This window comes from Acomys russatus, chromosome 28, assembly GCF_903995435.1.
Source record: "Acomys russatus chromosome 28, mAcoRus1.1, whole genome shotgun sequence".
Taxonomy (NCBI): domain Eukaryota; kingdom Metazoa; phylum Chordata; class Mammalia; order Rodentia; family Muridae; genus Acomys; species Acomys russatus.
The window spans coordinates 13,736,947-13,809,035 of record NC_067164.1 but is presented as its reverse complement, the minus strand read 5'-3'; the positions used below and the strand labels follow the sequence as shown (position 1 = coordinate 13,809,035).

Genomic DNA, 72,089 nt, shown 5'->3' with positions numbered 1-72,089 from the left:
ATACAAGACTATCAGGTAAAGGTAAAACTCCCGGTGACGGAGATTTTGCAAGAATATTCTAACCTAGCATAGTCCTGGTTGTAATTCCAACTCAGAAAAAAAAAGAATAAAAGAAAGGAAAAAGAAGCAGAGAACAAATGCTCACATAATTATAAAGAATTGAGCCAGAAATGATCATCATGAATGAGTTAACCCAGAAGCAGAAAGACTCAAATGGTATATATTTACTTATATCTGCATATTAGCCCAAGGGGCATGTCCCATGAAAGCCTTCACTTACCAGGAAACTGGGACAGAGGGGAGGACATCCTATTGGGACTCTAAATGAGAGAAGCATGGGAGAATAGCAAAATAGAAGGATCCAGAGGGTCCTAGAAACCTACAAGTAGAACATTATGATAGGCAGATTTGGGCTCAGGGGTCCTGCTCAAACTATGGCACCAGCCAAGGACAATACGGGCCGTAAACTTCAAACCCCTACCCAGATCTAGCCAATGGACAGGACATTCTCCACAGTTGAGTGGAGAGTGGGATATGACTTTCTCACATACTCTGGAGCCTCACATTTGACCATGTCCCCTGGAGGGGGAGACCTGGTGGCACTCAGAGGAAGGATAGCAGGTTACCAAGAAGAGACTTGATACCCTATGAGCATATACAGGGGGAGGTAATCCCCCTCAGGAACAGTCATAGGGGAGGGGAATAAGGGGAAAATGAGAGGGAGGGAAGAATGGGAGGGTACAAGGGATGGGATAAACATTGAGATGTAACAAGAATAAATTAATATTTTAAAAAAAGAAAAAAAATAAATATATGACAATAACTCTAAAAAAAGAATTATTCACTGTGTTAAGTTAGTTATAAAAATTATTAGTAAAATATGCATCCTTTTATCAAGGAATTTACAATAATACTTTAACATTAGAAAGTAAATCAAATTACTAGGCTTACATCTGCTGACATCCTGAATCCTTCATCCAGCCCCAGGCGCTTCAGTTGCTATTACCCATCAGAACAGGACAGATTCCAGGACGGCTCTGTAGAAAACTTCTGATCCCAATCGGTCCAACATTTCAGACTTTGGGACTAAATTTGGCATGCTAAAGTTATACTTTGGATTGACAGACAGATTATGTAAGGAATGTGAAGAAAATGAAGAATAATGAAAAAGTTTAGAGGTATTATTTAGGCCAACCAAATGTTCTATGAAGCCAGGTGTTTATTTGGAAACTTGGGAAATATGTATATAGGTAAGGTTATTAATAATTCTATATAAAATGTTAGATTTAAGGTATTGAATATTTTAAATAATCAGTTGAAGAATATTCATTTGGCATAATTGGCCCTTTGAAACAATACTGTTGACCCACGTAAGTGTAATATAGTATCAAAATATAATGGTTATCCATAAAAACTGCCATCATGATGAAGTTTGGATAGAGGAGCTAGCAAAAATTATCAAGTTGAGAGAGAATGGAAAATCCTGGTCTTCCAGGCAAGAGTGGAAAGTCATTTTAAGTGAAGCTCCTGGGAACCCAGATAAGAACACAAATACTCCTGTAAGAATGAGAGTAACCTTTCCTATGCTTCAACTCAAACAGCGTTGTATGAATCCTCTCCTGCACCAGAGACGGCTCATAGCAAGAAGGTTTTTTAACGTCTAGAGGCAGGGCTCTTTTGATGTTTAGTTGCTGTCCAAGTAGAAGGGGAAAAAAATAAAGGCTTGGAAATTAATAATAACTTTAACGCCACAGAAAAATATAAAATGGAAAAAAAAATGATTAAACCCAATAATGTAGACATAGGATTCTGGGATTCCTGGTGAAGGCAGGGTTAGGGTGTAATAGATTGTCGTAGAGGGATCAGTTGAAGTTTAACCAAGAGATGAGGTGATACTTAGATTTACTCTAGAGCCTAATTGTTGATACCATATATTCCTTGAAGTCATATTCATGATGAAAAGGGATCCTTTAAGTCTCCTCACTCGGAGCAATGACTATGGGACAGAGGATAATGAGAAATCTTTTATAAAAGTTGAGGCAGGGACAAGAAGAATAGGCACTAGAAAGGCCGTCTAAGGTTAATAGAGGGAAGCTCATGCCTACAGATGATTACAATTTTAATTTTTCTGTACTGAGTAACATGGTTGTAACTACCAGTTTAGAGGTTGAGATTCATGGTGGAATTTTGTAATTAATATCTTCCAAAAATACCTAGGACATCTAACCTCCAATTACACTTAAGATTTAGACCACAAAATATCTAATTTAGTATAAAATTATCCCAAAAATTTTAGAAGATGCACAAATGAAAATATCTGTTATTTATCTAAAACTCAAATTTAACTGGCCATCTTAGATTTTTTAATTTGATTTTCATGACAATATTTCTATTGTTATAAAAAGGCTGTATTTAAAAATTAGTTGAGGACCATGGAGTTCAGTCAACAAGATATTCAGTGGTAAATAGCATAAATCCCATTCCTCTTTTGAGAGAATTTCCATTCTAATGACTGTATATGATTGAGCAAGCATAGGCAATAGGCATGGAACACAGGAAGTGAGCCCATTTCTGTTTATGAAAAGTTCCCTATAAAGGCTGCTATGAACATCTCTACGCTGTCTAAGATGGCCTTGATCTTTGTGCCACAATGACAAAGTACATGCATTATCACATACCAAAAAAAGTGCTATATAGAACAGTTAAAACAAGTGATTGTTTGGAGTTGATTAATCAGATGTAAGTTTTTTTTTTGAGAAATACATTTCCTATGCTGAAAATAGCAAGAGTATGTTGTATGAGGAGATAACTTAAAGATTAGAGTAGATCTGAGTGATACTGTGAATAAAATATGCATAGGACTTTAAGGTTTGTACAAAAGAACTGAAGAAGGAGATGTGGTAAAATTCCAAGTTACTAAAGTAGTGCCTTATTCCTCATTTGGAGGATAAAAGAAATGAAACTAAAGACTTAAATAAGTAATTTAAAAATATCTCAGAATGAACAAAATGAAATTAGAATACATAGTGAGGTAAATGTCAAACAATACACTGTTACCTGTCTCCTGAAACCATCTCCTGGAATTCTGAAAAAAAACGCATGTAGTTGATTTAGAATTCACCAGTACTTAATATTGCTAAAAAAAAATAGAAGAATGTCTGGAGGACAGTGAGACAACTCAGCAGGAAAAAGCGAGTGTTGCACAGGTAGGACCTGAAACCCACAGTGCAAGGAAAGGAAGCACTCTTGAAAGCTGTCTTTGCACACACACACACACACACACACACACACTAGCATTTACAAATATTCATGGGAAAGATGAAGAAATCTGAGCTTCTTTGATACTCTGATCTTTCTATGTCCTAAACTGAAATCTCCAGGCATTGAACTCCTAAAGACGGCTCCATCACCTCGGATTATAAAGACGCACCTACCGATTGATCTGCTCCCAAAATCCTTCTGGGAGAACAATTGCAAGGTACATTGTAGACTGCAAGCTAAGCTAAGCTTGCAGTTGAACCTTGTCTATTTATCTGTTCCTATTGTGAGAGAGAGTAGGATGCTTTGAGATACAGAAAAAACAAACTACACAAGGAAGTGCTTGATTTTTTTTTCTCCCCTCTCTCTCTCTCACTGGCATACCCATCTCTCTTTTTTTTTCTCTTCTCACTTCTTCTGGCATCTTTCCTTGTCTCCTCTTCTCTCCTTCCTTCTGGTTTTGGTTTGTTTGTTTATTTGTTTGAGACCAAGTATTACTATCTATTCCAGGTGAGCCTTGCTGTTGATACTACACTTCTAATCTTTTTTCTCCAGCCACCCCCCCCCACAAATTCTACAATAATAGGAGTTTGCCATTGTGAACAGTTAACTTTTTAAATTAATTTATTTATTTGATAATTTTATAGCCTGATCACAGCTGCCTTCCTCCTCCCCTCCAAGTCCCATCCTCCAGCCCCCTCTTTTTCTCCTCAGAGAAGGGGAGGCCCATAATGGGTACCAACCCATCCTGGCACATCAAGTCACAGCAAGACTAAGTGCACCCTCTCCCACTGAGGGCAAGTAAGGCAACACAGCTAGGAGAAAGGGAACCAAAGACAGGCAACAGAGTCAGAGACAGACCCTACTCCAATTGTTAGCGGACCCATATGATGATCAAGTTGCATGCATATCTGCTACATATGTATAAGGGGTCTAGGTTCAGACCATGCATGCTTGGTTGGTGGTTCAATCTTTTTGAGCTTGCATGGGCTCAGGCTAGTTTACGCTGTTGGTCCTCTTGTGTCTCTGACCCCTCAGGCTCCTTCAATCCTTCCTCCCACCCTTCCACATGATTCCCTGAGCTGGCTGGGGGTGTTTCCATTTGTTTCCTTCATCTTCTGGATAAAGCCAGTATACTAGGGTCCTGTCTGCAAGCATAGCAGAATATCATTAATAGTGTCAGCGATCCCCCCCCCCAGTGTTCTATAATAATAGGGATTTGCCATTATGAATGTTTAAGATTTTTAAGGTTAATTTAAATTTATGTTTATGAAATTAGTAAGCTTAAACATAACATAATTCTCATACCAGCTCACTGTTGCTACTTTATCCCCTTTACGTCTGAAGATAATTTCGCCTTCTATAATAAAATTAAGGAAAAAATGTGTTTTCACCATAATGTTCATTAACATTATTTAGTGAAATACTTGTGACTGAGGTGTTTGCTCCGCATAAAATTTCAAGTTCTTCAATGGTTAATCATTTCTTAACTAATAACTTTGCTATTCAAAGTATTGAACTCTTCTTACTTGGCTTTATGTAAAGAATTTAAAGAATTTGGGTTGTGTAAGGTAAAGACAACGCTTATATATGATAGCACTTTCTTTGTATGCTAACCAAAACCATAATATGTTCATGAGAAGAGAGTCTACATTACTAGTGCTGAGAGAGGAGCATTGTGATCTACATTTTCTAGGGGGGAAAAAGTGCCCTGCTGTTTATTTACTTATAAATACATTTCTACATTAATAATGCAGCATCCTTTGTTTTTCTTCTTCATCTCTCGTGTAGATGATTTATCTGGCTCGAAATGCCAAGGATGTTGCTGTCTCCTACTATCATTTTGATTTAATGAATAAAATACAACCTCTTCCTGGCACCTGGGAAGAATATCTGCAGAAATTCTTAGCTGGAAATGGTAGGTAGGCCTGAGTCTTATATTTAAAATGTTAAATAGTTTTTATTTAAAATATTACTAAATTTAAATAACTGATTTTTACTTTCATTATTTTTAAGTCGGAATGTTCAGTTTCGGTACTCTCATCTTAAATTCCATTGTAGGAAATGAACTCCATTTAAATTTTTACCCTAAAGTTTAACTTGCCAGTATGACAAATATCACTGGCATGAGCGCACTCTGGGACCTCGTATCCGTGTCAGACGTCCATGCCCAGTTCCTGTTCATCACTACAGAGGTCTGTAACAGACGCTGTGTTTGTGATATTAAATGCACACTTGATACTCTGGTGTGCAAGAAATCTTCCGTGGACAGCAGCATGACTCCACTGTGGCCAACCTACTCTTACTTGAAATGTTCCCTTTGTCATTTAGGTTTTAATAGTTGATTGTATGCCATACTTGGTGGCTCACACTGATAGTCCTAGCACTCAGGGAGGGAGAAGGAGGTAGATCTCTGTGACTTCGAGGCCAGATTGATCTACAAAGTCAGGCAAGGATGGCCAAGATAACATAGAGAAACCCTGCCTCGAAACAACAACAACAAAGTTGATTGTACATCTATAAATGGCTAATTTTACCTTTTGAAAATTGATCCTATATTCTCAGCTACTTTCATAACTAAATCTCAGAAAATTTATTTTCAACTGACTTAGCATAAAAAACTTGATCTGATGAATACTTATGAAGTTACTATTTTTTCCTATTTTAGTGGCCTATGGTTCATGGTTCGATCACGTTAAAAGCTGGTGGGAAAAGAAGGATGGGTATCCAATACTTTTCTTATACTATGAAGATTTGAAACAGGTAACATATTAGATATGTATTCTGAAAAATGCGCACACTGCGTCATGGGAAAAATCATCAAATATATTTTTCAAGTTGAATTTGGAATCCAAAATGAAATCGCTATTTTCCTCTTACCCATATCTCTTCTCTGCAAGTCTATTATATCAGTAACCACTTTGCAATTGTGAAATCATTTGTCTACATTTGTTTATTACTTCTTTTAGTTACTATGTGATTTTCTTTTTTGTTTTAATTTTTTATTAATTTATTCTTGTTACATCTCAATGGTTATCCCATCCCTTGTATCCTCCCATTCTTCCCTCCCTCCCATTTTTCCCTTATTCCCCTCCCCTATGACTGTGACTGAGGGGGATTACCTCCCCCTGTATATGCTCATAGGGTATCAAGTCTCTTCTTGGCAACCTGCTGTTCTTCCTATGTGATTTTCAATCATCCTTTCATCCATAAATTCTTCCCCGGAATTACCAGGGCATCACCCTTATGATTTTGCACTTAGTATCTGTATATCTACCCAGGTCTTTTCCTTTTCAATTGCTTGTTACAGTTTGACCTTCACTCTTTTATTAAGAATTTCCATGAACATTTATTTGCGAGTAATCCCCAAGTCTGTATATTCATAAATTTTCTAAATTGGATTTCAGATGCGTGTTGGAAATGATTTAACATGTTCAAAAGCAAACTTAATTTGCTTTGTTCTCCAACATTGTCACACACTTACCACTTTTACTTTTGTTTTCCAATGTTGACTTTATTTTTCCTTTTAGTTTTCCAAGATTTCAGTTAGGGTGTGAATATAGTGTAATTACAGTCTACCCGTCATAGGTTCTGGACTTTGGAATCAGTCCCTTTTTCTGCTGTGTCTCTCAAACGTTTCTCTTGAACTTTTTTTACTCTATCTATTTTAGCTTGTGATTTCATCTAGTCTCTGTGAAATACGGCGGTTTAACATTATTGCAGCATGTTTGCCACAATTCTGAACTCTTCTATCAAACCTGGGCGATTCCTCCTACCCTCACACACCATTAAAAATGTACAGAAATGTTTCTTTGTTTTTTAAAAGTCCAGATATACAATTTAGAACACATTTTAATTCTCAAATCCATTTTGGAAACTAAAATCCTGTCAATTTTGAAACTACACGTATAGTCGTTCATATGGTGCTCACCCTAAAGATTGTGCCTCAGAAGTTAGACAAGGAAGAAACCTTTGATAATGTGATTACTTGAACAACTGATTGAATGTAGTATCTAAAATACTAGTGGCAGTATGCTCACGTGTAGGATGGCACAGTTTGAATGTACTTCTGAGAAACCTCAGGGAATTTCTCATATTTAACCTGTAGTAATCGGAAATTTTCCACTATATCTAGGTTGTAGTTAGTTTGAAGCCTAAAAGAGAATCTAAATTACCCAAAATTATTCTTGGAAGAACTTCTCATTAAGATCAGGTGATTTATCCAAAAGGACATATTCTGATTGATTCATGGACCACCCCAAGGAGCTCTTGAGGAATATCCAAACATTTTTAAAATCTCACTGAAATTTCTTACATACACTACTCTAAGTAGGCAATGTTTTGCTTGCTTTCATATAGTCACTTTTAAGCAACATTTTCTTTAAAAATTAATATAAGAATAGTAAAAAGTGAGAGAGAAAAATCTAAATGACCACAGAGAGGGGGGAGAGAGAGAGAGAGAGAGAGAGAGAGAGAGAGAGAGAGAGAGAGAGAGAGAAAGTTTTGGTGTAGTTTCTTTAGAATATGTTTCAGAGAAAGCAGTAATGAACTCTTCTTTCATGATAATCTGGCAATGCTGTATTTTTCTTCACATCCTGGAAATATTACCAAAACTTCCTTTATAGCAAATCCCTTGCCAATACATACATACATACAAATATACATATATACGCACACACATAGCTAATAATGTGTTTGTAAAAGTTATTGCTTCCCTATTTAATATATAGTCTAATCTCTCCATCAAGATACCCTAAAATGTTATTATTTTTGTCTTTCTAGTTTCTTTACAACTTTTCTCATTCAAAATTCTCCAAAGAATTTAAGCTGTTTCTTCTACTAGGAATTGACACCAATATCTCAGGAGATGATGCAGTTTATTAAATTCTAAATCATATCTCTCAATTTTAGTTTTAATAGGAAGGATAGCAGGATACCAAGAAGAGACCTGATACCCTATGAGCATATACAGGGGGAGGAAATCCCCCTCAGTCACAGTCATAGGGGAGGGGAATAAGGGGAAAATGAGAGGGAGGGAAGAATGGGAGGATACAAGGGATGGGATAATCATTGAGATGTAACAAGAATAAATTAATAAAAAATTAAAAATATATATATAATGTTTCAAAATATTTTAAATATATTTATGAATACTTAATTGTCTAGTTGAAAGTTATTCACATTAAGCTTATGTTATCCTATAAACCGAAATGAGACCGTGCATATTTGGTTAATTTTTATAGTTATGCTTGCGTGTGTCTGTCTGTGTATCTGGGTGCATGTGCTGTCAGAGCCCAAGGAGCCTGATCCCTGAAAGCTGGAGTTCAAGGCGGTTGTGAGTTACCCTTTGCAGAGATTGGGAACCATACTTGAGTCCCCTGAAAGAGCAGTTTGTGCTTTTAACTGAGCTTCTCCCTAGCTCAATCTTTTTTTGTTTTGTTTTGTTTTGTTTTTGTTGAATTCGTGTCTTTCAGTGTAGCACAGCAGACCTTGAATTTGTAGTCTTTCTTCCCCAGCCTCCTGAATACTGAGGTTTACATACGCAGATTCAATCATCCATAAGAATGTAATTATAAAAGTTGCATCCTTTTGTAAATCATGTGAGTGGTATACTTGTTTGCTATTTCCTTACATTCATCATTTAACTCACTGACAGAACCCAAAGGCAGAAATCAAGAAGATTGCCAGCTTTCTAGGCAAGACCTTGGACGAGGAGACCTTAGACAGGATCATCCATCACACCTCCTTTGAAGTGATGAAGGACAACCCACTGGTCAATTACACCCATGTGCCCACTGTAATGATGGACCACAGCAAGTCTCCTTTCATGCGAAAAGGTAAAATTTTGCTGAGTGTAATTCCCACCTTTACTTTCTTGCAGGGGGCGGGGGCGGGGGGGGGACCAGTTCTATGATTTCTAGTGTTTTATTTAACCCTTTAAAGCTCCCGTTCTCCAAAGGAGATCAGTAAAAACTAAAAACACCCACAGTCATAAGTTGCTTTATTAGACTCAATCTTACAAAGAAAAATAATGTGAATAGTTACTAAAGGTTTGAAGTATGATTTTTTTTTCCTTATTTGCTGCTCTAAACACAACTGACTTTCACAATTATCGTGAAGCTTTATGCTCACCATTCTCCTCCGTTCTGTAAGCTGGCATAGATTCTCTTCTTTCCTCAGTGAGAGTTTGCTTAGTAAGATGCAACTTCTTTAAAGCCCCATATAATTTCCTTTAATATTCTCTTTTTTTTTATATATATATAAAAGCAATTCACCCCAAAAAGAGTTTCTTTTCCTTATGGGAAAATTCTTTTCCACGCAGATAATATCTGATTTACAGAAAGTGGTGTTCACATTTAAACTAAAAGACTATAGAATTCACTGTTAAAATTCTTTGATTACATTGAAGCAAATCATTTGTATTGTGGATTCTTACTTATAGTCCATTTCAGTAACAGTAAATCAATACATTCCATAGATTAGTAACTTACAATTGGAATTTTCTTTCTTATTAATGTCACCCTCTATTCTGATTATTATTTATTCAAATAGAGACAGAGTGCTAGGTAAGAATAACTCCAAGAATGTGTATGGACATAGACATACAAGCAAAACAAATTTGAAAATCATTGTATTATGACAGTGTAATAATTATATTAATCTTATTAAAATTAACAAGCATTAAATTTATTTGAAAAACACTATACTTTGATTCAAAGATAACAGAATAAGGAAAATTATTAGCATTATTCTAATTTGGAACAAAATGACCGATGTATATGTATATACATTTGTATTCATATAGATTTTGTCTAATGAAGAGTTAAAAAAAAATAATCTCTTTTATTAAAGTAGTCACATTCAGTTGTGACACTGAATGTAATTTCCCAGAGTTTAACTCCAGTCATCTGAAGATGGATGCAACCTCCTGATATCTCAAAGACTGTTAAGTAAAGAAAATAAGCTCTGTGTCTGGATTTGATGTTTTGTGTAGCTTCATCATAGAAGAATACACGCTGACCTAAACATTGTCAAGTCTTCACAACTCCTATAGAATAATAAAATAACATGTGCTTGCGTTTAGACTGATCCACGCTTTATCCAAGCTATAGTTTTTTCTAAATATATGACATCAAGTGCATCAATTAGCCAGCCAAAGTCTACATGCAATATTGACAAAATATGTAAAAGATAACACAGTATAAAATTTGAGAAAGCACCACATAAAATGACATTTAAGAATTTAGAATATTTTCTAATAAAAAATTTTCCATAAACATCAAATATTTGTGGCAATTGTCTAGATTCATTTGTTCATTCATTCACTCATTCCAGGATGCTCCTTGTGAATACTTTGATCCTTCAGACATTCAAAGTCACACTTTTGTCTCAGGTTGGCTCAGAGATTTTTTTTTTTTTATGCTTGGCCTTACTGTTATTCTCACTTACATTAGGAACGAAGTAGAAATCCTGTCTATTGGGAGACAAGTGTTTTCCAATGATCAAGGAATTCTTATTTGTAAATTCCAGGAAATTAAACTCATCATGTTCCTTCTTAAGATCTGTATTGCCCAGATTCTATAACTATCTCAGAAACTAAAATATATTTTATTGTTGAACATAGAGCTATGACTCCATGACCTAGAATGGTGAGAAAAAAGATCTCTTCTCTGAAAAGGTATACTCCCTGAGAACTTAGATAATAAAATTACCTCTCTCAAGATAACTCATGAAATATGAACTCTGTGCTTAGTTATATGCCTTTTTTCCAATAATAATATTTAGTTTTAAATGATGCTTTAAAATGGTCATATTTATTCAGTATGAGATTATATTTAAAGATCCATCAGACAACTTTGTATCAATATAAATGTGTGTGCATATACATCAATCACCCTTGCTTCAAGTTAGAATAAAACTAATAACACTTTTCTGTGTTCTTTTATATAGGAAATTATCCCTTAAAGCCAAATGCACTGTTTTTCAAATTCATTCCTCAGGTATCCAGTCTTTCCCTTGGTGCATACTATGTAATTGATGTTTTATTCTTTCATGTGTTCTTTTTACTTTTAGGTGTTGTTGGTGACTGGAAAAATTATTTCACAGTGAGCCAAAATGAGAACTTTGATGCCATCTATAAGAAGAAAATGTCTGGAACATCCCTTAAGTTCTGCACAGACCTTTAGAGTACTTACGCTGTAACTTGAATGTCTTATTTCTTGAAATAGTAACTTGACTTGAAAGTCAAATGGATTTGTGAAGTAGAAATGAGTGTGCCTTTTAAAATGTTCAATAAACACTCCTTGCACATTGCTCAGTAGTAATATTCCAAATTTTCTAGAGTCCAGGCTGGAACTGATTGTTACTGACAGTGACTTCCGTTGATACAGGCAGCTGGGGAGTGTGCGAAATCAAATTGCTGGTGGTGGGCCAGTGCTGCTAGCTTCCTGGTGGGGGTTACACCTATTATGGTAAGCGGTAAGCAGGGGCTAGGGCCACTGGCTCCTAGTGGTGGCTTCCACTGGTTGAGGCAAGTGTCTAAAAAGGAAAGAAAGGAAGGAGAGAAAGGAAAACACACACACGTGCACGCGTGTGCATGCACACACACACGCACACTTACACTTTATCACTTGATGAAGTAAGACAGATTCTAGCAGATAGGTTCCAACAAGCTTCTTCTACAAGTGTCTCTAACTTTTCACACACACACACACATACATACATACATACACACACATACACACATACGTACACACACATTTACCTACTAGGCAGATAGAAACAGATTCCAACAACCTTACACACATACATATACACATATATACCTTTGATGGATGGAAAAAACTCTGAGGAGCAAGTTTCAACAACTTTATACTTTTTCCTACAATTTATCGATCCCAGCAAAAATCTTTCAAGTGGTACAAAAATCACAATGTGTTTATATTCTGTTTTGTTAAGTGAATGATTACAATGAATATACATAAGAAAAACATGTTTCCCAATACTTCACATAATCAAATGTTTTATGTATTATGGATAAGAAACAAACATGAAAAAGACAAGTTATTTCCAAGAACATATACATTTGTAACTATGCAATTTGTTTTATATTAACAAAGTGTGAGCCAGCAAGGTAACTTCTCACCCAGTTTTTCTTTACTGGAAGGCTATAATTTGTGGTTACAAGGAGAAAAATCAATTATCTTAAAAAGTAATCTTATGATGAAAGTCTTAAAAGAATTGTAAACCTAAACTTTTACATAAAAGACAACCAGCCATTACTACTTTAAATCTTGAAGGTGTGCATCTACTCACTAACAGTTTTTTTTAAAAAAACATACCAGGAAGTTTAGGGCAAAAAAGTAGAACAAGGAAACCAATGGTCATCTCGGCCACTGGGTCAGCTTGAAATTGGCACCACCAGCCAGGGTTACTATGGGTCATTGTTCTTGCTTGCCAACCTCGAAAGGTCTCTGGCTTTACTATTAAGAGTGAACTTTGCTTAACTTCAAATTGTTCCCTAAGGTTTTCTACATCAGAGCCACTAGCAAAAACATGTTTACCTAACCTTGACAAACAATCTGCTTTTCCCCAAAATTTTTATACCTACCCTTGCTAAACAGTCATCTTTTCAAATTCTTCCTAAGGGTAATGGTCATTGCCAGCAATCTGCATCTGTAGATTCTTTTAAAGGGTGGTGGTTTGGATCATTAATCTGCTCCAGCAGCAATGCCTGAAAGAGAACAAGCATTGTTATTGTGAGGCCAGTGACACTGCCCAGTGAGGGGCTGGAAGCCTGCTTTAGAGTTCTCATACGACTCATACATTATGAGAGATGTGGTGACCACACAGGCAACAGGCAGAGTTATGCTCCATAACAGCATGAAGTCCTCAGGACACTTGGTCTTCGTGGAGACACTATCTCTGAGACACTAATTAAAGGTATGCTAACAGATGGGTCAAATTCCATGAGGTCTAGTGCTGTTTTGCTGTTCCTCCTGCAAAGCTCCCAACAGGAGAGATTCTAGACTGAGGATCAACTGTCCCATCCACAGACAGAGGTGGGGGATACAGAGATGCTTCTATGAAAAATGTGTTTCTCAATTACAGATTTTTCTTGGACATGGCTATGCATAACTCCTTGTGTGAAAAGGTTTTCTGCCAGTAGGTCATATCAACCTATGTCAAATTGCATCCAATACTATTTCCCAAATAAGGACAATGAATGGACTATGCATTTTTCCTTTACCTACTCAAGGGATGGAATGCACCCTCAACCAGTTGACATGGGAAGTGGTCGAAGTATTTGTAGTTTTACAAGTGAAATCTTAGCTGTAAGAGGTCCCTGATTCAAGCCCGGCAAACATGTTTCATAAATTTTTTCAAGTTGTAAAATGTGTGTTCTAATGTTTAGAAGTTCCTTGTAGACGAATGCTTTGTACTTCAGAGAGTTTGAGGAATTAAAAAGTAATTCCACTTTCTAGAATACTCTTTTCAAGATAAGAGACTAAGCTTACCCAGGCATATACTTATTTGCCTTATCATCATTGCTAGTAAGTTAATGTGACACAGATTCAAACACAGCCTCATTTTACTAAGAAACAATAAGCATCTAGAACAATTTTGCAGGAATGGATTGCCTGACACAACTACCTTCATTAGTACAATGAGATAATTTTGACTTTCCTTTTTAGGCCATTTTTCAAACCTCTTTTCAACAGTAACACCTTGGCAAGCTTGAGCTACTCTTCAGGTATTTTAAGCACAATACGCATTTTTCTTCACTTTTCAGTGATCTTTTTGTATCATCCAAAACACTGCCACTAAGATAACTTACTATGAGTTTTCTTTTTCTTTTTCTTTTTTTTTCATCATTTTTCAGGCAGAAACCACAAGAATTTTATTCTGTTTTTAAACTGAATTTCTATAATGTATGAACAGTGATAGCGAGTAACAACAGAAAGTTTCAATAAACACATCATGGGCTGTTTATTTTTTAAAATTCAGAGTGTGACTTATAGGACCTCTTCATCATAGCTGAGTAGATTTTCAAAGGTGTGTTAACTGGCCCCTTTCTCGTGGCCTTGCTGTGATGTGATCCCTTCCTGATTTGTCTCTGTCTACATCACTGGACTCATCCTGCCTGATAGTTTTATCCTTTGAAGGGTTTGAACGCTGAGGTTTATGTCATATAATTATCACCATGATATTTAGCTAACCTACATTTGTGTCCCTGGACTAGAGCCATTAATGTTTCTCTGAAGATAAACTATCTCTTGTTCCTTTTAGGGTAAATACTATGTTTTTCATTTTGAAACAATTATATCTAGAAGAAGTAGTCAGAGAGAGATCCAAGATGGAAGCGAGCAGTGTGGACTGTGTTTGGAAGCTCCAGTGAACAATTCAGGGAATTGCACAGATTTCTGAGCTGGGAACACCAAGGTCCCCACACCACAGCAGCAGGAGTGCTCCACGGTTCGAAGGGACCAGGGTGCAGAGGACCTGTGTGCCCCTGAACATGGGAGGAGCACAGATTTTCTCGGGTCGGAGCAGCAGCGGCAGAGGCAGCAGCAGCAGTGGCACCAGCGGCACCAGCGGCACCAGCGGCAGAGGCTGAGATTTGAAGCTCATAGCCTTCCGGTGGAGGCGATTGGTGTGGTGGCCAGTTGGAGTTGCTGTGGAAGAGGGGACTCTGGACAGGATTTGAGTCACGTGGTGCCTTGAGACCCAAACTGGACTCATCAGACAGTTCAGCCCCAGAGTACCGGGTTCAGCTCAGTGCTCAGTGCCATGGAGACACTGGCTCAGCTCAGCAAGCAATTCTGCCTGAGGCACTAACTCAGTGCAGCCACAGCTCCCCTGCTGTGACACAGGCTGGGTCAAATGCTCAGTTCCACCCTAGGCGCTAGCTCAGCGGAGATGCAGTTCTCCTGCTGTGACGCAGGCTGGGCGGAGCGTTCAGTTCCACTGGAGGCGCTAGCTCAGCTCAGCGAGCAGTTCTGCCCTAGACACTAGCTCAGTTCAGCAGGCAGTTCTGGGATGCTGACACAGGCTGAGGTCAGCACGCAGATTCAGCCCAGAGGCCCTAGCTGGACTTGCAGGGCAGATTGGGCTAAAAGACTCTAGCTAAGCTGTGTGCACAGGCTCAGCGGCCCCAAGACTCTGGCTGGACTATCCATGCAGTTTAGGCCCGGAGTCCCAGCTGATCTCAGCATGCAGTGTGAGTCCAGAGTCCCTGGCTGAGCTCATTGCACAAATCCGCCACAGAGACTCAGGTGGAGCTCAGCGTGCAGTTTGGGGCGAGAGTCCCTAACTGTGCTTGGCAGACAGTTTGGGCCCAGAGACTCTAGCTGAGCTTTTGGCACAGTCCCGCCTCTAAGACTCTGGTTGGACACAGTGTGCAGTTTGAATACAGAATTCCTGGCTGAGCTTGGTGGACGGTTCAGGCCCTGAGTCAATAACTGACCACAGCACGCACTTTGGACCAAAAGCCCCTAGCTGAGCTTGGTACGCAGTCCCAGCCCAAAAATTCTGGCTGGACTCTGTGTGCATTTTGGGCCCAGAATCCCTAGCTGAGATCAGCAGGTGGTTCAGGCCCTGAGAATCTGGCTGAGCTCGGTGTGTGGTTCGGGCCCAGTATCCCTGGCTGGACTTGGCAGGGGACACAGAAGGCTGTGGATACCTTGGCCTGACCCAACGCTCATTCAGAGACCCAGAACAATTGCAGGACCCACAGCACAGGGGGAGCTGAGGATCACTGGTTGTGAGAGCCCCAAACGACAGGGCTAACCACCTGCCATTCACACCAGTGAAGCATCAGAGCTTATAGCCTACGGAAATCGTGAGAATACAAGTGAATCTATCATCAGACTCCCTCCATCCAACTCTGGAAGCTACCCAACAAAAACAAAGATGACAAGATGTCTAAAGGACAGCATAAAAGTATACGCAAAAAAAAAAAAAAAAAAAAAAAAAAAAAAAAAAAAAAAAAAAAACAACATGGCGTCTCCTGTTTCCAGCTATCTCAAAGAAAACAACCCAGAGAACTCAAACACAATGGAAACACAAGAAAATGAACTCAAATCCTTGGTAATGAGGATGATACTGGAGGAAACAAATAAAATTCGTAATCAAATGCAGGAAGATGCAGCCAAACAGGTGAGAGACATAAAAGAAGCACATGGGTGGAACTGGAAAAATTTCAGGAAAATGCAAAGAACCAGATGAAAGAAATAAATAAAACGATTCAAGCTCTGATGACCTATAAAGTGGCAATGGAAGAAACTCAGGAATATACAAAAAATCAGATGAAAGAAATCGAAAAATCAGTTCAAGATCTGAAGATCAAAATGGATTCAATGATAAACACACAAACAGAAGAAAAACGAGAACGTGAGACCTCAGAGAAGAAGGCGAGCAACACAGAGGTGAGCTTTTCTAACAGAATCCAAGAGATGGAAGAACGAATCTCAGGTCTAGAAGATACAATCACAGATCTTGAAGCAACCATTAGAGAAAATGCCTAATCTGGAAAACCCCTGACACAAAACATCCAAGAGATTAAGGACACCATGAAAAGAAGAAATCTGAGGATAATAGGCATTGAAAAAAGAGAAGATACCAGATTCCAAGGCCCAGAAACTATTCTCAACAAAATCATAGAAGAAAATTTCCCCAACCTAAGAAAGAGATGCCTATAAACATACAAAAGGCCTACAGAACGCCAAATAGAATTGACCAGAAAAGAAAACTGCCCGTCACATAATAATCAAAACACAAAACATACGGAACAAAGAAAAAATATTAAAAGCTGCAAGGGAAAGTGGCCAAATAACATTTAATGGCAAACCTTTCAGAATTACACCCGACTTCTCAGCAGAGACCATAAAAGCCAGAAGGGCCTGGACAGAGATCCTGCAAACCCTAAGAGACCACAGATGCCAGGACAGACTACTTTACCCAGCAAAACTATCAATAACCATTGATGGAGAAAACAAAATATTCCATGACAAAAACAAATTCAAACAGTTCCTATCCACAAATCCAGCTTTACAGAAGGTACTAGAAGGAAAACTCCATCCCAAAGGGTCAAGCTACAACCAAAACTATTCCCATCAGAATGGCTAAGGTCAAAAATTCAAGCGACACCACATGCTGGCGAGGATGTGGGGAGAGAGGAACACTCCTTCATTGCTGGTGGGAATGCAAACTAGTACAGCCACTTTGGAAATCTATCTGGCACTTTCTCAGAAAGATGGGAATAGGGCTTCCTCAAGACCCAGCCATTCCACTCCTTGGAATATACCCAGAAGATGCTCCAGCACACAACAAGAAAATTTGCTCAATCATGTTCATAGCAGCTTCATTCATAATAGCCAGAACATGGAAACAGCCTAAGTGTCCATCAGTAGAATGGATAAAGAAACTGTGGTATATATACACTATGGAATACTATTCAGCTATTAAAAACAAGGAATTCCCGAAATTTGTGGATAAATGGATTGAGCTAGAAATGATCATAATGAGTGAGTTAGCCCAGAAGCAGAAAGAATCAAATGGTATACACTCACTTATATCTGCATATTAGCCCAAGGAGCATGTCCCACGAACGCCTTCACTTACCAGGAAACTGGGACAGAGGGGAGGACATCCTATTGGGACTCTAGATGAGAGAAGCATGGGAGAATAGCAAAGTAGAAGGATCCAGAGGGTCCTAGAAATATACAAGTAGAACATTATGATAGGCAGATTTGGGCCCAGGGGTCCCACTCAAACTAAGGCACCAGCCAAGGACAATACAGGTGGTAAACGTTAAACCCCTACCCAGATCTAGCCAATGGTCAGAACATTCTCCACAGTTGAGTGGAGAGTGGGGTATGACTTTCTTACGTACTCTGGTGCCTCACATTTGACCATGTCCCCTGGAGGGGGAGACCTGGTGACACTCAGAGGAAGGACAGCAGGTTACCAAAAAGAGACTTGATACCCTATGAACATATACAGGGGGAGGTAATCCCCCTCAGGAACAGTCATACGGGAGGGGAATAGGGGAAAATGGGAGGGAGGGAAGAATGGGAGGATACAAGGGATGGGATAACCATTGAGATGTAACAAGAATAAATTAATAAAAAAGAAAAGAAAAAAAAAGAAGTAGTCATATCTCTTGTGAAACACAACTTTTCCTCATCGGTTTACAAAAGGAAGTAATTTACATAATTACTATGAAATGAAATAATATCATAGAATATATTTTAATTTAAGTAAAGGTGTTAGATGCCCTAGACTGGAATTACAGATGCAATCACACAACATGAGTGGAGGAATTCATACTAATAGTCTCTGGAAGAGGAGCAAGCTCCATTAATTACTGAGCCCTCTCCTCCAGGCCCAGCATGATATGGAATCCTCATATTTTTATTTATTTTGTTTATATCATAGATCATCCCAGACTATCATACAAATTAAAAATACCACATCCCCTATCCCCTCCCCCTCTTCTCTTCCTCAGAAAAAGGGAGCCTCCCCTCCCACAAAGGCACCCAGGCACATCACGTGGAATCAAGATGCAGTGTATCCTCTTCCACTGAGGTTGGGGAGGGGAGATCTGCCAGAGGAAGTGATCAGAGACAGCCTCTACTCCCCTTACTACACATAAAGACCAAGCTGTCCATTGGCTGTATATGTATAGAGGGCCTAGGTCCAATCAATGCATGGTTCTTGGTTGGGGCTTCATTCTCTCTATGCACGCCCCCTGGGTCCAGGTTAGTTGACTCTGTTGGTCTTCTTGTGGAGTTCTTGTTCCATCTGGGTCCTTCTATCCTTCCCCCCAACTTTTCCACAAGGCTCCCACCAGAGCTTCGCATAATGTTTGGCTGTGAGTCTCAGCATCTGTTTTGAACATCTGATGGGTAGACCCTCGCAGAGGACAGCTATGCTTGGCTCCTATCTGCCAGCACAGCAAAACATCACTAATAGTGTCAGGGGTTGGCTCATGAAACTGAGCCTTCTGTAAGACAAAGGACAATTGTCAATAAAACAAAACTGCAGCCAACAGATAGGGAAAATCTCTTCATCAACTCTACATCGCACAAGGGACTAATATCCAAAATATATAAAGAACTCAAGAAAATAAACACCAACAAACCAAATAAGCCAATTAAAAATGGGGTACAGAGCTAAACAGAGAATTCTCAACAGAGGACTTTTTAGTGGTCAAGAAGCACTTAAAGAAATGTTCAACATCCTTACTTATCAGGGCAGTGCAAATCAAAAGGACTTTGAGATTCCATCTTACACCTGTCATAATGGCTAAGATCAAAAACTCAAGTGGCAGCACATGCTGATGAGATTGTGGAGAAAGGAGAACACCCCTATTGTACAACCACTTTGGAAATCAATCGGGAGCTTTCTTAGAAAAGTAAGAATAGATCTACCTCAAGACTCAGATATACTACTCCTAGGCATATCCTCAAAAGATCCTTCATCACACAACAAGGACATTTGTTCAACTATGTTCATAGCAGCTTTATTTATAACAGCCAGAAACTGGGAACAACACAGATATGCTTCAGCCAAAGAATGGATAAAGAAAACGTGGTATACTTACACAATGGAATCCTAATCAGATATTAAATAAACAATGAAATCACATAATTTTCAGGCAAATGCATGAAACCAGACAATATCTGAGTGAAGCCAACCTAGACCCAGAAAGACACGCATGGTATGTGCTCACTTAAAAGTAAATACTATAATTTACAGACCCCAAGAAGCTAAGTAGCATGGAGGGTCCAAAAGAGGATGCTTCAATCTTACTCAGAAGGGAAAGCAGAATACCATTCTTAACAATTTCTCTATGGTGCCTAAAATTAAATATAAATACAATACTTAAATCATCACAAAAATAAAGTAATGGAGCCACAGATGACAGTGTAATAGTCCCAAGCTAAAGTCAGTATAAAATCTCTTTAGTTCATGGAAATTGACTAAGAACCTATAACTATATTTATAAATATTATTTCAATGGTATTATATGTCATCAACATGTTATCCACAGTTGGTGATTGTGTAGAATTTGACATAACACTGACAATGACAATACCATTGTTCAAACTTGCATAGGCTAATTCAAGTTTACAGTGTTGAACTGAAAGCTTATTTATTAGAAAGGAATGTCTCTGGTAAACTTTACACTATCCCAACAAAAGATTGATGAGATAATTTTACACAAAGCACTAGTCACTGACTGTCCTCTGTCCTGCTCATTCTATTCATGCTGGTAAGAACAAACTGTCATAAATTGTATGGAGAAACTTCTTTTTCAAGTTGGATTACAGCAAATATGAAAAGGATAAAGAGATGAAATAGTCCCTGACTCATTACATTCTTACATCCAGTCCTCCAGACCAAAGCTACTGTGCGTTTTAGAAGCAAGGGAAATTTCCATGCTTTCCCTTGAGGTTCTGAGTAAGAAACTCTAGAACAAGCTACATATTCTGTGTTTTACATAATCACTCTAAGTGGCTCAGTGGCTGTGTTACCTAATGCTATTTCCAAGTGATAAATGCAAACCACTTTAATTTTCCACGAGTGCTAGGTAAACAAAAATAGCTACCTGGACGTAATGCTTTGTTGACTGTACTCATATTTTCAAACACACAAAAGTAAAATGAGAAAAGGAACGAAAACCTGAAACCAATTATTTAATATACTTTAAAAGTTAAAGGATATTGGTGAATCAAAAATCAATGCTGGGTCTTTGCCAAATGTGCAATGAGTTTCAAAATACAACAAATGTGTGGGTTTCTTTGTACTGCCTACTCTCTGTGTGACCCATTCATTAAGATAATTACCATAGATTGGGTTTCTTTGAAGATTTCTTTTGTTATTTCTTTACAAATTAATCTTTTCACTGAACAATAACTAAGTTTCTGATGAGATTAGTGTGCATGAAAACTATACCTCCAGGATGTTTGCCATAAATCGTTTTCATGATCCTGTTTTAGGTTGTAGATTTAATTGCAGTGTGTTGTCTGTCACAAATTATATATATATATGTATATATATATAATGTAAACAGGAAAGCATAAGTATATAAATTAGTATATATGTAAGCATATTCAAAACGTTATGATGCTCAATTCATATAATTTGAGAGGCACCCAAGTCCTTTGCCAGTGTGTTCATTCTTATGACCTAATACTCAACATACACATATCAAGGGCCACAAGTGATGTTCTGATAAATCTCTCCAAATAAATACCTTTGAGTAATCACATTCAAGTTTCAAGAGAATACACAGAATGCTCCCAGAACTGCAGCTGACTTTCCTGCTCTTTCACTCAATAGTCCCTGGAATAGAAACTACAGTTATAGTTTCCACCAATGTCGTTTAGTTTATCTTGAAAACCACATTAACGAGGTTGGCGAGGGGGTTCAGCCATTAAGAGTACTGGCAGCCCTTCACGAAGACCAGAATTCAGGTCACAGCGCCAAAAAGGCAGCTCATCATCTGTAACTATAGACCTAGGATTCCCAATGCTTTCTTTAGGCCTTCGTGGATTCTATGTACTCATGGTACACAAACAAACATATGGAAAAAGTACCCATACATATACAGTAAATTAATAAAATATAATAAAGGAGTAATATAAATAGAATCTTTGGCTTTATGAATGTTAAAAACTTCTAAAATTACATTGGTATATATGAATATAATCTGGTTATCAGACATTTGTTTATTATAGGCATTTCAAGTATTTTCTTCGTTCCATGATTTGAGATTTTGGTCACACAATAGCTTTAAAAAAAATCTGTAGCCTTGGGTAGGTGGGGGTTGCTTCTCTTTTGTGAGGAATAGGAGTGAGGGGTAGAGGAAAAGGGAGAGAGGGTGGGATAGGGAGGAAAGTCACTTTTGACAAAGGTGCTTTATCACAGCTTCAATAACTTTAACTACAACATACCTTGCTTTGTGACTTACTTGTCTATTATCTCAATATGGTAAAAATATCTTTTGTAAGGGCTACACAGAAATGTCTCAGTGGGTAGAGGATGCTGTTTCTCAGTCACGAAGACCTGAGTTCAGATCCTCAGAACCCATGTAAATAAGACGTGGGCATGCAATGCCCTTCTATAAATCGAGCACTGAGAGGGCTGTGCTAGGTAGATCCCTGGACCTTGCTGGGCAGTCATTCACATGGAAATAGCAATCCAGAGTTAGCGACAGAGACCCTGTTTCAAAAAATCAGGTAAAAAGTAGTTCAAGAAGATATATGACATTTCACATGCACATACAGAGCAACCCGCAGATGTACAAACACACATACACAGACACACGTACACGCACACGAGCACACACACATGCATGCATGCATTCATACCCTATACCACACACACATACATACAAATGTGTATGCACAAAATGTGTCTTATTAATGTTAAGCTGTAAGTAAATTACTTTAGGTTTTCTAAAACTAAATAGGAGTAGGAAAGGGCAGGACCTACTATAGTTATGAAGTATTTGATGAACTGGAAAAATAATTCTTAACTCAAATCACCAAGAATACATCTGGCTACCCTCCTTAGGCAAATATTGTGGATTATGATAATGATGGCAAGTCACATGGGTTGGTAAATTTGTTTAAGAACTGAGGGAGTTCTTCAGTCTGTTCCTTCTTCTCACAACTCTTCCGGATGCCTTCCGGTTTAGCTTTGTTCTTGTTTCAGTGATGAACTATATGCCCCATGGACTTGCTCTAGTTTAAAATTCCAGCAAGAATACTGACCATTGTAAGAAGGGGCCACTCTAAATAAATTCATTTGTCTAAAAGCTCCAAAAGTTTGTCTTCTGACTAACTAACTTTCAACTAGTAGTAAAGATATTTTGTCCTTTTTCTTTGTTTCTGATGTCCCTTCATAAATTACACAAGATTGGTGGAGAATAAGGGTCATTTTCATTGCTCTATTCAGCGATCATAACATCTGGTTCCCATGGTTACATTGTAGTTTTTAAGGTGTCAGGTATAAATAACCATTCAGTTGTCTTCCCCACATCTGCTGCTGTGCTCTTTTGTAACAGAATTACAGCTACATTTCTCATAGGAGAATTTATGAGAGCAACAAAGCCAGTAAATTATCTATCTCAGAAACCTTTTATCAGTTAGATCATCCCATTGATTTAACAGCTTCATCATGATGTTACATGTCAAGGACATACAGTCATACCTAAAACACGTTTCTAGATAGGGTTGAAGAAATATGATAGAAATTCACATTCTTAAGACTGAAATAAAATAGATCTTATTTATTGCCAAGTACTTATAAAATAAAATGATGTGGTTATTGTATTTACTATGTGTCTTGATTTTTTTTACTGTTATAGGAGCAGTCCATTGGTAAACTCGAGGCCTGTCACTGCTCTAGAGTTGGTGGGAACCTGGAGAGTGGAGTCGATAAATGAGGCAGAGTAAAGTCTCATGCAATAGCTAACTTTACTCAAGCATCAGACAATTTATCCTCTGAGGATTTAGCAAAAACATATAAGTAAAGCTCTCATGAGTTCAAGCTGTATACACTCACAAAAAACAAGCCACATGTGATTAAAAAAAAAAAAAAAACGTGGTTTACCATAGAATATAATAACAGCAGCAAGCAATAAGGAGTAATTAGAAGTAAACCCACTCCTACTATATCTGTGAGGAACACGAAAACACATTCCCAGAACAATTCTGTGTTTCAAAAAACCGGAGATCATAAGACTTTTGTCTTGTGTTCTTGGGGTATTCTCACCAGCACTCAGAATTATCCCCAAGCAACTCTATTTTCGGACCATGCTCCAACTGAGGACAGCTTCACCTGGCCAAGCCCATGACTGAGGAGGTCAGGCCATAACAGTAGTTTGGCTGAATGAACATAGTGTCAAACTGCCTCCTAAGTATTTTTGAAACGTATAGTGCAGTGCTGTTTTCAGCTACGGTCTTTGCGCAGTGGATACCAGCTAATGCGAAGACGCACATCGATGAGAAGTGACAGTTGTGTGCTTGGGACAAAATGAGATAACCATCTCAGCCTCTACAGGGTTGAGGAGCTTACAAAAGAGACAGTAGGAAAAAGCTGATACCCAGAAGAGGTAACAGCTTTTCTAATCCACATACCTCCACAAGATCAAGAGAGTTAAAACGTCCAGCATGGACCGGGTAGGGGGTTCCCCATACACCTTAATGAAAAGTGCTTTCTTGAGTCATTAAAATCTTACAATATTTTAATAGAAAATATTTTCAACTCATAAATTTCATATACAAATGAGAACTTCAAAGTTCTCACCAGAAAAAAAAATGCTCAGAAGCTTTTTTGTAAAACATAATTAGGAAAACCTGGGTATTGTTGAATATACACACACACACACACACACACACACACAGAGTATTGACTTGTGGTTGTTTTGTTCAAATCTGCCTATGGTGTCCATACCATAGGATGTGAAATTAAATAAGATTTACCTGGTATAAAGGTATATTCAAAAATACAACAGAAAGAAAAAACACAAAGTAGAAAACTTTCAAAAGGTGGGACAAACTCAGGCCTGCTTCAAGCATGAAGGTAACTACCAACACTAATTTTAGGCAGCATAGTTGATTCTGCACCATTCAGCTCCCACGGGTGTGCTTAGCTCAAAGCTTTTATACAGGGAAATTCCCAGGGTGTAAGAACATTCTGACATGAATAATGAGTGAGACACTGTGCAATGCAGTGGCCAAGGAAACAAAGCTATTCAAACCAGCATTACAGGATGTCACGCTTCTAAGAAGGGAGTAGATATTCTAGAAGATTCTTTTTGTAGCAATAAAAAGAAACATCTATGACTTTTTTTTGATGCTGTCTCATGTGATTTATATGGAGAAAAAAATCTAACTCTAAAATCAAGCACAAAATGAAGAGGGATGCCTTAAGGTGTTTGTTTTTTTGTTTTTTCCTTCACAGGACAGGAACTGCCACGATCAGAAAGAACTGAGAAGTGGAAAAAGAAAACAGAAATTGAGATCAAAGCCAAAAGGAAAGTAGCTTTCTAGAGCAGATCATGATGGCAATCTACAAGCTAAAGAGGGTGGGGCAGAAAAAAGGATCATGAGTTCCAAACCAGCATGAACTAGATTTTAAAAAGTTAAGGTATGTGTAATAAAGGTCACTGAGAAGAACGTAAGCCAGATTCCTGTGGTGTAAAGACATAGTGTGTGCAACGTCACCAAAGGATTAGGATTATTTAAGTAATTAAGTATGTTCTTAATATTGAAACGGGGGTGAATAAAAATTATTTCTATACAAACTTGAAGAGCTTCCTTTTCTTTTGTCCCCAAATGCATGCAGTATAAGAATGCCATATTTCCTAGTTGAGGGCTTCTATGTTAATCATCATCTCCAGCTGAAGGAACCTTATCTGATGAAAGTTGAGAGATGCACTACTCTATGGATATAGCAATCTCATCATTAATTAATATAAAACCACATCCATTTTGAAGAATATCATTAGTAGGTTCTTCCTTAAGGCCTGTGACCTATCAAGCTATAGGTCCTTAGCACCTGTAACCATGGCAGGCATAGGTTCTTTCTTGTGAAAGAGGGTCTGAAATCCAAGAGAAGAGTAGTTGGTTATTCCCATAACCACTGTCCACTGTTGTACCAGTGGGTATATCTTTCCAGGTATATCATTACTGTAGCTCAAGGGATGCATAACTGTGTGGGATTAATGATTCTTTTTCTTCTCTGGTAATTCATATAGAACCTTCCAGCACCATGCAAGCTCATTGGTGCAGAGGATGATTCTAGTGTGGTACCAACTTCATTTCTCCATGTTCTATGATTCAAATATGTTATGTATTTAGACTATTACTTACCATCAAGTCTGATTGTATGAGAGCAATGAAAATAACATGCACTATTTGAGAGTCAATGGGACTTCCTACTAACCAACAATTCCAAAAGAGGTCACCCATTTCTGACACTTTACATTTTTCTTAATATCCTAAGATGTCTAGGAGAGGTAACACAACTTAAACTACTTTTATAGGGTCTGGAAACATAGTTCTTCAGTTAAGAGCAGTGGCTGCTTTTCTAGAGACTTGGATTCCTTTCCCAGTACTTACATGGTGAATCACAACCATCTGTAACTCTAGTTCCAGTGGATCTGATGCCTTCTTTTGACCTCCATGAGTACCCAGATATATAAACAGTGCATGGACTTACATGTAGGCAAAACACCCATACACACAAAAAATAATAGCTAAACATAAATAAACTATTATTGTATATAAGGCATCTTTATCTCACCCCTTCCTTTCATAGCTCAGGGAGCATTATAGAGACTGAAGTGAAGATTGTAAGATAACCACAATAAAACAGAATATTCTGGAAACAATGGGAATGCTGCACACATGAATTCACAGTACTTGTAAAAGCATGCACAAGACAAAATGGAGTGGAAATGTTAATGAAGTTCTATCTCTAGCTGAGTAGCGACTGGCTGTTGGTAACTAGCAAGTGTGGACTGCCAGAGGTTGACCATACTTCACTGAATGACTATACCTAGTGGTACAGAGTCAGTATACCATGGACTTAAAGGTTGTTATATATATATATATATATAAATGCATAGTAAGGGAGGTAGAAGATGGTGGCAGATCTAGAACGAAGAAATAGGGGAGTAATGGGGGTATATATCAAAACACATTGCATAGCATTCTTAAAGAATTGTTTCAGAAAAATGTCACAAATAAATACATATAATACAAATAAATAAAAAGGTTTCATTTCATGACTACATAATGAAATAAGGGATGGTTTTTTTTTTATGTATCATAATGTCTATGCCTTTTCTGTTGTATCCCTAAGCTTCTCAGAGCACATAGTTACAGACAATTGTTAAGATAGCAGGCTTCTGATTCTATGTAAAAAGTGATAGTATAAAATAAAACTGAATCTACATTATTACAGATGCCTATTTAGTGATTTTAGAAGACTCTCCTGGGAATTCTTAAATGGCTGGTTGCTAAAATATCCTGGAAGTTTCCTTCAGCAAAAGTTTGAATCTTGGTCTGTTATGACTTGAATGCTATAATTAGTTGGTAAAGGAGACAAAAGTGCTATTTTGTTGTCTCTTGAGAGTTATGCATATCATATGTCCTGTTCTATAGTGCACAGTGTCCAACTATAAGGACAATTGTTGCAAAGAATTTTATGGGGGCTGGAGAGATGGCTCAGTGGTTAAGAGCACCGCCTGCTCTTCCAAAGGTCTTGAGTTCAATTCCCAGCAACCACATGGTGGGTCACAGCCATCTATAATGTAACCTGATGCCTTCTTCTGGCCTGCAATCAGATAACACTGTATACTTAATAAATCTCTAAAAAAAAAAAAAAGAATTTTATGATCAAGGACTGAAAGTTAAGTAGCCATAAGTCTGTGTATTTTCAAGCTGAGTGATGAAACTTCAACTCACCACAAAGAGATGTGAAATTACATATAAGACCTGTGCAATCTTAGGCCAAACAACATTCCAACATGGAAAAGGAGCTTGGGGGGGGGGGGCCATGATGTATCACCCCTTGCTAAAGAGCTTTTGATATTTGGTAGCTTTTGGGAAGGGGAGTTTGGTGTAACCCCTAGTGTGTAGACCACAGTCCAGGCCAGGATCCATTCTCAAGAGTTGTTGGCTAATGCAATGTCAACTTTATGGCAAGAGATAAGTAGATGATAGATAGATAGATAGATAGGTAGATAAATAGATAGATAGATAGATAGATAGATAGATAGGTAGGTAGTTACAGAGGTGACAGGCACAGAGAGAGAGAGAGAGAGAGAGAGAGAGAGAGAAAGAGAGAGAGAGAGAGAGAGAGAGAGAGAGAGAGAGAGAGACATGAAGCTTGGGAGACAAGAAAGTAGGGTGGAGCTAGGGAAGGTTTGGGTAAGCTGATTGGAAATTTGATTGTGGAGTTGTTGGACTGTTGTACTTCTCACAGTGGCACTGAAACAAAGAGTTGGAGAGCCAGCCAGGTTTTGATCATCCAAACGGCTTTCAGATGCCTTAAAACCTAGAGTCAAAAGCATAAGACTGATGAAGCTTTCTTCCCAGCTCCATCTTTGTAAATACATGCCTTGTGTGTAGGGATATGCATTTCTGCCCTTAAGAGATGGGTAATTAATAGCAATTGGTCATCCAAGTACTTTTTAAATGAGGACATTGTGAGCATCCTCACACTGAGCCAAAATTTCTGTTTGCCCTTTTGTTCTAACCCTACAAATATTAGGAGTGGGTCAAATGTAGGCCTTTTATTTCGTAAAAAAAAAAAAAAAAAAATTAATGTTATGGGGTGTTTCTTTTTCCTTACTTTCCCTACTGAGTTATAAATTTTTCTTCCTGTCAGATGAGATATTTGGGATGGGAAGGTTAATTTATTTTAGTCTCTCTGTGTTAACATGAGCCTAAGTAAAACGTACATAGTGTACAGTCACCAAGAGGAGCACTTAGTATCCTTGACACACAGATTAGAACTCTGAGTTCATATTCCAAGGGAACGTTGTTCTTAGGGCATATAGGATGGCTCATGTACAGCACTATAGTTCTAGGCAACAGTTATTGCTGTGAGAATTATGAGGGAGATAAAATTAGAAAATACATTCTACATATGTAAATTTCTTGACTATCAATTTTTAAACTGTAATTTGTACTCAATTAGAGAGAGAAATCAAAGTTATCAGTAGGATAGCCACTGGTAATTTGCCTTCCTCAGTGAAATAGTCTGTTCTCGTGTGTCCTGCTCCCTGCTCATGTTTAGAAGAGAATTTAAATAAACTCTTGGCAATGAACCTGCATGCCTCTGCTCAGCCATCTCGGCATGCCCACTTTTTATTTGTGGATGAACTCTCTCTGAATCCATAGTGTGCAGCTATCAAGAACTGTGAAAAATCCCATTATACACTTAGTTTTTGCAAACTTTAAGCTTTCTTCTTTTCTGTAGCATTACTCGTATAGTTCATGAATGTGTTTTTCTCTTCTGTAGTGAAAAATGCAAAATAAGAGTCTGCGGTGTTGGTCTCCCATGTCCACCTCATTTCCCCACCCCCTTTAAATCAAATTTATTATTTAGGGATCCAAGATGGCGGCGAGCGGGTGGACTTTGTTTAGAAACCGAAGTAATCGAGTCAGAAATTTGGACTATTTTCTTAACCAGGAACACCAAGCTTCTGACTCCACCACAGCGGGAGAATTCCACTGTTCAACAGAAATAAACTACAGAAATCCTGCACACCCCGGAACACACGATGAGCATGGACCAACTGGCAAGGAGCCGCTGCGGCAGCGGCAGCCGCACAAACAGGTAGTGGGGGATACAGGCAAGATCCTGCCTGCAGAAGGGTTTGGCACAGTGTCTGGCAGACCTGGACAGTAACAGGTCCAGGGGGATCAGAGAGCGTGCTTCTGAGGGTCCACAGTGAGACCCTGAACCCGCACAGAGCACAGACCCCCTACAGAGCAGCCTCCACGCCTGCAGACACTCGAACGGGTAGTGCAGATTGCTGGCAAGGCCCTGCCTACTGAGGCGAATGCCGGGGAGTTCGGAAGAGCTGGACAGAAATAGGTCCAGGGGGAACAGAGAGCGAACTTCTGGGGGTCCACGGTGAGATCCTGAACCCGCTCAGAGCACGGACCCATAGAGAGCAGCCTCCGCACCTGCAGACACTCAAATGGGTAGGGGCAATTGCTGGCAAGGCCCCACCTACTGAGGTGATTGCCTGGGATTCTGGAAGAGCTGGACAGAAATAGGTCTAGGGGGGAACAGAGAGCGTGCTTCTGGGGGGTCCACAGTGAGACCCAGAACTGGCGAGCAGCCGCTGCGGCTGCAGACTCTCAAGCGGATAGCCTAGAGCAGGCAAGGTCCTGCTGGCTGAGGTGATTGACATGGTGCCTGGAAAATCTGGACAACACTAGGCCCAGTGGGAATAGAACGTATTTCTGGGAACCCACAGAAAGTTTCAGAGCCCGTGCAGAGAGTACGGACCGCCCTGAAGACCAGCCGCCAGGCCTGCAGCCACCCAAGTGGGTAAACAGAAGCAAAGAAAAGGCCCCACCTATTGAAGTGATTAGCATGGTGACCCACCTGCAGGTGTGATTGGCACGGTGTCTGGAAGATCTGGACCATACTAAGTCCAGGGGGATCAGAGAGCGTGTTTCTGGGCTCAGCAGTCTGCAAAGAGTCCCAGAGCTCGACAGGAGACCAGGCAGGTGGGGATCCACCCGCCAGCTACAGTGCTAAAGCTGTGCTTACAGCTTGTCTGTTCTGTTCTAAGAATTTAGAGGAAGAGTGCAATCTTCCCAGCAGTGGGACAGGTGCCTACCATCATTAATCGGGAGACTGAACTGTGGTGGTGTATCTCCAAGCTGGAACTACAGACCTGGGAAAAACACAAGACAACGGGTGGCTCTGACGCCAGACCAACCCGCTAGGCCCCAGAAAGCCCCAGGGGCAGTGTCCAGGTGAGCGGGAGTGCAAAACCTAAAACCAGAGAGCCGAGGGTGTTAGCCTCACCTGCGCCCCCCTCTCTTCCTCTCAGACCATTCATGGGCCGGTTGCCCCAGGGGGAACAGGGACCGTGGATCTGAGCCTACCAGTCCACAGAGAAACTCAGGGCCATCACAGGGGACCAAGCAGCTGTGGATATCCCCACCAGACACAGCGCTAAAGTGATACACCCAGATGGTCTAATCTAAGAACCTGGAGGAAGGGTGCACACTGCCCAACAGCTGAACAGGTTCCCGCCAGTGATAACCAGGAACTTGCTGAGACTGAACTGTGGGCAGTGTAACTCCAGACTGGGGCTACTAGCCCAGAAAAAAACACAGGAAAACAGGTGGTTCTGATCTCAGAAAAACCTGCAAGTCTTGAGAAAGCCTCAGGGTCTGGAAACCACTGCAATGTGAGCACAAAACCAGAACTCTGAGCCAAGGCTATTTGCATCAATTGCGCCCCCTGTCTTCCTCCCTGATCACCTACAGGCACGCCGGCCCAGGAGGAACAGAGACTATACATCAAGCACAACAGCCCTTGGAGAGACCCAGGGCCCACACAAGGTCTCAGGCAGCTGCAGTCACACCTCCAACCACAGCTTTAAGGTTTCCCACTGCCAAGCAGGCGTGCCTGTGGGTGTGTCACACCTGTCCACCCTCTGTCTCCCTCTCTGGATGCTCGGTGGGCCTATTGGCCCAGGCGGAACAGAGAGTGTGGATCAGGGCCCCAACTTCAGAGACAGCAAAATGACTAGAGGCCAACGCAAAACCTTAAACAACAAAACTCAAAAAAATATGGCATCTCCAGATCCCAACTATCCCAATGAAAACAACCCTAAGAACTCAAACACAATTGAAATACAAGAAAATGACCTCCAATCCATAGTAATGAAGATGATAATGGAGCAAATGAACAATATCCGAATACAAATGCAGGAAGATGCAGCCAAACAAATTGAAGACATTAAAAAGGCCTATAGAGAGGAACTGGAAAAAATCCAGGAAAAGACAAACAGCCAGATGATTGAAATCAATAAAACAATTCAAGGTCTGAAGGCCCATAGAAAGTCACTGGAAAAAACTCAAGAAAACACAAACAGCCAGATGAAGGAAATCAATAAAATGGTTCAAGAACTGAAGATGAAAATGGAAACAATGATAAAAAACACAGACAGAAGAAAGATGGGAACAAACGAACTCAGAGAAGCATGCAAGTAATACAGACCTAAGCTTCTCTAGCAGAATTCAAGAGATGGAAGAACAAATCTCGGCAGTAGAAGATTCTATGGTATAACTTGAAACAAACATTAAAGAAAATGCTAAATCTGAAAAGTTCCTGACACAAAACATCCAAGAAATAAAGAACACCATGAAAAGACAAAAATCTGAGGATAATAGGAGTTGAGGAAAGAGAAGATGTCCGGCACCAAGGACCTGAAAATATCTTCAACAAATTCATAGAAGAAAATTTCACCAATCTAAGGAAGGAGGTGCAAATAAACGTACAACAGGCCTATAGAACACCAAATAGAATAGACCAGAAAAGAAAATCCTCCCGCCACATAATAATCAAGACACAAAATATACAGAATAAAGAAAAAATATTAAAAGCAGCAAGGGAAAAGGGCCAATTAACATTTAATGGCAAACCTATCAGAATTATACCCGACTTCTCAACAGAGACCATAAAAGCCAGAAGGGCCTGGGGAGAGGTCCTGCAAACCCTAAGAGACCATAGGTTCCACACAAGACTACTCTACCCAGCAAAACTCTCCATAAATATTGATGGAGAAAACAAAATTTTCCATGATAAAAACAAATTCAAACAGTTCCTAACCATTAATCTGGCCTTACATAAGTTAATAGAAGGAAAACTCCAAACCAAAGTGACAAACTACAACCAAAACTATATGGGATTTAGATAACTATACTGTCACAAAAAACAACCACATAAGTACTCTACTGCAACCCACATCAAAATCATGGGACTTAAAAGTCACTGGTCACTAATATCTCTCAACATTAATGGTCTCAATTCTCCAATAAAAAGACACAGACTAATTGAATGGATGCGTATGCAAGATCCAACATTCTTCTGCATCCAAGAAACACATCTCAGCCACAAGGATAGACATTACCTCAGGATGAAAGGCTGGGAAAAAGTATTCCAAGCAAATGGACAGAAGAAGCAAGCTGGTGTAGCCATTTTAATATCTAATAAATTAGACTTTACACCAAAATTAATCAAAAGAGATGAGGAAGGACACTTTATACTCATCAAAGGTAAAGTCAAAGAAGATGGCATCACAATTCTGAACATCTATGTCCCCAATACAAGGGTATTCACATTTGTAAAAGACCTATTAACAAAGCTCAAACCACACATCAATCCCCACACACTAATAGGGGGAGACTTCAACCCCCCTAATTTCACTGAAGGATAGGTCATTGAAACACAAACTAAACCGAGAAGTAACATCATTAACCAACGTCATGAATCAAATGGATCCAACAGACATCTACAGAAGTTTTCACCCAACAACAAAAGATTATACCTTCTTCTCAGGACCCCATGGAACCTTCTCCAAAATTGACCACATAATAGGTCACAAAGCAAACCTCAACAGATTCAAGAAGATTGAAATAATGCCTTATATCCTATCAGATCACCATGGTCTGAGACTGGACTTCAACAACAACAGAAACAATAAAAAGCCTACGTAAATATGGAAACTAAACAACTCTCTACTTGATGACACCTAGGTCAGAGAAGAAATAAAGAAATAGAAGACTTCATGCAATTCAATGAAAATGAAGGAACAACATACCCAAATTTGTGGGACACATTGAAGGCAGCGCTAAGAGGAAAATTCATAACACTAAGTGCCCTTAAGAATAAAGTGGAAACATCCTACATAAGCAACTTAATGATGTCCTAGGAAAAAAAGAAGCAGAAACAGCAAAGAGGAGTAGACATCTGGAAATAATCAAACTCAGGGCTGAAATCAATAAATTAGAAACAAAGAGAACAATTCAAAAAATCAACAAAACCAGGAGCGGGTTTTTTGAGAAAATCAACAAGATAGACAAACCATTAGCCAAACTAACTAAAAGGCAGAGAGACACTATCCAAATCAACAAAATCAGAAATGAAAAGGGAGACATAACCACAGACACTGAAGGAATACAAAGAATCATAAGATCCTTTTTTAAAGGCATACATGTCACAAAATTTGAAAATCTAAGGAAAATGGACAATTTTCTTGATTGATTCCACTTGCCAAAATTGAATCAAGAACAGATAAACCAATTAAACAGTCTTATCTCTCCAATAGAAATAGAAGCAATTATTGATAGTCTCCCAACCAAAAAAAGCACAGGGCCAGATGGTTTCAGCGCAGAATTCTACCAGACCTTCAAAGAAGAGCTAATACCAATATGCTTCAAGCTACTCCAAAAGATAGAAATGGGTGGAACTCTACCAAATTCATTCTATGAGGCCACAGTCACGTTGATATCTAAGCCCAACAAAGACCCAACAAAAAAAGAGAACTTCAGACCAATTTCTCTTATGAACCTTGACACAAAAATATTCAATAAAATACTCGCAAAACGAATACAACAACATATCAAAGATATCATTCACCATGACCAAGTAGGCTTCATTCCTGGCATGCAGGGTTGATTTAGTGTTCGGAAATGCATCAATGTAATCCACCATATAAACAAACTGAAAGAAAAAACCACATGATCATCTCCTTAGATGCAGAAAAAAGCATTTGATAAAATCCAACACCCTTTCATGTTTAAAGATTTGGAGAGCTCGAGAATACAAGGCACATATCTAAACATGATAAAGGCTACATACAGCAAGCCAATAGCCAACATGAAATTAAATGGAGAGATACTCAAGGAAATTCCTCTAAAATCGGGGACCAGACAAGGCTGCCCACTTTCTCCATATCTCTTCAATATAGTTCTTGAAGTTCTAGCCAGAGCAATAAGACAACAAAAGGAGATCAAGAGGATCCAAATGGAAAAGGAGGAAGTCAAACTATCCCTATTTGCAAATGATATGACAGTGTACATAAGTGACCCCCAAAATTCCACCAGAGAACTCCTACAGCTGATAAACACCTTCTGCAAGTTGGCTGGATATAAAGTTAACTCAAAAAAGTCAGTAGCCTTCCTATATACAAATGACAAATATGCACAGGAAGAAACTAAGAAAGCTAAGACCTTCACAATAGCCACAAGCAATATAAAATATCTAGGAGTAACTCTAACCAAGCAAGTGAAGGACTTGTTTGAAAAAAAAAAAAAAACTAAATCTCTGAAGAACGAGATTGAAGAAGACACGAGAAGATGGAAGGATGTCCCTTGTTCATGGATCAGGAGAATTAACATAGTAAAAATGACCATCTTACCAAAAGCAATTTACAGATTAAATGCAATCCTTATAAAAATACCTACACAATATTTTAAAGACATTGAAAGATCAATTCTCAACTTCATATGGAAAAATGAAAAACCCAGAATAGCTAAAACAATCTTGTACAATAAAAGATCCTCCGGAGGAATCTCCATACCTGATCTCAAACTGTACTATAGAGCAACAGCAATTAAAACAGCATGGTACTGGCACAGCAATAGGCCGGTGGATCAATAGAATCGAATCGAAGACCCAGAAATGAATCCACACACATAAGGCCACTTGATTTTTGACAAAGAAGCCAAATATATTCAATGGAAAAAGGATAGCATCTTCAACAAATGGTGCTGGTCTACCTGGATGTCTACATGTAGAAAGATGCAATTGGACCCATATTTGTCACCATGTACAAAACTCAAGTCCAAGTGGATTAAAGACCTCAACATAAAACCAGAGACACTAAATCAGTTAGAAGAAAAAGTGGGAAAGAACCTGGAACACATTGGCACAGGAGACAACTTCCTGAACAGAACACCCACAACCCAGGCCTTAAGGTCAACAATTAATAAATGGGACCTCATGAGACTGAGAAGCATCTGTAAGGCAGGAGATGCTGTCAACAGAACAAAGTGACAGTCTACAGACTGGGAAAAGATCTTCACCAACCCTACATCTGACAAAGGTCTAATACCCAAAATATATAAAGAATTCAAGAAATTAAACACCACCAAACCAAATAATCCAATTGAGAAATGGAGCTCAGAATTAAACAGAGAATTGTCAACAGAGGAATATCAAATGGCTGAGAAACACTTAAAGAAATGCTCAACCTCCTTAGTCATTAGGGAAATGCAAATCAAAACAACTCTGAGATTCCATCTTACTCCCATCAGAATGGCCAAGATCAAAAATTCAAGCGACACCACATGCTAGCGAGGATGTGGAGAGAGAGGAACACTCCTTCATTGCTGATTGGAATGCAGTCTAGTGCACCCACTTTGGAAAGCTCTCAGAAAACTGGGAATAGGGCTTCCTCAAGACCCAGCTATTCCACTCCTTGGAATATACCCAGAACATGCTCCAATGTACAACAGGGACATATGCTCAACCATGTTCATAGCAGCCTTATTCATAATAGCCAGAATATGGAAACAGCCTATATGTCCCTCAGTAGAAGAATAGATAAAGAGACTGTGGTACATTTATACTATGGAATACTACTCAACTATTAAAAACAAGAAATTTCCTGAATTTGTGGACAAATGGATTGAGCTAGAAATGATCATAATGAGTGAGCTAACCCAGAAGCAGAGAGACTCAAATAGTCTCTTTTCACCTATATCTGGCCACTAGGCCAAGAGGTATGTCTCATGAAAGTCTCCACTTACCAGGAAAATGGGATAGTGGTGAGGACATCCTAAGGTGGGAGAAATATAGGAGATAGGGAAATAGATGGATGCAGAGGGTCCTAGAAACCTAAAAGAAGAACACTATGATGGGCAGATCTGGGCCCAGGGGTTCTGCTCGATCTACGGCACTAACCAAGGACAATATGTGCAGTCATCATCAAACCCCTACCTAAACGTAGCCAAGAGACAGAATATTCTCCACAGTTAAGTGGAGACTGGGGACTGACTTTCACACGAACTCTGGTGCCCCTTATTTGGCCATGTCCCCTTGATGGGGAGGCCTGATGGCAGACTACCAAGAAGAAACTTGACACCCTAGCATCATATTCAAGGGGAGGAGGTCCCCATCAGTCACAGTTATAGGGAAGGGGAATGAGGTGAAAGCGGGTGGAAGGGAGGAATGGGAGGATGCACAGGATGGGATAACAATTGAGATGTAATACGAATGATTTTATTTTTCAATAAAAAATAAAATTAAAAAAAAAGTTTTAAAAATTTATTGTTTATAATATTCACTGTCTCCAGGTTCTCTCTCTTCTATGAATAGTTTCCAAATGAGGCTTTCAGATGTATTATAGTTGTTGGTTTTAATGGCAACTTGCCACAAATTAGAAGCCTCCCCTAAAGAAATGTCCTGATTGCTTTCATTGAAAGGAGAAGGCTGACCCCTATTGTTTGAGGTACATTCAGGTTGCAGTCTAGATTTGTTTAAAAGGGTATTTCAGGATGAAATGTTTTCTCCATTTTGCTTTCTTGGCTTTTTTCCTTGCTTTGGAGTTGGTTTGCCTGTTGCTGTTGCTGTTGAACCAACATCAGTGTTTCCGAGCTTTCAACAAGGAAATATATACCTTTACCAAAGGCGTATTGGGTAGGGTGATTAAGTGTAATCAAATCTGCTTAATCTTTCAACCTTCAAGATCATATTTCTCATCATCTTTCTTTGTCTAGCTAGCTTTTATTTAACTCAACTTTTTCTTATTGGCAATGAGTGCTGCTAACAACGCTGTGAAGAGAGGGTAAGAGACATAAATATAATGATCATCAATATATAATGACCTATAAGAGAAAGGGATTTTGAGCAATTTGTCTAGTGTGGGGGAGTTTTGTAACCCAGAATTTAAGAAAGAATTAGTCTTTTTAAAAATTACATTAAATTCTTCTCTTATGTATTTTTGGACTCCTTTCATAGTTTTTAATCATCAATGACAATGTTTTGGACTAAAACTGGGGTGTATTTCTTTTAACTGTTTCCTGGTGGAAATATTTCATTGAGAAATAAGCTCAGATTGTTTTGTTTTGTTTTGTTTTTTGTTTGTTTGTTTTTCTATCCAGATCTGCCTTTCAGATTGATTTATAGCTTTTAAGGAGATATGTTAACTTAGTTTTGTCTGCAGATAAATTCCTTTGCTTATTTGAGGAATTACCTCAAATACTCAACTATTTGCAATAGAGAGTTAACTTGCTACTTTGTTGGGAAGCATATGTAGTTGGAGTCACACTGTTATAGCAAAAGGAAGGCTGAGTCTCATAAAACCCCACTAAAGTCCTTGTGATACACCCGCACGAACCGGGGCAAGGGTTGGCATGTTGTGACACTTTCTTTCTTCAAATTACATAGTTAATTTTAATTTTTATGTTTCAAATATAAATGTAATATACTTCATGCAAAATAATTAAAAAGAAGAAAGTGAATACAGTTTGTTTATATATATATATATTTCAGGTGTGAAAGGAGTCACCCACTTCAGTAAATACTTAGTCCTTCTGTGAGCAAATTAGCAAAATGCTTCATTTACTGTTGCTGCCCATGATAAAAACTGAATATTGTAACTTCTTTTCTTTTTTCTTTTCTTTCTTTCTTTTTTTTTCTTTTTTCTTTTTTTTTTGTTTTTTTTTTTTTTTTTTTTTTTTTTTGTTGTTGTTGTTGTTGTTGTTGTTATTAACTTTCTTCTTGGACCTTCCAGATGACATAACCGCAGTAACCATTGCTTTAGGTGTGCTCGTGTTTCTGTTTGTTTGTTTGTTTGTTTGTTTGTTTTCACTTCAGACAGTGTCAAAGCTGACCTTGATCTAGCATCCTTCCATCCCAGTCTCCTCAGTGCTAGGGTTGTAGGTGTACACTACCATGCCCAATCATATGTTCCATTGCATCCTCTTCCAAATTTTTCCCGGAAAGAGAAATTTAGGTTTACAATGAACTTTAGGTCAGAATAAATAAAATAACCAGCTCTCTGTCCTTGCTTGTGACAATATTTACTTTTAATATCTTTACATACTTATCAGCACAATTTCTGGTTTAGTTTCCAGTTTCATTCAAGGATGAAAGTTAGTCTAAAATTTAACATCTATAGTTTGAGAAATTCATTAATATTTTCCCATATTTCTGAAATGTATATATGAACATCAAAGCTTATATTATTGAAGGATACTGGTCACACTTGTATACCCTACTAATTTCATTCATCAAGTATTCCAGAACACAAAATAAAGTCTGAAAATCAAGACCCTCTTGAAGCTATACCTGTCCTCCACTTCTCCAATAATCTCTCCTAGAAAACAATATCCTGGAAGCAATCCCTATCCTGAACGGGTGCAAAAATGTGACATATGTCATTCAATCTCAAGGCACTTCTTATTTTATGTGACGAGAAAAGGAAGAGAGATTCTAAGAGGCACCTATTACATTGAAAACTATTGTTTCTTCTGACACAATATTGACTGATTAATAAGTATAATTTTATTTTATATGTAGTCATTCCTGCACATATTATTGTACAAGTTTCAATCCTATATTATGTAGTTATACATTTTATGTAGTAACATTTTATATACTTCATTTTAAATTTTTATTTACTATATAATAAATGTAAAAACATCTTTCACATCAATTTTCTAACAGGTAAAGGATCTTATGCAATAAATTTTAAAAATTCTTGATAAAAGAATAACATGAATAAAATGAACCCTGATGCAAGGGTCCAATTCAGTGAACTATTATAGCTTTTTTAAGGATTATGTTTATGTCACTGTGGGTGAGACTGGCATCAGCAGACAAAAAAAAAAAAAAAAAAAAAGTGCAAATAAAATTTCCACTCAAATCGAATCTTTTGAAAATGAGAACAGGATATGATTAATATATGCAAAGCATTCTCTGCTGTCTTTCATAATAGCAAGTGTTAGCCAGTATTAAGTTTAGACATGAGACAGCTGCTATTTCCCTGGGCTATCTTGCGTTTCCACATACTTCTTAGATTGCTCTTGAATAAGCAAACCTCTTCAAATAGATCCTGTTTTCCAGAGCACCACTCACCGACCACTACATATCTTTTAGTACATATCTTACTCATTCATTTGTATTTCTCAGTAATTGGCAAAATAATTTCTCAAATGTGTTGGTAAAGCGTTATTAAACATAGTGTACCACATATTTGACTTTCATATTATTATGATTTTGTCATAAACTTATATGATTATACCATTAAAATAAAAGCTTTATCATCAATAATGTAATTATATGAATGTACTAAAGCAAATAAAAATAAATAAATAAATCTTACTTTTAATGTCTTTACGTAGCTGAGTAGATTCTGGTCTTCTTCAGCTGACGTTATCTAGACTTGAATGTATAGTTGGTGGGTCCATGGGCTGATCAGTTTAAGGAGAAAATATCAACAAGTAGGGTATATAAAAAAAGAGGGTCAAAATATCAAATTTAGAAAGGTGAAGAAGTAGGAATCACATTGAAAGGTGGGACACCTTACTTTAAACCTGATTCCATTAAATATGCACCTATGGCTGCTAATAACATTTAGAAGAGAGAGGATTATTAAAATATCAATTATTTAAATAAAAACTGAGCCGTATTTTTGTTTTGTTTTGTTTTGTTTTGGCTAGGAAAGTGAAGAAATCAGTTTGTTCAACATCTTCAGAAGTCCGTCAAGCCACATCATGTTGAAAAACATTCTACTGTGGTATCTTCAGATAAGTCTCCTAGGAATGAGTCTTGGGGGTAATGTTCTCATCTGGCCAATGGAAGGCAGTCACTGGCTAAATATTAAGATAATAATAGATGAACTCATCAGGAAAGAACATAATGTGACTGTCCTTGTTGCGTCTGGGGCACTTTTTATCACACCATCAATTAGCCCGTCTCTGACATTTGAGATATATCCAGTGCGCTTTGGCAAGGAAAAAATCGAAAGTGTGATCAAGGACTTTGTTTTGACATGGCTGGAAAACAGGCCTTCTCCTTCAACTATCTGGACATTCTATAAGGAAATGGCCAAAGTCATTCATGAGTTCCATTTGGTGTCCAGAGGTATCTGTGATGGAGTTCTTAAAAATGAAAAGCTGATGGCCAAGCTGAAGAAAGGAAAGTTTGAAGTACTGATATCAGACCCAGTATTTCCCTGTGGTGATATCGTTGCGTTAAAACTAGGAATTCCATTTATCTATTCCTTGCGGTTTTCTCCTGCATCTACAGTGGAAAAGCACTGTGGAAAGGTCCCATTCCCTCCTTCCTATGTTCCTGCCATTTTGTCAGAACTCACAGACCAGATGTCTTTCACTGACCGAGTAAGAAACTTCATCTCCTACCGAATGCAGGACTACATGTTTGACACCCTTTGGAAGCAATGGGATTCCTATTATAGTAAAGCTTTAGGTATGTAGTCTTCTCCTTTATTACTTGAATATGAACAAGGCTTCCAGAAAATTCTTCTTTGACTGTGTAAATCTATAATTTTACGTGTGTATAGTAGTGTACTAGCATTGTCACATGTGAGAACAAAAGAATATATTTAAACAAGTATAGGCTGTAGACTTATCAGACCAATTTCCTTATTTTATGGACTTAAAGTATCAATCATTATATGGATAACATTTTACAAATAATTTGATTGATAAATAAAACCAGAACTTATTTAGAACTTGCACGAGAATAAAATTTGCTTAGAAAATTCTGATTTGTGCAAATGTATCTGGAGGAAATTACATTTTTTCATAAGCCTGTTGTTATATAGACCGATATCTATATTTTTTTTCTTATATGCATGTCATCTCCAAGTAGTGCTTAATAAAGACTAATATATTTGGTGAGCAATTAAAACAGCTATTTGTTATAAAATATGTACAGTTAGTCTAAAAGTCAAAAAGTCTTTGCTTTTTTTCCATTTTTCCCTGAAGTTTGTTATTTATATTTCACTAACCATGGATTTCCAAGTATTCTTCAAGCAATGTTCTTCAAGCAATGCAATGATATAAAGCTGGGGGCATTAAGCATAGATGTCAGACATGAAAAAATAAATGTTTACAAAGTGAAATATCAATTAATTATGTAGACAAAATATAGAGATAGGATAGAGGAGATAGACTTCAATGATCAAAAGTAAGTAACTTCTAAAAATCTTTAGATTTCACCAGAAAACTGGTAGACAGGAAATATCAGTTTCTGTGAAAAGCAATCATTGGAATGGACATTGTGCCCAAGTTGGAGCTTAAAATTAACATAACATGTTCTGAGTATCATGTGTGATTTACTGTTAACATAGATCAATATGACAAATGGGAGATTTGAGAAAAATAGTAGTGACGTCAGAGTTGTTAATTCAGAGTGTGCGTGTGCGTATCTGTGTGTGTGTGTGTGTGTGTGTGTGTGTGTGTGTGTGTGTGTGTGTGTGTGTGGTGGGATATGTGCACATGGGTGAAAGTATGCTTCTGTTCATACCAGCGTCTAGAAGAGGAGGTTGGGTGTTCTGCCCTGTCACTCTCTGCCTTATTCTTTTCAGACAGCATTTGTCACTGAAGTATACACTTCTCTGAGCAGCAGGTTTCAGCAACCCTCTTGTTTTTAACAGCTCTGGGGTTACCAGCATGTCATTACATCCATATTGTTTTCAAAGTGAGTCCTAGAATCTAAACCCCGACCCTCATGCTGCAAGTCATCTTGCCTACTGAGCAACCTCTCCAGAGCCTCAATATATAGTTTAATAGTCGTTTGTATGTTATATTAAGCATTTTAGCTTGGAGTTGTTTAGAGGGATTTGTTTTGACAAAATGTATGTTTTACTGAAATTCCTGGACAGATACAGGAGTTGAGCAGAGAGCCTGAGTCTTTATTACTTCCTCCTTCCAGAAAATGTATGATAAGAGCATGTGTAGGGAAGGTGATTTTAAAAATTAAGCAAAAAAAAAATATATATATATATATATCATGTACAAAGAAAGTACATAATAACAACAGTTTGTTGGCACACAGTAGGAGCCTACAATTGTGTGGCCACAGAAAAGTAATATTGACTCTTCATCCATATTTCCTTTATCTCTTTTCTAATAGAAATGCTTAAATAAATAACAAACTTCATGAATACGTTGGAGTCACTTTACAAAATGAGCAATACTACATACCCAATTTGTATTGGCTCAATATATACTGTTACTTAAAGTTGATGGAATCTTTGTGAAGACTGATAAACAATATAAGATTAAAATAGTTTCAGTATTTCTGATTTCAGTGAGTTGTAAATGGCATGGCTAACTGAGCTAGTGATTATAAGAGACAAAATTTGGTAATGTGAATAATGTATTTTGTTTTTATATATGTGCTACTTTGTTCATAGAAGATGTGGCAAGGTCCAATACATAATGAGTTAAACAGGGTGGTATTTCAAAGAGAAGGCAATGGCTAGATATTGGAATACCATCTGTATAAAAATAGTATTTGTTTTCACACACTATCTTCTTTTCCATGTTGCCTGCTCACCCATCCCATGCAGGTTGCTTGCTAGTTTTTCTGTTTTATTACATAACATATTTCTGAATTTGCTAAAAAAAAAAAAAAAAAAAAAAAAGATTTAAAAATCAAGCAATGGGCCTACATGGTATTTATCTTTGGAGGTACCTATAATTCTTTCAAAATGCAGAGTGATAGTGTTTCATTTTATAGGGTGGTAGATGTGAAATATCCATTTTTTGTTATCCTGACACGATGTACCAGATGGAACTATTATCAGTGAGAACAAGACAAACAAGGAATGGACCTCACATCTGATGAGATATGTATCTTGTTGCTCAGTTCTGAGGTTTACTATCTTTTTTGGAACATCAAATTTGAGTTTGTGTTTTCACTCATCTTCATTAGTAATGAATATCGTTGTGTACAAGTGGAGAAGCTACAGCATTTATCAGTACTTGTATGGCCTACCAACACTTACTAGCTAATGAATAAAAATATTCAATGGCATCAAGCATTCTTTAAAAATGATAAAATGAAGAGTGCGAACCAACAATTCACAAGAAGTTCAGAAAGAAAATTAGAAGTTTCTTTGTAATCATACCTTGAACCCTGACTTCTTTCACAAATGACATTTGGGTGCAAGTAAAAGGTACTAAAGTTAGATGGATGACTGAAATCTGGGGTGCCATTTTTTTCATTCTTTATTCTGTGTCAACTACAGTTATCAACTTCTCTGACTGTGTCAACTGTTGTTCCAAGATTTATAAGCTGATTATCTATTTTAGCATGTAAACAACCACTTAGTCCTTCTGTGCATTAGAGAAAGCAAGAATAAGTCTGTTGTGTATATGGGAAACTATGACGATTCAATTAATGTGTCACATTGCACAGCCAAAATATGTTCTTAAAAAAAAGATGAAGAGAGGTGAAGAAAAGTAGAGATTTCATAGAAAAGTAAAGCTCTAAAGTTGGTCAAGGCTCCTTTATGCCTTCATACCTGTAGTAAACAAGGTATCTGAATGTGTACAGCATCTCATCTGATGCAAGAGAAATGGATTAGACGCATCTCTGAGTCCTTTTGGGTTGCGTCATCTTTACATCATCCCTCCTATTATCAACAAGCCATCTCGGGTTTTACAATCATGAATCTCACGATTTCTATGCTACCTATCGTACCTGGGAAATTATTTGTCACTTAACCTTCCTCAGGATGGAGTTTCAGAACTACAAAGGCGATTGTTCCTTGCTTTTAAGTCAGGGCTGAATATAGAAGAATCACACTATTCTAGACTTGAGGCAGGGGAGACTAATCTTTCTTAGTTTGTTCATGAAAAACAATGAGGGTTTATGTAAGTGTCACATGTGACGATGAAGCACAGCACTGTGTTGCTGGTTGAATTACCCCTTTTTGACTCAGAATGCCTATATAAGTTTGAAGGTTTTACCCAGACAGTGGAATCTGGTGACCTGAGGGACACAAACACTCCTTTTTAAAAGAGCAGGTAAGAATGAAAAATAGTGACATGCTGAAGTAAGTAACTCATTGTAGTACAAGATAGCATTGATGTAAAATACTAGTGAGAATGATGCAGGCACTGGGTTTGGTCTCCTCCCAAAAGGGTCGTGTGAATTCATCATCTGCTTGCCCCACTCCCCTGTTCTAATAGTTTTTCTAATGGCTCCAAATACATTCAGATCTCAAATTGTCACAGCTGAGAAAATACCCAGATATTACTTCTCTGTGGAAGAATGTAACGAGATCCACAGAATGGGTCCTTAATCTCTGCTAATTGCTAGGAATTGGGTCTTACAAAATTACCTATTTTTCAGCCACGACTCTTTCATTAAAACTCGTGAATCTGTATAGTAATGGCAGCTAGCTATAATTTACTTATCCATCTTCTAAGTACTGTGGTAAAGACTTCATATATATTTTGTCTTTGTCACATATCTCTGTAACTAATTTATTCTACTTCAAAACAAGGAAAAATCATTAGCAGAGATGAAAGTATTGAGGTTTCAAAATATCAGGCAGGTTGAAGTAAAGTCATATATTAATAGCTTAAAGAAATAGTATTCAAATTAAAGCCTCCTATGCCTTCTTAATTTTATACTTTTGTTCTAATTTGCTTTTGATAACTTCACACATTATTACTGCATCTGTATCACCCCCACTTTTCCCTTGTCATTCAACTCCTTCTGATTTCCCCCCTGCTTCCCAAAGCCATGATCTCTTTGTCAGTTATTGTTACGTATATATGTATTTAAATATGTATAAAGTTGTCTAAGTCCATTTAGCTCTGCATATATGTGCATGTGTTCAGAGATCACTATTTGGAATTTGCAAACATAGGCAGTAAGAAACTCCTTGCTGAAGAAAACTAGGTCTTCCCCTCTTGGGAGCTGTTGGCCACCTGTGGCTCTTCTAGGAGCAAGACCATGAGGAATTCTCTCCATCTATATTGGCAAGTCAATTAGTGTTGCCATTATTCTGTTCTTGTTCATGCAACCATATTGTTGAGATTTCATGGCTTCATTTTTCATGCTGTATCTAGACAACAAATGTCTAGCAGCAGGTGTCCTGGAACCCTTGTTCTTACAACCTTCCCAACCCCTCTTCTCTGATTTTCACCGAATCATATTTGAAGAGTGCATTGTAGTTCTACGAGTTGAGGTTGGAATATCTCAATGTAATAAACCAATGGCCAACATTATCCTAAATATAGAAAAACACAAAACAAGCTCCCCTAAAATCAGGATGGAAAAATGTCTGTTCACTATCCCTGCTTGTTTTCAGTGTTGTGTTTGAAGGCGTAGCAAGAGCAATAAGATAAAGGAAGGAAACTAAAAGAACACAAATAAAAAACAATTCAAAGTTATCCCTATTTTCAGATGATATTATAAATAAGAGATGCCCAAAATTCCCTCAGAAAACATAAAAGTGATCAACCATTTCAGAATTTAAAAATCAACTTATAAAAATAAGTAACCTTATATAGAATATACCAATAACAAAATGTTGAGAAAGAAATCATTGGAAAACTATCATTTATAGTAGCTTCAAATATATACTAAAGACTCTTAGCCTAAGAACTGAAAACTCTATGATGAAAGCTTTGAATATCTGAAGAAATTGATTGAGGAAGACACTAGAAGACTCATAGATTAGTAGACTTAATATTGTGTAGAACATCATGCTACCAAGAGCAATTTACAGATTCAGTGCAATGACCATGACATTCTTCTCAGAAATTAAACAAACAAACTAACTAAAATTCACATGAACTCATAAAAAACACTGACTAGCTAAAATAATCCTAAGCAAAAAGAGCCATACAGGAGGCATTACCATAACAGAATTTAGATATTTTTCTTCCCTTTTAAATTTATGATAGAAAATTACCCACTGTTTAACAGTTTTATTTGAACCTTCTTAGATTTTTTTCTTTCTTTTTAAAAAAATTTGTAATTCTATCTTTGCCTAATCTTAATTTGCTACATGAAGTTTAATTGGCCATGTTATTAATATGTTATTTGTTCTTCCTTAAGGTATAGCTCTTTGTGGCTATCTGAGGTCTAAGGTTTGTTGTCTGGGATATTTTTTCTGGCTCTAAGAGACTTTTGTGAACAGTTTCTAGCTGAAAATAAAAAAAAAAAGTCTGGATATTTCAAGTATGTCTGTTTAAACATAAAGCAGGTAAATTTTAATTTTATAATATTTTCTAAAACACCACCAAAATGTTGTAATATTTTCAAGAGAAAATAATATAAAGAATGCATGATAGTGGAATACATATAGTACATTGTATACTGTTATGAGATTTATGCTCTGACCACCACAAAACAAGCGGAAATTTGAAGGAGCATCTTATATATATATATATAATTATATAATATAGTATTACATATGTAAATTAACTGAGAAATTTAAAATAGCAACACTCTTTTAACAAAATATTGTATTTAGAGGTTTATTTGAACCAGGTACTCATGGAGACTAAATAATAAAAATAAAATATTAAAAACTAATAAATAATTTTATCTAGCCAAATTCTACTTTCATTATTAAACCAGACAGATTTGGTGAGTTCTTCATTTCCATTTATAGAAATTTAAGTCCATAAGTTAATATTTGCAAGCACCTACAAATATAATGTACTTTCATGTTTTGAATTCACAATTATAAAATGTTTTGGTAGTATATGAAATTAGCGAACAAATATATCAGATGCCCAAAGCAATGCTCATGAATATAAAATCTTAATCATCCAACTATAACGTCCTAACAAACAAATGTCTTCATCCACTGTTAGCTAAATGCAACATTTCTTCATTACAGAGTAATATAATTATTTTATTGTCCAGCAGGAGCCCCGACTCTTTGAAATTTTCCTATTATACACTCCTAAGTAATTTGGTAGCACTGCAAATGACATTTTTTATGAAAACCAATATGAGATATTTCAATCTATCTTCTGGCTTCTTTGTTTCAGCATTGAATTGGCTGTAAAGCCACTACTGCTATCCCCAAATTGGAGCTGTGTCTTCAGAGATTATAAAAAATGACAGTTCTGACAGCAATTTTTCCCAAGCTTCTCTTTCTCTCTCTTCCTGAGAGTTGAGTTAATGAAGGGCCTGGAAACCATTCAGTAGCAAATGTGTATGAGTGTCCATTCTTCGCCTTTGCTTTCCATCCTTTTCATTGTCTCATTTGTTCTCATGGCTTTATCTAATGGCATACTGGTGATTCTAGCATCCCATTGTTATGCAATTGCCTTTGCTCAGTTTAGATAAGTTCAGAATTGCACCTGTTATCTCTAAATCCTGTTCACCCTTGACTAAAGATAGATCGCTAATTGCTCCGAGGGAAGCAGTCTTTATGGTGGCTCTGCAGAGATGGATAACTCACAAAGCAATCTAACAAGTTAGTCCTGTTGTCTTTCATTTACACCTAAGAGAGACTGAGACGGTCTAGACAATTCTCCGGCATCTCAAAACCTTCAAAGGATATAATGGTTTGGGTTGGGGCTTTACTGTGCTCCTGGGTTCCTCTCACTTAATCTACACAGATTGTTTGTGTAAAGCAAACCCTGTCTCAACAGCCTTCAAGAAGCTGGTTTGAATTGGTTTTTTTTTTTTTAAGACTTATTTATTTATTATTTGTCATGGTCTGTAGGACAAATTGAACCAGGGTTCACCTGAAAGAGGGAGTGAGGATTGAAAGTGGGGGACAGAGACATGAGAAATATTGAGTCAAGTCTGGAGATATCTGATCAAGACTCTCTTTAATGCAGATGAGTAAGACTTTATATAGCAAGGTCAACAGGATTTATTGTAATCCCACCTTCCCTAGCCCCCAGGCAAGAATACAATTGCCTGAATATCTCCCTGTGTGAACTTCCCTATTTCTCTGGGTAGACAATCCAAAGAGAGCCTAGAACACAAGACCTCCTTCAGCAAAGGCCAACAACTGGAAGGTCACAGCATGTAGCCTATGCACTGGATTTCTAACATGGCTCAATTTAGCATTATGTATACAGTGCTCTGTCTACCTATACACCTGCAGGCCAGAAGAGGGCATCAGATCACATTATAGATGGCTGTGAACCACCATGTGGTTGCTGAGAATTGAACTCAGAGCCTCTGGAGGAGCAATCAGTGCTCTTAACCTCTGAGCCATCTCTCCAGCCCAGGTTTGAGTTGTTTTAATTGATGCCATATGGAGGAAAAAGAAAATTGGTCCTAGCCAAGAGGACTAAAAGTAGTTGTAGAAAATCTCCAATGAATGGAAGTTGTTTGCAGTTTTCTTCCTAAAAGGGAATGATAATGCTGGCTCAGCAGTTACTACAGGCCCAGTAGAGTAACTTTGCCTATCGGTTTTAGGGTATGCCAGGAAACTAAATTTTAGTTCTCAATGAAGTTAAAGAGATAACATCTGATACACAATACTGGAGGGTCTAATAAGACAGTATCCAGAAATGCCTCATAATGAAGACACAGATCATTTTAGAAAGTGGAGCTGGTCTCACAGAATACACAGATACATTTGGTAGCTTCTTTTTGTTATATTTGGACTAGGTTTCTTTTCTACCCAAACTATAATCACATTGATGTACATGACATTTGTAACTTCCTTCTTAACTTCTATAACAATTGCCTTATGAATAGATATAACTAGACTATGCTAATTTTAACATTATTTTATGTGAAACATACCTAAATATATTGAAATTTTCTTTTTTCATCTTAAAAGAGTCACAGTAGGCAGTTATCCACCGTGGAGGTCACCATGACTAAGAAGTTTTTACAGCTGGTTGTTTTTCATTTGGCTCTGACTGAGATTGTTCTCAGTGGGAATGTGGTAATTTGGCCCACCGATGGCAGCCATTGGTTAAATATTAAGATCCTTCTTGAAGAGTTGATTCAAAGAAATCACAGTGTGACTGTACTGGCTTCATCAGAAACTTTATTTATCAACTCCACTCCTGATGCCTTCATACATTTTGAAGAGATTCCAGTTTCCTACACAAAAAGCCACATAGATGAAATAATTGAGCATATGATAGCACTGTGGCTAAACCACAGGCCAACACCTCTCACAATGTGGACTTTCTACAAAGAACTAGGAAAGTTCTTTGATACTTTCTATAAAATTAACCTGCAGATCTGTGATGGCGTATTAAACAATCCCACACTAATGGCAAAACTTCAAAAGGGTGGCTTCGATGTGTTAATAGCTGACCCAGTAACGATCTGTGGCGACCTCGTGGCTCTGAAATTGGGAATTCCATTTGTGTATACTTTGCGGTTCTCTCCAGCCTTTACAGTGGAAAGGCACTGTGGGAAAATCCCTTCACCAGTCTCTTACGTACCTGCAGCCTTGTCAGAGCTCACTGACCAGATGTCCTTTGGTGAAAGGGTTAAGAACACCATATCTTATTCTCTGCAAGACTTTATATTTATGTCCTACTGGGGAGGATGGAATTCATACTACAGCAGAATTCTAGGTGAGTCTCAGCATTTCCTTCTGTTGATGGCCACAGGTACCTTCATTCCTATTCATCCAGCTAAAGTTATCCACTCTGCTGACCAAGCCATAATTGGGTAAACGTAGTTGGATTATCTCTACAAGTCTTTAATTACTGCTTTTGTTTTAGAAAATTATTCAACAAGTGTTATGGTGTTATTAATTTGTATGCAGTTATCATTCACTAGAAAGAGTATATTATTATTTTAGTTAGTAGCTTGACAATGTTTAAATAAATCTTCAAATACAATAAAATCCACTTTACTTAGACAAATTATAACATATTCATATTAAAAATAGAAAATACTGTTATAATATATGTTCACTTTCTTTATTCTTCAGTTTTTATCTGCAAAAACAACATATTGGAAAACAAAAGATTGTCGTTGGAAGACCCACATTTACATCTTACCCTGGTATTCCCTATTTGTCCTACACATCTCAAGAGGGCTGGTTCTTTTTCCTCACAATGATTTTGTGTCTTCTATGTGTCAAAAGCCTTTGGCCTTAAAGGTTTCTTATGAGAATCAATCAAATGCCAAAATAAAACAATGCCAACTGAGGAAGGCAATTCTGGATGATTGTTTATATTCTCTTCCTGACTCTCATGAGACTTATTTATATATTTGTGTGTGCATGTGTGTGTGTGTGTGTGTGTGTGTATACATACATGTGTGTGTCTAAATCATATATATGACTTCCCTCCAGATCTGTTAGCACTAGGGGACTTAATTAATACACAGATTAATATTGGAGGCTGCCAGTGCTATTTACTAACAGAAGTTAGATACAAAATACTTTCCATTACCCAGTTTTCTCTTTATTTCCTTCTATTTTCTTCTTCCTTTCCTCTTGTTCTGTTCGTTTAAAGGAATATTTACTGAAAATAAAATAGGTGGCTAATAATTTCATACATGTAAGAAATATGAGAAAGATCAACAAAAAATTCATTAGAGCGTATATTCTAAATATATATTGTATATAACAATGTATAATATATTTATATAAAACACACATAAATATATATTTATGTGTGCCATATATGAATATATATAAATGATAGACTATGGTACATGCTATGTGGTGGAACAAGATAAGAGATGTTTTAGAGTGAAATTGAAATTGTCCTTATACAGAGGGGCCATGAGTGGTATCAAAAATAAGAGTGGCATTTGAGCAAGGATCCAAGGATGCTGAGAGTTTTGACTGTGTCGAAAGTGTTTCAGGTTTAAAAAGGATTACTGGACACAGCATGCTATGAGTCCTGGAACATTGAAACTCTATTTTACTTAACTTTTCCTGTTACAGGTAAAATCATTTATATTTTGCTTTTTTTGTGTTGTATATCCTTTATCCATATTTCTTCAGTAAATTTTTTAAATTTTGTCACAGAATTTTATAGAGGGAAGATATTCTACATGTCACATATATAAGGTAGTTATTATTTCGCATGATCTTTGGAGATCTGGTAACCAGAAACTAGTAGGTAAAATAATTTTCAAAAATATTCCATACAATGTAATTTAGGATTCATTTTGAAGGTATTTTAAATAGTCTATGCCTCAAAATCACCTCATTAGATTTCAGTTTTAAGTTATGTGTATGTGTGTATGTGTATGGTTATATGGAAGTGTGTGTGTGGTTATAGGAAAGTGTGTGTGTGTGTGTGTGTTTATATGGAAGTGTGCGTGTGTGTTTATATGGAAGTGTGTGTGTGTGTGTGTGTGTGTGTGTGTGTGTGTCCATGAACATTAGAAAGGTAGTATGCTCCTGGGGCTGGAGTTACAAATAACTATGTAACTGAGCTACCTAGCATGGATATTGGTAACTGAACTTGGGTATTCTCAAAGAACTTTACACATTATTAACTAGTGGGCCATCTTTCAAGCTCCCCCCACACACATTTTCATTTACATTTGAGCATTGTCTATAAGGTCATTTATTTCTCAACCTTTGAAATATGTTCTATAATAGCTATCGCTCATTGCTCATGTTTGCACTATGCAGAGTAAAGTTGGTACTAAATGAGGTGACTGTGCCCATTCCTTAATGTAGACATTTAAACAGTGTCATAGTGAAGGCTTTGGAAAATATGTTAGTCTTTGGGTTGAGAGCCATCTTGTTTGGTCTGGTATCAGGCACATGATAATGAAGGTTTCAGTCAGAGTCCTTTATTCTATGTAAATTGGGTTAATAATTTCACTGGACTCTAGAGGTATATGCCTAAGGATGATGCATTGTGTCTCTTGTAAAATAAAAAGTTAGGTTATCATTGTTTATACCACACTGTTCATTAATGGGAGAGCCATAATTATACACCATGGAATCTATACCTAAAAATTAGCTAATAAACACATGCAAAAAAGATGTAATGCCATAGCTTGGTAGGTAAAGTGTTTGCTTGCAAGCATGAGAAATTGAGTTGAATTCCCAGTACACATATTTAAAAACAACAACAAACGAAAACCAAACCCAAACAAACAACAATTTTTAAAAAAACAGCTAGGCACGGTTGTGCATGCTTGTAATAACAGTTCCCTAGGGGCTGTGGTAACCCAGGCTAGTTAGTTTGTCAAGTTCTAGGTATTGGGAAGTTCCAACTCAACAACAATAAAAAATCAATAGCACCTGAGATGGATCTCGTGTTATGTACACAGACACAGACAGAGGCAGTGTATGACCTCACATGGAGATACACTGAATGAATATGAGGAAAGATGTCTTTTGGACACAGCAGGGCACCTGCAGCCATGAACTCACAGTGATTGCAACAATATTAATAAAACCTGTACCAGCAAAATCTGTACCAATTCTGTACATGGTGATACAAGCTGGACATGAAATCCTTCCCATAACCCTGGAGCTATTGACGATTGTCAGCTGCTAGGAAAGAGAGAGACAGTTTTCGCTGAGAGTGTAGCAACACTACAAGCTAAGACCAGACATTTAAGAATTTTAAGGCAGGGCAAATTGGTCTTGAAGGATTTAAAAAGCAGCAAAATAGGACAAAAAGTTGGGTGAATAAGGAAGAGGGTAAATCTGGGGAGATTCGGGTAAGGAGGTAAATACAATCAAAACAAGTTGTAGGAAGCTCTTAATGAACACACATAGGGGGCAGGAGAGGGGTACACACAGGAGCCCAAGAAGGTTAACTGTGAGTTTTTATATCTTTGGATTTGGTAAATTGGTAAGTGCTAATCTTCCTTGATTAGAATAACTAGGTGTTAATTGAGAAATAAAACATGGGGTTAGTTGAAAATAATTAAAACTCATTAGTTGCTAAAACTGCTATTGTCCTGTACGTTAAATTTAAAAACAAAAAAAAATTTCAAGGTACATGTACTAAATCCTTCCTCTCAGTGTAGTCCATAACAATGATATAATGCCTGTGAAAGTCTTTGTAATTAAAAAAAAAACTCAACTTCTTATATTACAGGATAATGATCTAGGCTTACAAATCCCACCATTCAAGGAATTGTCTGTTAAGAAGTTAGGTCTGCTGTGTTTGTTATGTTATTAAATAGCCTTTCTCAGTGTGTTGGGGGTGGGAGGGGAGGTGTACATGTGTTGTTGTGGAACACAGGTGGAGATTGTAAAACAATAACTTCAGGTGGGAATCAGTTCTCTCCTGATATGTGAATCCTGGGGATTGAGTACAGGCCCTTAAGCTGAGTGGCAAGTACCTTACCCACTGAGTCATATCACTTTCCAACTAAATATCTTTTAACAGGAAATATTTTAAGTACAAGTACATTGTCCAACACTGGTAATATGTAATGCCTTCTCTTAACAATTACGTACTTTTACAGTGGTAGAGACAACCTATGTGAATAAGCTGATATTGAAAAAAGATAAATGTGTTATTTTTATATTGTTATTCAGAGCATAAGACCTTTCATAAAGTATTTATTTCCCACAGAGTTTCCATTATAATGTTAGCATTCCATTCTTTATGGAAAAATAAGGCCGAAAAGTTGTACTGTGGTTAAAGACTACCTTACATGTTTTTAAGGAAGGGGAAAGAGGTGAATATAAGGACATATCCAAGTGAACTCATCCATAACCCTGTGTTCTGTATAAGTAGGATGGTAAATCTTACGGACGAAGTGACTAATCGGCATTATACACCTAACAGTCAATGGACAGGAGTATCAGGAATATGAAAATCACAGGAGTGCATGTAGCAAGTGTTCTTCTTTGAACTTATCTTTGCTCCCTGTCTCCCAGAGTGGCTGCTTTCTTGCCTTCACATGCATTTCAGTCATGATGCCATCTACTGTGTTTTGGTGTAGCCAGGAAGCCCCTCACCCCACAACCTGTGTGGCTTCCTGATTCACTTCATATATTACTTAGCCAAATGAATTTTCATTTTGGAAACAGAAAACAAAACAAAGAATAACTTTTGAAAGGAAAGGCTTTTACTTTGGGTTAAAAAAAAATCAAGCCATCTTTTGTATTTTATTATTAAAATATTTATCTTGTGCTTTAAAACACGTCTTTAAATTTGTTGTGTGTTGTCTTTGCGTTTTCTAAGACTGGTAATTAGTTTACTCTGATAAACAAGGTAGACAAACCATTAGACATGTTTATTACCTTAGACATACTTCTACAAATGAAAATAATCATATTAGGGCTGGCAAGATTGCTTCATCAGTAATGGGCCACTTTACAAGGAAGGTTTGATACTCATCCTTGAAATCCACACAAAAAATACAGGGAACAGTAGCATACACTTCTAATAGTTGAGTTCTTGGGGTAGAGACAATTAAATCCATGGAGCTAGCTAAGACACAGAAGTCTGAATATTTATTGCTAAATCATAAGCAAAGAACATTGTGGCTTATGTCTCAGGTGGAGGATAATCATAGTTAAAATGGGAAATTCTGTTACTGCAATTCATTGAATTAACCTGGAAGACAAATGTATAGTTTATACAGCAGGCTTCACCCAGAGGATAATATATAATGCCATATAAAGTTAAGTATTAAACTAGTCAAGATTACAGAGGAAGAATAAGAACTAATGGTTTCTGGGAGATGGATGGAGGCAAGAATTGGAAGGGAGCAGGTAAAGGCACAAAGGTCCAATTACAGAAGTGACTGAGTCTTTAAGAGGTTTACATCATAGTCTAACAGTTAGCTTGTAATGTGTTATACCCATAACTGTGTGCCAAGCACATATATCTTAAGGCTTCTCTCCATACAGACAATGATAATATTCATGAAAAACAATAATAAAGTCAAGAAGAAACTCTTAGAAGTGGTGAATATATTCTGACTCAGATTACCATGATAGTTGCATGGCTTCTAACCCATTAAGCTGGATATGCACATGAGTCTTTTGTATATAAAACATCTCCCAATATTTATCCTTTAAAACTTAAAGTAAAGCCAGGTGTGGTGGCACATGCCTTTAATCCCAGCACTCAGGAGACAGAGGCAGGAGGATGTCTCTAAGTTCAAGACCAGCCTGGTGTACAAAGCGAGTCCAAGACAGCCAAGATTACACAGAGAAATCCTTTCTGTCTCAAAAAACAAAAACAAAACAAACAAACAAAACTTAAAGTAAGTTTTATCAAATGTATTTTAACCATTATGAGATACAATAACAATGATTGATATACTCATATTTTTATATGAAGCCCTCCTATTCATGAACTGATTTTAATGAGATACAGATTTTTTGTATTTTCAAATTTATTGGTTTTATTTCTTCATGTTTGGATAAATGTTTGTATTCATAAGTGATTGTAGGTGTTGAATATTGAAACATATAATATTAAATATTTTAGTTTTACCTCTCCTTTTTTACCCAGCTTGGAAAAAACAACAAGATTTATTATTTAAAATTCTGTTAGAAAAAATATATGTATAAAAGCACATTGTGTAGTATTTTCTTTGTGAAAGATTTGGTCATTGTTTCAGTGTTCATAAATTTTATGATAAATGTACTGTACTCAACAAATATGTGTTTTACAGGCTTATTTGTTCACTAGGATTGAAGGAGTAAGCACACATTGCTTTGTGGTGACAGTGGTCTCTCACTATTAAAGAGATGTTTAGACATGAGGAAAGGATCAATATATTTTTGGGTTCGCTGAATCCTTGCTTTGTCCCCCAAATATGCCTAGATGCCATATAAAATGAACATGCTGAGGATGAATAAATACTTGGCTTTAGAATCTGTCCTTTAGTAAAGTGAAACACTAGTCTATGAAGGACTATCGATTTTAAGACTTAGGCTCTGAAAGTAGAAGGCGAGTCTAAAATATCTTTTAAAATTTAACAATGAGAGTGAGAGATAATCCCAATGGCAGTTAACATTTCTGAAATAGAAGGTTTATGTCTAGGCTAGAAAGAGAGCTTGGGAGGAAAGAATGTAGATTTACCTACAAGTTGAAGTGAAATAATAACTCGCAAGCCATTCTTTTAAATATTGGTTACTGATGACTAAGATACTTTTGTTTCAGTGATAAAAAACTATTTTGGCCAGGAAAAAAAAAAAATTTAACAATGAGGGACATGATATCAAATAAAGGAGAAACCAATGTGGAAAGGGAAAAAATTAACTATCAACTTAGGTGATTGTAATAATTGAATACAATGTGTAAAATGAGGTAAGTTTAATAGAAATAGACACAAATAATTGAATAAGCAAGCATCCACTAAATTCCAATCAACAAATATAATAAAAGTAACAAAAAAGTTAAATTGACCCTTGCTTACTTGATGTAAGACTGTATTACTAGTATTCAACATTAACCAATTCATATTTGATATTAATTAATATGCATATGTATTCAAATAGTCTGATTTCATGAACCTACACATGCCAATAGGGCCTATTGGTGCTATACATAGACAGTAACGGACATATTTCTCCCCATTTGTGTGTTGTTACAACTCTGGAAGATAGGATTCAAGTTGCTTCATGTTTAAATTGCCACTCAATCAAAGAGACACTAACCCTCTGCAGAGCAGGGTGGAGAGGCACAGCAGTGGCTTCTTTGAAAGGACTATGATGATTTTTCTGCGGTGGCTCTGTTGTACTGATCATGGCTTCTGAGACAAGACAGCACACCCAGGATATGAACTATTGCCTGGGCCGAAAGCCCCCTTCTCAAGGAGCTTGTGGAGAGAAAGAGGGGTCAATAGTTCTGACATCAGACTAGCTTCTCTACTCATGGCACATCAAATGTACTACGCTGAACTTCACAAGAATCCCTGGGCCCAGCTAGAGCAAGATCATGGAGAACTTACTAAGCGAGGCTGTAGAGTCTACGAGAAAGACCTAGCTGTGAATGTAATACCATCATGGCAGACACAGCATTTCATTCTTCTAGCAACTTGGAAGTATAGCCGGGCGTGGTGGCGCACGCCTTTAATCCCAGCACTTGGGAGGCAGAGGCAGGCGGATCGCTGTGAGTTCGAGGCCAGCCTGGTCTACAAAGTGAGTCCAGGATGGCCAAGGCTACACAGAGAAACCCTGTCTCGAAAAACCAAAAAAAAGTTCTCACCAGAGTGCTTTGTGATGCCTTAAAATATAATAGATGTTTTCAAAACACACTAAAAAGCTATGAGTGAACGCCAATCTAATAGAAAAAATTACTTTTTACCACAATATTTTAATTTTTTATTTTGTCAACTTGGTATATCATGACTATTAATTTATATGTGGTAAAATATTGGTTATCTATCTAGATAATTTCAACTTAGCATAGTTTATGACTTTTAAATTTTATTTCTCTAACTTTGTGATTAATATATTATGACATCATTTCCCACTTCCATTTTCTCCTTAAATCCCTCCCATATATGCCCTCCTATTCTCTTTCAAATTCATGGTCTCATTTTCATTAATTGTAATATACATTATATACATGTACATGTCTATATGTTCCAAAAATACATAAATACATGCTTAGTCTGCATAATGTTACTTGAATATATGTTTTCAGGACTGACCACTTAGTAGAGGATTACCCATTGGTGTGCTCTTCTACGGGAAAGACTATTTCTCCCACTTTTGCCATTGCCTATAGTCCTTTGTGTAAGGTTGAGGCCTCCAGGTCTTTCCCATGTTCACTCTGGCAGGTTTATTGTTTTTTTCCTTGTTTAGCTCATGTTTGAGTCGTCATGTTGGTGAGGCAGTTCGTTGTGTAATTTTGTCTATTAGTGATGTCAGAAACTGCACAGTCACACCAATATGACTGTTCAAACATATAAATTAATAATCATGATATACCAAGTTAATAAAATGAAAAAACGCTGTCATAAAAAGGCATTTTCTACTAGACTGGCACTCATTTGTAGCTTTCTTGTGTGTGTGTGTTGTTTTTTTTACGCTGTCTACACATGATTAACAGGTTCTTTTAAACAAGTGTTTCTTTTCTCACTTGAAGCACCTGTTTTATATGTGTAGAATTAGCTAATATTTGTATTTTAACATAGTCAGTTTTTCTAAATTGCTCTTGAGACCACTATTTAATATTTTTCCAGTTCCAATTTTTCCTTAATTGTACTTTTAAAGATAGACATTGGTGATCCCTATATTTGTATCTCACATCCCAGAGTGTATTTTATTTAGAGAGAATTAATCAGGGTTTTCTTGCAAAAGAAATAATGACAAACCATTTGCAAAATGGGACTCCTCCAACATAATTCTGACACCAAGAATATAACACAGTTTATAGTAGAAATTTCTTCGTAGCTAGAGACTGGAGAGCAATGACAGGTGACAAGTAGTTTACAGGACAGAGGTAATCTACCTTCTGCCATTTATAGAGAGAAGACATTGTTGTGGAATCCATCAGTAGTTGTAGCTACACTTAAATTTTTATTGATTTATTTTTAGAACATGGTGATTCTTATGTCTTACCTTTCTTTAAATCTTCGCCTTTTCGTGCTGTCCTTCCTCTCCACTTTTAGTGTATAGCCATGATAAGCATTTTAGGAGTTCTAAGTTTTCTTCCAGTAGTTTATACGGAAACAGATGATACCTTTTTACTAGGCAAACTTGAGGACTACTTTCATCCATGCAATGTTATGTACTCTCCAGGAAAACCCACCACATTATGTGAGACTATGGGGAAAGCTGAAATTTGGCTAATGAGAACATATTGGGATTTTGAATTTCCCCGTCCATATTTACCTAATTTTGAGTTTGTGGGAGGACTGCACTGCAAACCTGCCAAGGCTTTACCTAAGGTAAGTCTTTTTTTTTTTTTTAAGTTAAGTCTTTGATGGATAAGATTTTAGGCATTCTGTGATGCAATAGTTGACTTTCCTTCAAGGTTAATACCTTTAACGACAGAGATGTATTGCTGAATAAGTCCACTCCAACAGGAGAATTTATTGTTGTCATCACAATTGCTTTTCATTAACTATACTGGATCATTTGGACTTGAGAATTTAAGCTTAAGGGTGGATCTGAGGAGAAGGGAGCTAGAGAGGGAAGATGGGAGGAGAGGAGGAGGCGTGATCAACTGTAGTTGGGATGTATTGTGCAAGAGAAGAATCTATTTTTAATTAAAAAAAAAAAAACTAAAAGAAACTAACAACCAAAACAGAAAGAGAATTAAACGTGTCTGTATTTCTATAGTGTGGATACTGTGATAGAGGTGAGAAAACAGAATCCTGAATCATCGTGGGGGGTGTTGTTGAAGTGTTCCTCAGGTGCCTGACAGCGCTGTGGACAGGCACACCTCCCCTCACTGTTTGATAGAGAAAGATGCCTTCATGAGAAGTCTTGTTTAGTTCTTGATGAGTAAGAGAAAACACATGTTGAGGACCTTCAGAATCAGGCAGGGATTTCAGACGTTAGTCTCAGGGTTAATATACAAGACTGTCGTAATAACAACTTGTACAAAAATTCCAGGAACTGATAATGAAAATTACTTTAAGTGTAGCATAAAATAATTAGAAGTATAAAGGGGTATTTTAGATGATTTTTTTTTAGAGAACACTAGTTTGACCAACAAGGAACATTTGGTACAGACTGAGACTCATCTACACTGAGTAAAAATAATACATTGAATTGACAGATTCAAATATTATAATAATTATGTGATCATTACCAGGATTACTTGTGTGTAGGAGGCATGATAATAATTCGCTAATGTTCATCCAAGTCAATAACATTTCATTTTCTTTCTTTCTTTTTCTCTTTCTTTCTTTCTTTCTTTTTTTTTTTTTTTTTTTTCCATTTCATTGTCTTTCAGTTTAATTTTGTGGATAACATGTCCAATGACAACGGGAAGTGTTGCTCCTATTTCCTGCTCCATTCTATGGTGATTTGGCATCACAACTGTTCTTGCACACACTTTATGCATTTTTCAAAAAACATATTTCCTCATACAGTTACCATCTGGTTTTACATGTCATGAGAGAGACAGTTATAAAAATTTCCTCGACCTTTATTTTCACGTTTTTCTACCTAGAATTATAATCAAACCAATTTCCCCTAAAGATTCTATACATTTTAAACAGAATGTTATGTTTGCAGGAAATGGAAGAATTTGTCCAGACCTCAGGGGAACACGGTATTGTGGTATTTTCTCTGGGGTCAATGGTAAAAAACCTGACAGAAGAAAAGGCCAATCTCATTGCCTCAGCCCTTGCCCAGATTCCTCAGAAGGTCAGTACAACTCCAGATCTTTTGAGACCAGAGCGACTTCAGACTGACAGTAGAGTGAAACTAATAGTGGTATTTGCAGATACAAACTGAAGCCTGTCAGCCACTGAAAATGACTAATGTGAGCGTTCAATAATCCATGGTGTTTTTAAGACATATCTGTTCATTTGCCTTATTATCCAGTTATTATGAAAATATAGACTTCTATAATCTGTTAATAGGATAGAGAAGAAAATATTAGGCCACTTCTAAAATCATATGGCCTGTCCTGACTGACACTGGATTTCTGAAATTTGGTTTGCCAGAATGGTTTTGGAAAGAAAGAGAGTATATATCCTAATGGTAATGTACTATTAGGCATCTTTTAAAAATGTGGCTTTTATGCCTACACTTGTCTCTTTCAGTCTTCTCCATTTAGAAATAAAAATATTGTTTCATTACTCCAAAACTAAATTTTTAGAAAGTGATTTATAGTCAAGACCTATCTAGTTGTCTCTCAAAACAAAACAAAAGACAAATAAACAAAAAAGAACAACAACAAAATAAACAAAGTGTGAAAGTGCAATACAGGCATTGAGATAGACAATGGGAAGAGGACAAGAGAAGAAGAAAAAGAGAGAAAAGAAACTAATGAAATAAGAAGAAAGAAAGTATGAAACTAAAAGAAGAGATGACGCTCAAAACCAAAACGAAACAAATAATCAATTAACAAGGGGAACACTCCTCCATTGCTGGTGGGAGTGCAAACTTGTATAACCACTTTGGAAATCCATCCGGCACTTTCTCAGAAAATTGGAAATAGTGCTACCTCAAGACCCAGCCATAGCACTCCTGGGCATATACCTGAAAGATGCTCCAGCACACAACAAGGACATTTGTTCAACCGTGTTCATAGCAGCCTCATTCATCATAACCAGAATCAGAAAACAACCTAGATGCTCCTCAACCAAAGAATGGATAAAGAAACTGCAGTACATTTACACAATGGAATATTATTAAGCAATTAAAAGCAAGGAAACCTTGACATTTGTAGGCAAATGGATGACACTAGAAATGATCATCCTGAGTGAGATAACCCAGACCCAGAAAGTGAGTATGGTATATACTCACTTGTAAGTGGATATTAGCCCAACATGCATGTCCTCGGAGAGTCTTCACCTAGCGGGGGATAGGGACAGACAAGGGACTTTGGATGAAGTGCTATTAGTAGTATGGAATAGTTGGGGGATGGAAAGAAAGGGGGTTTGTCAGGAGCCCCACAAGGAGACTATCAAGGCTGGCTGAACTGGACCCAGGAACCTGCACAAACTGATGTGCCAGCCAAGGACACTGCAAGCAGAGAACCTAGACCCTTATTCAGATATAGCCAATTGATAGCTTATTCTCCAAGTAGGGAAGGAGTTGGGAGAGTAGGGGACTGCCTCTGACATGAACTTTGGTGCTCGAGATTGAACACTGCACCTGGGTGGAAAGGCCCTGTAGGAACACAGAGGAAGGGGGATACAGGCTATCCAGATGAAACCTGATAGGCTCTAGCTAGACAGTGGGGGCGGAGGACCCGCCACCTGTCAGAGGAGTAGGGGAGGGAAATAAGGCAGAAGAGAGAGGGAGGGTGGGAATAGGAAGATAAGAACAAGGGGATTACAATTGGGATGTAATGTGAATACAATATAATAAAAAGATAAAAAACAAACAAACAAAAACTGATCTCCAAACCCTAAAGTCTGTCATGCTGGGAAGCATCGCATTTACAAATTGACAACTTGTGTGATCAGATCACATGGAACTAGTAAATATACCTTGTGTTTGTGTTTAAGACTTTACATCCCATTTTCTGATTTATTAAAATAGCCCTACTTGTACTGTATTTTATTCCTAATGACTTTTCAGTAATAAATACCAATGTGCTTATCTATGATTATTAGACCAGTAGTAGAAGCCATTAGGAGTAGCAGGTTGTGGGCAGTCCTATTCTGTAACTTGGTGTTTGCAAAGGCTATGCCTGTAACCCTTTGCACAAATGTCACCTTAAGTCTATACACCATTTGTTCCCAATAACTCACTGCCTTAGCACAGTCTCACTGTGTGTTTTTACCTGCAAGCTCACAGTATTGTTTTCCACAGGTTTTGTGGCGATACAAAGGAAAATTACCAGCCACATTAGGACCCAATACGAGGCTGTTTGATTGGATTCCTCAGAATGATCTTCTTGGTAAGACTCTGGGGCCAGAAAAAATATGTGCAGTCAGCAAACAAATTAAGCAATTGCTTGCCATGGAGATAATTGAAAACATCTAAATACTATTAAGTTTTTATATATTACTTCAAGTTTTCCTTTTGTGGTCATACTGTGTATTGAGTTTAGGACAGATGCCATGCAAAGTAAATACTCCACCATTAAACTACATCACAGTCCTTCCACTCCAGGGTAAAGAAAAAATAATTAAACAATTTCCCTGTACGCAATAAGGCATCTTAAGAAACTCATCAGTCTTCAGTTCCCATCAGGTGAAGGGCATCACTACCTTCCCAAACAATGAAGAAGAGTTCTTGTCCCCTCTTCTAGGAGTAGAAGCGCCTAAAGCAATGTCTCATGTGCTCAACACTTATAGAAAATGTTGCCTTCCTTGATGACTTGTACTATTCCCCGTTATCCCTTCTTCTTCTGAAATTCTGGGAACTAATTTGCCTGAAATCTTTACTTGCTCCTTCCATTGTCTTCAAAAATAGGACATCCCAAAACCAGGGCCTTTATCACCCATGGTGGAACAAATGGAATCTACGAGGCCATTTACCATGGGATCCCGATGGTGGGAGTTCCCATGTTTGCTGATCAGCCTGACAATATTGCTCACATGAAGGCCAAGGGAGCAGCCGTGGAGGTGGACATGAACACAATGACAAGTGCAGATTTGCTCAATGCTGTAAGAACAGTCATCAATGATCCATCGTAAGTACTGCATCTTGTAAAGCTTGTGTGACGTGGTTAGGCTCTCCACCATTCTGGAATATTCCCCAAAATGTCACACTTTTGAATTTGGTTTAATCTCCAGTCACCAGAGACTAATATAAACATTAGAAGTTCAGCCAATATATTTTCCAAATATAATATTTTTACCATATATTCTTTCTTGTTTCTTTTTTTTTAAAGAAAACATTTGTTTCAGCTTACAGTTTCAGAGGGTTACAGTTCATAATGTTAGAGCAAAGACATTGTGACAGGAACGGCTGGGAAATCATATCTCAAAACTACAAGCAGAAATCAAAGAGATGCCTCTGAAAATGGCAAGAGTAGTTTGAAATCTCAGGCCCTGGCCTGAGTGATGCACCTCCTTCCCCCAAGAAATGACAGCTCCTAATCCTTTGCAAAAAAAATTCTACCAACTTGGGACCAAGTATTCAAATATATAAGCCTGTGGGTCTATTCTCATTTAAACCAGTAAACCATTTCAGTTAGGCAGACTGGCCGGTGAACCCCTGGCATCTACCTGTTTCTGCTTCCCAACACTGGGGTTATAGGTACGTGTAGCCATGCCCAGATTTTTTAAATGTTATTTAATTAGTTTATTCAGATTACAACTCAATTGTTGTCCCCTCACTTGTATCCTCCCACTCCTCCCTCCCTCCCTCTTTCATCCTACTCCTCTGCCCTAGGCCTGTAACAGAAGGGGCCATCCTGCCCCACCAGCATATACCCTTATGCAGTTTTTATTTTATATACTTATAAGTAAGAAGTTAAGCATTATAAACCATCAAGTACAGACAAAATGGAAGTGATAATGTGCTCAACGTTAATCATTCATAATTAACTATTAACACTGTGTTACTAAGCATTACTGTTAGCAATTACTTCCGAGTATTTTGTAATTGCCTAGATGCTATTAAATTGTTAATTCAGGAACTGCCTTATGGTTTAGGAAAATCAGTAATTCTTAGTAAGAACCTTCATTTTTCATAAATGTAGGATTTGTAATCTACTAAACCATTACCAAGATATTAATTGTTGGTGATTTGATTCATTTTATTAAAGGTTGAAGTAGGAAAGTCTGTGAATCTTTTCAGCTTAACTGCCCAGAATGCTCATTAGATTTTATGCTTGATTTAAAAAAAAAAAAAAAAAAGGCATCACAAGCACTGTCAGAATTCCACGTAAGCACTAAAATGCATGTCATTTGAAACAACTTCTCATGAAATCTGAGCCTAATACAAATACTGATATTACCTTAGGTCACAAGGGTATTTGTATATTTGCCTTACAGTCTCTGGCTTCATAAAAAACTCCAAAAAGTATAAAAGATTGTATGTAAATATGTAAAAGGTAGTGATTTTAATTATTAAGAATATTTTAACGGTCTGCATACGACGTGAAATGGTATGTGAATATGGTTATTAACTAACCTGCCTCACTTACAATAACATTATAGTTTTACTGGTATTCATAAAAATGTTTTCCATCAAGCATACTCAAATTTTAACTTTAAAATATCTGTATTGGAGATCTTATCCAAGAATTCGATTTATAAGTAAAAGTCCATTAAATGAATATGTAAACTATTAGTTTTAAGTGACATAGTTCAATACAACTGAAAAAGAGTAAATAGTTTATCTTTATTCTTTGAGAATCATATATATATATATACGACTATACAATTATATACATATATATAATTGATATTTTTATCATACTCCTCCCCCAACTCTTCACAGATTCATTCTTTTCCACTTCAGGTCTAATTTATTTATTTAATAAGCCACTGAGTCCAATTTACACTGCCCATAGCACATAGGCTTGGGTTTATCCACTAAAGCACTGTTAACACAACAGGGCCAAGCCTTTAAATAAAAGTGACTCTCTCTTTCCTACCAGCCAGCACCTGCCCACAGCTCCTCCACTATCATGCAGGCAGAAGGACACACATGAGTAAGCCCCAACAGTGGTTGTTGAACACCCAGCCCCAAAGGAGAGTGGATCACATTCACTGTTCCTAGTTCTAGGGCTGTCTGGGAGGCAACGGAACACCTCTTAACAAACAACATTGCTTCCATCACCCCCATGAATGTAGTCTGGATAAAGTGCAGAATTTGCATTATAACCAAAGCAAAATGAAATTTATTAATTCTCCCTTAGTCACTAAAAAGCTTCAAGAGAAAACATACTTTGCTTTACAAATACTTAGCTCTCTACCTGATTTTATTTGGTTTTTGTTGTTGTTGTTGTTATTTTGCTTTGTTTTGTTCTGGTTATTTTGTTTTGTTTTGAGATAGTGTCTCGCTATATATAGGTTCCGCTGGGCTGGCCTGCCCTGGGTGCTGTTTAAAAAAAGGTTTAAAAAATATTAGGTCTGTAGCAAATGCTCTTGTGGTAATAAATTGAATAAACATGTGTCACATACTTACTTAAAAATAAAAACTTTGAGGATTTTTTTTTTTTTTCGTTTTTTAAGTTATAAGGAAAATGCCATGAGACTATCAAGGATCCACCACGACCAGCCCGTGAAGCCCCTGGACCGAGCCGTCTTCTGGATTGAGTTTGTCATGCGCCACAAAGGAGCCAAGCACCTTCGTGTAGCAGCCCATGACCTCAGCTGGGTCCAGTACCACTCTCTGGATGTGATCGGGTTCCTGCTGGCCTGCGCGGCATCTGCTATATTCTTGGTGGCAAAGTGTTGTTTGTTTATATTTCAAAAAGTGGTTAAGACAGGGAAGAAGAAAAAACGGGACTAGGTCAAGGAAAAGGCAACTTGGTCCGCTGGGTTGGGTAAAGCACAGAATGAAGTAGTCTTGGTAGTTAGAGGTGCAGGGAGGGGCCAGTCACTGGCTCCCGATCCATTCCTATTTAGCCTGAAGGTCGTTCTAGAATGCAACACAATCACACTTTACTGAAAGTGCCTGGCATTTCCTTTGCTATTTCTGACACAGTCCTAGCTTTTTTTTTTTTTTTTTTTTTTTTTTTCCCTTATCTCTTTGGCACACGGGCACTATTGATTTTTTTTTTTTTTTTGAGAATGCCATTTAAAATATAAACAATATGATAACTGTTACCATTCTGAATCTTTGAGAAGGCACACGAGTTATATTGAATTCTATGTAAGGATCACACAAGGGTCACATACACAAGTCTTCATGGACTACACAAATGAAGCTCTGACCACAGGGACTAGTGTGTTATGAAAAGGTTTGGCATCTTCTTTTTATTTAAAAATTGGCTTTTGTGATATTCTGGTGTGACAGGCATTAGAGGATGACCTCAGAACTGTGATGGCATTTTACAGTAGGAAAAGTACATACAATTGTAAACACATTGAAATTACGATAGTCTACTTTCTTGCTTTTCCCTAAAATATGTATTTGTGTGTTCTCCAGTGAATGTCTTTAGATTCTGTCAAGAGAAGTGAAGCAATGAACTGAACCACCAATTTTTTTCTCAGATATCAAGTACCAACAAGATCTGAAAGGTTACTTCTCAAAAAGGCAAAACTGAAATAATATTTTTTAAAAATACAGTAATTTCTTAAATTTTAACTTGCTGTTTTTCTTAGCTCTGTGTTAATCTATTATATTTAAAATTGTATGGTTCATAGTCTATAATCACTATTTATAATTAAATGTTTAATCTACTGCTAAAATAAATACTTATATTGGGATCACTGTGCTATTTCCTAGTCTCTTTATACAAATTTAATCTCATCATTTAGTTGTAACAAGTATGTATAGTTTACCAGATTTACTGAGAATATGACAGGTGCCTAAATTAAGGAGCAGAACATTTATTTTGAGGTCGATGAGGCCTAAAGTAATAAAAATTGATACTATAAAGGAGTTACTAATAGATTTCCTTAAAAGGGACATAGTAAAACAAAGTAGAATTTAGCTAAAGGATAAGAGCAAGTGGATAACAATCAGATGTAATGTGAATAAATGTATTTTATTTTATAATAAATAAAATTATTTCATAATAAATAAAAAATTTTAAAAAGAATTTATCTAAAGGAGCATTGCCTCCAAAATACCCACAAAGTAAGTAGTGTGCTAACCAAGCCTGTGAGGAACCAACAAAATTAAGGATGCCCAGAGGCTAATATTTGCTCACCATGGTGAGATCCATTAGGCTCAGTTCCCATAAAAATGGAGAAAACCTAGACTGAAAACCAGAAATTAGGCTCATTCTCTATCTAAGAACATGCCTCCAAGGGGCAGGTCAAGTTGTGAGGCCAGTGTCACAACCATCATTAACTCCCAGTCTGTCATCTGTGCTCTTACCAGGAAAATCACAGTTCTGGCAGTTGGGCAGACAAACGTGGGTAACAGCTATCAGAGGGAACAGGAAGGGAGTCTTCCAGAGAGCAAACATCTCAGTACACAGGGTAAAATGTTAGAATTATCATGATACTGCAACCAAGAGTGCGAAGAACCCAAGATTCTCCCTTTTCCTTGAGGATGGTTTGAGGCTACAGTACCTATTAAAGACATTTCAAGAAGTTTGATTTAAATTAACAACCCTATTAACACAGTAATACTAAACTGATACACAAAATAGTTATTTAAAAAAAGCACACAACCTATACTCCCCCATTTAGTTTGCCTCTTCATTCTAACCCTAGGATAAAGAGCGTCATTCAAAAGCAGGCCAAGATCCACCAACTACCATGCCAAGTATTCTTTCTGCCATGTTAATAGAAAAAGAGAACAAAGAACCTGCCTTGTCAACATTGTGGCAGGGATGGGTAAAACAAGAGGTGAAGATGGTTCCTGTCTCTACATTGAACCACATACAGTATAAAATGACCACCAGAGTAAATCTCTAGTCATTGGAAAAAGATGAATAAAGAGAGAGAGGTGATAGTAGATAGATAGATGACAGATAGATAGATAGATAGATAGACAGACAGATAGATATCTTTTCAAATATGTATACTTGAAAACACATGTGTCATGGGAACTACAATGCCTTAAACAGGTAATTTCCAACATTTGTAACATATTTATTTAAAGTGGAATAAAGTCTTTTAAGTCTTACTGTACTCTAAATTATGTTAGCATCCCAAAGTGTACATAATTTACACCCTTATGAAATATATTTTGTGTTACTTAAGAGGCAAATAGTGAAACAGAAAGGTTTCAGGGGTGAGCTGGTACCTTCTTATAAAGCAAGCAAAGATGGGGAGAGAAACAACAAATAGTTTAAGGCCAGCGTCTGCTACAGGAAGCTTAAGGTTAGTTAAGAGTAGGATACATTAGGCTTTGTTTCATAGAAAGAAAGGGAAGGAAGGAGAAGAGAAGAGAAGAGAAGAGGAAGAAATAGAAGAAGGAGGAGAAAAGAATAAGAGAATGGGACCTCATGAGGTTGAGAAGCTTCTGTAAGGCAGGAGACACTGTCAACAGAACAAAGCGACAGCCTACAGACTGGGAAAAGATCTTCACCAACCCTACATCTGACAAATGGCTAATATCAAAATTATAAAAGGAACTCAAGAAGTTAAACACCACTAAGTCAAATAATCCAATTAAGAAATGGGGTTCAGAGCTAAACAGAGAATTCTCAACAAAGGAATATTGAATGGCTAAGAAACACTTAAAGAAATGCTCAAAGTCTTTAGTCATCAGAGAAATGCAATTCAAAACTAATCTGAGATTCCATCTTACACCCGTCAGAATGGCTAAGATCAAAACCTCAAGTGACAGCACATGCTGGTGAGGATGTGGAGAAAGGGGAACACTCCTTCATTGATAGTGGGAGTTCAGTTTTGTACAACCACTTTGGAAATAAATCTGGCCTTTTCTCAGAAAATTGGGAATAGAGTTACCTCAAGACCCAGCTATTCTACTCCTTGGAATATAGCTGAAAGGTGCTCCACCACACAACAAGGACATTTGGTCAAATAATTTCTCTTAAGCCTTTATCACATCTGTGAAGTAGCTGAGTTTAATTTATACTATGTCATTTAACCTCTTAGAACTTATATGTTTAATTTTCATTAAAAAATTACTCTTATATTATTTAGAGCTGAACCTTATCATTACAAATTCTTATATAAATAATATTAGCCTATAATTTGCTGACTTACATTACTATCACTAATTAAATATGTATGTATTATTACTACTATGTATTATTACTACTAATTTCTTTAACTCGTGAATGCAATTGTGGATTATTGGTATAAAAGGCAGTGCCACCACTGCCTTTGAAAAAAGAAAGAAAAGTAGACAATATAAGGGAATCGGTTTCCTTTTCCACAATTTAAAGAAAAGCAATAATAAAATACAAACAGGTGCAATTCTAGGCAGAAAAGGGAATTATCCATAAATTTCTCAGTGTTGGCTTGACCTCACTGTTGTATGTACTCATAAACAGGAATACTCTGAAATTTTTACATATTCAGTGTTCATTTGCAGAGTAGATTCTACCTCAGTTCAGGATCCTAACTGCTTCATTGACAAGTTACTTTTTTTTTTTTAACTAAAGATCTCACTTCTGCTTATAGTTAATGTCATATATAATCAAAATCTGAATAATTGACCAGTCTCATGAGTATAAATAAACACTTAAAAACAAGTTTCATAGATTACATACAATAATTATTCTTAAAAACATATTAGGGTGGTTTCCATGGTACCTAAGTCACCATGTAAGCTTCCTAAGTAAGGAAGTAACCAACAGTCCTAAGCAGCTATGAAGCATACAAATCATCAATAACCATCATGGCGTGATGACCCTAAGGGTGCAATGGTGGCACACACACCTTGGCAGTAACCAAGAGCTCTCTAGTTAGACTTAAGACCCACTCATTAAGAAGGAAACTGGATACTGTAAACTTAACTACCCATGATTAGTGAAGTTGTGGATCTTTGGAGAGGAACCTACAGCCACTACATTACTAAACTTGCTTTTTTTCCCCTCCTAATCACCTTTTTGTTTCTACCAGCAAGAGTGTGAGTTGCTCAAGCGAAATCTCAGTGCAAGCAATAAATCACATTCTTCACTTTTGTATTTCAAAAATAATAAAACCTATAAAAAACAGTTTCAAATTTACATGAGGCTGAAAGGAAGAAAACACCTTTTCAACTCTCAGGTAACTGAAAGAGTTGGAAAATGGGACAGAGATCAGAGACAGCATTAAAAGAAAAGGAGGGGATTATCTTGTCCTTAGCTGGGTTCACTGCCTCTCCTTGCCTTTTGCTGTCTCAGGCAAGGGAGGGAGCTGGTAAGGAATAGCAAGTTCAGGGATGCCCATTTTGTAGGGTGGAGAGGACACAGCCTCTTTCAGACTTAAGTCAGAATAAAAGAGAAAACCCAGAAAGCAATGAGGGAAATCTTAATGGTGAAACAAGAGAGATATCAGTCTCTTATTCCCTGGAGTGTCAGGAGCTGACATTCGCCATTGCAAGATGGCGCCGGTTTCTGGGTTCTTCTTGAACTCAGCAATGGTTAAAAACAACTCTTATGCGCATGCGTGAAGCCCGCCAAAAGCCATGCTAATGAAGCTTTGAGACACGAACCAATCGAATCTACACCCGCCTCCCTTTGCTCTATATAAGCGGCGCCAGTTCTGCGCTCTGGGTCTTCCGTTCTTAGCTGTCAGCTGCGCAGCCAGGCATCATGATGTATCCCCAATAAAGCGTGCTTCAGAAGGATCCTGTTGTGGCGTCTTCCTTGCTGGCGAGGCGGGCGCGACACTGGAGGGTTTCCCAAATGTTACCAGTGGTTGGGGTCCAGGACAGGTAGGTGTTCCAGGTCCTTAGCCCCTTATCCAAAAACTGAAAATGAGCAAGGATGCACCAGATTTGCATGAGAAGCAAGATAATTATTTGGAAAAAATATAAGCTTAAGAAGGATACACTGTCATGACTGACAGTGGATTACACGAGTCAAGTTACTATGGGGCACCGAGCATGGTGGCGCACACTTTTAATCCCAGCACTTGGGAGGCAGAGGCAGGTGGATGACTGTGAGTTCGAGACCAGCCTGGTCCACAAAGCTAGTCCAGGACAGCCAAGGCTACACAGAAACCCTGTCTTCAAAAACAAAACAAAAACAAACAAA

The 72,089-nt window shown here is 37.4% G+C and overlaps 2 protein-coding genes across 6 annotated transcripts in view; both read left to right on the top strand.

Annotated features, from left to right (window-relative positions):
* The window catches only part of Sult1b1 (sulfotransferase family 1B member 1), a 12,205-nt gene extending 725 nt beyond the window's left edge, over nt 1–11,480 (top strand). Inside the window, exons 2-7 of the mRNA XM_051170366.1 lie at nt 1–15; nt 3,381–3,478; nt 5,050–5,176; nt 5,927–6,021; nt 8,915–9,095; nt 11,332–11,480. The exon at nt 1–15 is cut by the window's left edge and continues 114 nt beyond it. Of these exons, the coding sequence (XP_051026323.1) occupies nt 1–15; nt 3,381–3,478; nt 5,050–5,176; nt 5,927–6,021; nt 8,915–9,095; nt 11,332–11,444 (629 nt within the window). The 3' untranslated portion in view covers nt 11,445–11,480. The remainder of the gene's footprint in view (nt 16–3,380; nt 3,479–5,049; nt 5,177–5,926; nt 6,022–8,914; nt 9,096–11,331) is intronic.
* A 29,121-nt stretch (nt 11,481–40,601) lies between these two features.
* Nucleotides 40,602–66,769, top strand: LOC127210639 (UDP-glucuronosyltransferase 2A1). 5 transcript variants are annotated; one of them, XM_051170339.1, is made up of 7 exons: nt 40,602–41,315; nt 49,763–50,393; nt 59,471–59,619; nt 60,917–61,048; nt 63,170–63,257; nt 63,776–63,995; nt 66,490–66,769. In XM_051170339.1, the coding sequence occupies exons 1-7, from the start codon at nt 40,602–40,604 to the stop codon at nt 66,767–66,769; spliced, it is 2,214 nt and encodes a 737-aa protein (XP_051026296.1). The 5 variants fall into 5 exon arrangements, with proteins under 5 accessions (XP_051026296.1, XP_051026297.1, XP_051026299.1 ...); XM_051170340.1 differs by lacking the exon at nt 60,917–61,048; XM_051170342.1 differs by lacking the exon at nt 49,763–50,393 and having other exon boundaries at nt 40,602–41,316.
* The last annotated feature ends 5,320 nt before the right edge of the window (nt 66,770–72,089 follow it).

Coding starts and splice junctions, on each gene's coding strand:
- LOC127210639 (XM_051170339.1), top strand. CDS start 40,602: ATGTTGAAAAACATTCTACTGTGGTATCTTCAGATAAGTCTCCTAGGA. Junction 50,394..59,470: donor ATACTACAGCAGAATTCTAG/GTGAGTCTCAGC, acceptor TGTACTCTCCAG/GAAAACCCACCACATTATGT. Junction 63,258..63,775: donor TCCTCAGAATGATCTTCTTG/GTAAGACTCTGG, acceptor CTTCAAAAATAG/GACATCCCAAAACCAGGGCC.